The following is a 72,089-nucleotide window of genomic DNA, read 5'->3' on the forward strand; positions in this document are numbered from 1 at the left end:
CCCTTAAGCAAAATGGTGTCCTTTGTAATGCACGGGGTGTGCCTCCTGAGCGCGTGTGTGACGGGGCTCCGTTTCCGGCGCCAGGAGGAAGTTTGGTGAAGGGGAGCACTACAAGAGGAGGTGAGTGTTTTGATATTTTGTATTGCTGCCCTGACGAAAATACTATAAAAAGTATTGAAATGTTGGTGTCTAAAGGCGTCTGTATCGTGGTTTATTTGACTGAGTGCCGCCGCATCTACAGGATATATATATATATATATATATAAAATATCTATCTATATATCTGTCTATCTATCTATCTACTAGTAAGCCCGCTCAAAGCAAATGTTTCGAAAGCTAGTCTGCTACCTTCTGATTGCCTCTGGGTTTGTGCATTTGTGAGAGAGAAAGAGATCAGTTTCACTTGCTGCCAACAGATGGCAGTGTTTCAGAGACACACAAAGGGACAATAGACACACACACACACACACACACACACACATATATACACAGTGCTCGAAGTGGAAATTTCAAAGTGGGGGTATGGAAAAACAAAGGATTTATTCATGGGGGTGTGGCCACTGAAAAGGGGTGTGTCTTTAAGTGTAGCGTACCACACCACATACCCCTTATATACCACACTAGTAGGACCCCTTATACCATCTAGTACTAGTGCCCCTGCACATTGTGCCACACTGTATGAGCCAAAATTCAAGGACAGCAAGGACAAAGGGACAGCAGAGAGAGAGAGACTGACAGCGGGAACACAGAGAGAAAGTGACAGCCACATATGTATATTAGGCATCATGGTGTGTGGAAAAGTTATAATGAGCATCACCTTATGTGGCAATGTATAATGAGCATCACGGTGTGTGGCAAATGTATAATGAGCATCACTGTGTTTGGCATATGCTCATTATACATATGCCACACACCACGATGCCCATTATACATATGCCACACACCGTGATGCCCAATATACATTTGCTACACACCATGATGCCCAATATACATTTACCGCACACCATGATTCCCATTATACATATGACACACCGTGATGCCCATTACAGATATGCCACACACTGAGATGCCCATTACATATTATGGCATATAAGTGCCACTTACCGACATACTCATTGCTAGAGGGGTTCTTTCTCAATGCCTGAAGTTACATGATTGATTCCAGGGGCTTCCTGCTTGATGCCAGGTCATCAAACTCGATGCCAAGAAGGTTTAATGTTCGTTGCCAAGGGGGCTTACATGCTCCTTGCCAGGGGGAAGCAGTCTGACAGTCGGGCAATCAGGAGTGGCAGTCGTGGCTCATGATTGGCTGCTGGGCCACAAGCTTCAATTGGCTGGTGGCCGGGTGTGATGTTTTAAACTGCCGCGGACCCACTCTGACTGAAGATAGCCGGGCAGACTGTTTCACTTCAGCAGCTGCAGACCCGCACAGACAGCTGGGCAGCACACCCCTCTCTGCCTGGCTGTCAGCTTAGAAAAAAAAGCAATGCTCGAAGGTGCCGGTATGCCATACTGGCCCACTCTGAGCACTGGGAGAGGGACAGAGGAAGAGGGATGCTGGGTTGGAGAGGATGCAGGATAGGAGAGGGACTAAGGATAGGGGGGGGATGCTGGGTGGGAAATTATGCATTGTGGGAGAGGGACATATTGTCGATTGTGATAATGGATAGGAGCAGGGCTGGATCCAGAACAAAATGACAGGGGTGTGTGTGTTGCTTCAAAATGATCTTGCAATTCTAGATGAGTGGGCAAAAAAAAAAAATGGAAGATGAGGTTCAATGTAGATAAATGTAAGGTTATGCACCTTGGGAGACACAACCAGTGTGCAAGTTACAACCTTAGCGGAGAGGAACTGGGTAATTCCATACTTGAAAAGGATCTAGGAGTCCAAATAGACAGCAATCTAGGATGTAGTGCCCATTGTAATGTAGCTACAAACAAGGCCAACAAAATTCTGGCATGTATTAAGAGGGGAATGGAAACTAGGGACTCAAGGGTAATTATGCCACTATATAAAGCATTGGTGAGACCTCACCTAGAGTACGGAGTACAGTTCTGGGCCCCACACTATAAAAAGGACATCATAGAATTAGAAAAAGTCCAAAGGCGAGCAACAAAGCTTATTAGGGGAATGGAGAATTTAAGCTACGGGGAGAGATTAAGCAATTTGGGACTATTTACATTAGAAAAGAGACGTTTAAGGGTGGACATGCTCAACATGTACAAGTATATCAAGGGCCAATATAAGGAACTGTCACACACCCTATTTTCTACTAGAAAGGAATCTAGGACGCGAGGGCATGAGTATAGATTAGAAGAAAAAAGATTTCATTCAGCTAGTACAGGGGTGGGGAACCTTTTTTGTGCCAAGGGCCGTTTGCATAGGGAAAAAATCTTTCGGGGGCCATATGTAAAAATTTCTCTTACAAATTGTCCTGCTGCAGCCGTCCTACACTCCGGCGGCTGCTGCTGAATAGGACTGACAGTCTCTGGCTGCTGTTGATTAAGAGGAATCTTGCAAGAAATACAGACCTCAAGCGAGAATTCACCTGTACTTGACTCCCGGTAAAGCCGCTGGGCAGGTGGGAGGGCCACTCAGACCGGCTAAGGGGGCCGCATACGGCCCCCGGGCCTGAGGTTCCCCACCCCTGAGCTAGTAGAAAGAATTTCTTTACGGTCAGAACAGTCAAACTCTGGAACTCTCTTCCCGGAGAGGTGGTAACGGCTGGCTCATTAAATGCGTTCAAGGCAAAGTTGGACAAACATTTACTAGAGAAAAACATCCATGGGTAAAAATAAGAAATATAATCTGTCTGTAAAATATCAGAACCTACCACATCAGCAATGGATATCTATACCAGGTTGAACTAGATGGACGCAAGTCTTTTTTCAGCCTTACCTACTGTGTAACTATGTAACTATGTGTGTGTGGGGGGGGGGGTTGATGTGCACATACATCAATCCCGGAAGAGTGCATGTGGCTTTGCAACTAGGATGTGACTGCAAAGGTAATGCTGTATTTTAATGACAGGTTGATGCCTTTGAGAGGCAGATGGTGACAGGTTAGAAAAGGGGGATGGAGAGATAGTGATGCATGGGTGAGGCAGTGGGTGATGAGAAGATATAGGGGGGTATTCAGACTTTTGCGTTAGGTAGTTTTAAGCGTAATCTGTTCACTTTTTCTTATTTTTTCGAATGCGAACTCTCATCGGGTATTCAAACTTTGATTTTTTCACAAAGTCGTTGTTTGCGATGCTTGTGAAAGTTTCGTTTCTTTCGACCTTATTTATGTGAAAACTGTTTTTTTTTTCACATTTTTCCACATTTCACTTTTTCGTAATATCAATGTCCTTTTCACTTTTGAATGTTTTCTCTTATTCACACTTTTTAAACGAACTTGTTTTCACACTTTTTTCGGTGTATTTACGGGATTCTGTTTGCGCTTTTTTTCTGCTGCGTTACCATGTTGCATTAGCATTCTCCTCTTTATTTGTTCATATTTGTTATATTCGTTGGTTCCTTTAAATGTATTTGTTTAATTTTTCCCATTATTTTTACCAGAATGTATGTTACTGAATATATATTTAATTTTAAAGTAATATTATTTTTCTACCATGATGCTCTGTTCTGACATGTGATCCATTTTTAAACCCAGAATGCAGTTCTTCCCTTGTTTAGACACTCCTGTTTGAGACTTCAGAGAGTTCACAGCATCGTGCAGTCTGCTGATATCTATCGAAAGGATTGCAGTCCGCAGTCCGTGCACGAAGTACTGCTCCCTCTTCGGAAAATGGCGTCTAATCACGAGGAGCGAAAACTTATATAGACTGCGTAGGGCAGAAATGCCTCTTTTCACCTTCACCTCTTTTCACCTTGTTGGTCAAATTTCACGGGTGAAAAGCTTTTAACTTTTCAAGTCTGAATACACGAAAACTTTTCATAAGTGAAATCAATTCACATCGCGAATTACCCGAAAAATAAAACACATCGCATTTTATACACTTATCGGACATCTCTGAATACCCCCCATAGTGGAAATTTACCAGTAGGTGACAGTGTATGGCAGTGGGTGATGCCAGGGGAGGAAGGAGTGATACCAGGGGCAGGCAGTGAGTGATGTAGAGGCGAGGCAGCAGATCGCTGAGATAGGTTGACAGGAAAGACATATGATGGGGAGAGATCTTGGGGATGGAGAGCCAGTGGGTTACTGGGAGAAACACAGGGTAATGTCTTGTAGAGGCAGAGGGTGACAAGAGTGTGATAGTGACTGACTGGAGTGCCAGATGAAACAGTGGGAGACAGGGAGAAGCTGAGGGAGAGAGGGGGAGGACAAGAAAAATGGGAGGGCGAGAGGGAGAAAGAGAGGGACAGACAGCGAGAGAGATGGAGAGACAGCGGGAGAGAGATGGAGAGACAGCGGGAGAGAGAGACAGAGTTGGTGCAAGTATGCATGGGAGTGGCATACAGATCCTTGTTCATGGCAGTGAGTTTTTACCACTTACCCCAACAGCAGTAAGCCCTGGCTCTCCGCTCTCCAGCACAGGTGGCACAAAGTCCTAGTTTCCTGCTCAGGAGCGAGTCCCGGCTCCCCACTCTCCAGTGCAGGTGGCAGCAACTCCCGGCTCCCTGCTCTGCAGTGACTACAGCAACGAGTCCCAGCTCCCCACTCTCCAGCAAAAGAAGACAGCAAGTCCTGGCTCCCTGCTCAGCAGCACTTGGAAACGATGGAATACTGTTCCTTCCTGGTATGCTGAGTGCGACTTCTGAGTCTCAAGTCCGGGTCTCACGGGACTTAATATATATAGTGGAATTAAATAAATTAAAAAGTTATCTCTTAAACGAAAGGGGGGGCATGTGCCTTGGTGCCCCCCTCCTGAATTCACCACTGGATGGGAGAGTCATTTATGGTGGGAGAGCAGTACCAGGAGAGAGGGCATAAGGACATATTGGGGAGAGGGATGCAGAGAGAGCTACAGGGTGAGAGGGGATGCAGGGGTAAAGGGGGTGCAGGGTGGGAGAGGATGCAGGGTGAGGGGGGATGCAGCATGAGAGAGGGAAGGTGCAGGGTTAGAAGGGTATGCAGAGTTAGGGGGACGAAGGGTGGGAGAGGGCAGCAGTGAGTAGAGCAGGGCTCTGGCAGCTGCAGGGAGGACAGCTGTGCTGTTGGAGCGGCAGGTAGAAGAGCCAGGCTCCTGCAGTAGCAGCAAGCCAGAGACCTGGTCTCCTATGGTGACAGGCAATGTAACCCGGATCAGCAGCGGTTCAACAGCATTGAGGAGAGCCGGGCTCCCGCAGCAATATCAAGAGAACCCAGCTCCCGTCCTGTGGTGGAGAGTGGGGCTGCAGTGGTTGGAGGGAGAGAGCCTGGTTCACGCAGCGGCAGGCATGAGAGTCAGACTCCCGCAGCATCGAGCTGAGCTCCAGCGGCGGCTTCAGCGGGGGGGGGAGGGGGGACTGATGGAAGCAGGGACGAGAGCCGCTGCTCCCCATAGGGAACCCGCTGGGGACAAGTGGTGGGATGGGGAGCAGCACCCTGTAAGTGCAGCATGCTGGCCACTTTATCCGCCTCCTGCTGTACACTTTTTATTTAATAAAAATACTTCACTTTCGGGTCAGTGGAAGCGAAGTGTCGGTATGTCATAACGCTGCATACCGGCCCACTTCGACCACCTGCAGTTACTGGAGTGGCACATGTACAGGAGATTGCTCATTGCTGTTGTTAGGTTTTGGGTGTTAACCCGCAGCCGTGACTGCTGTTTAGAACAGCCAGGGCAGTCCTATACTCTCTCTATTGACCCCCTGGGTTGGGTAACCGACTCTTGCGGAGAACTAGGCTTCGCCTGTAGCCGCAACGTTTGGGTGAGCTGGTTAAGCCGGCTCAGACTCCGGTACAGCCAGGTGTTACGTGGGACAAAGAGTCGGGACCCCCCCAAGGTACAGTCAAGAGGTGAAACTGGCTAATTTCCTAACTACAGAAAAACAATAAATGGCAACTAGCCAACCCTGCCTAACGCAAGTAAGCGCCAGCGACCTAGTCGCCAACCACTGCGACTCCGTCGCACCAATACCTGGACTGAATGAAAAGAAGGGCAAGGCAATACCAAACAACAGAGATCTAGCCAGAGACCAATGTAATAATGAGAAACAAAGGAATATGGCCCAACCGGGCGGCAAATAAACCGACAAGAAAAAGACCCCAGAAAGGGGTACTTACAAGGGAGCGGAATGAGGGTCCTGGAACCAGCAGCCGGACAAGGGAAGCACTGGCAGGAGACCAGACAGGGCAAGACACGGAACCGGCAGGCAGCTTGTAGCAAAAGCTATGACCGGCATCAAGGACTGGCCCAGCCCCCTTAAGAAGGAGCCTGGACCAATGGGGCTGCACCCTGCAGATGACAGCAGCTGGGGCAGCGTGATAACGCCGGCCGCTGCTCTGATGACAGGGAGACGCACACGCTTCTCCCCAGCGTCTCCTGTCACTGGGCAACCCCAGCACTTCCGCCGGGGAGCCAGCGCAGCGTCCTCGGTTGCTAAGCAACCGTGCGTGACGCTGCCCTGAAGTGACGGCGGCACCCCTTCGCCGCCGGAATGTGTCCCGACGTCGCCGGCTGCTGCAGCAGCAGCGCCGGAGACCCTGACGTCGGGACCTGATGACAGGTACCCGGGGAGAGCGAGACCGCGGCAGACCTCTCTGCCGAGCGGGCGTCTCTCCGGGGCCTGACATTACCCCCCCCTTGAGGAGAGGTTAACGATCTCTTACTACCGGGTTTATGAGGAAATTTCTGGAAAAACTAAATTTTAAGTCTGGGAGCATGTAAATCCTTCTCCCAGACCCAGGATCTTTCCTCCGGTCCATACCCTTTGCAGTGCACGAGGAATTGAAGAGATCCCCGTGCTACCCTGGAATCAAGGATCTTTTCTACCACAAATTCTTGCTGATCACGAACCCTCACTGCCGCTTTCTTTTGAGTTAACCTCCTTGGAAATCTTTTAGACAAAAAGACAGGTTTTAAAAGAGAGGCATGAAAGGTATTAGAGATTTTAAGAGATTTGGGAATCTGCAAGCGGAAGGCCACTGGGTTGACCCTTTTTGTGATCAGAAATGGCCCAATAAATCTAGGGCCAAACTTGTGTGAAGGTTGACGAATCCTAATATTACGTGTGGAAAGCCAAACCCTCTCACCCACCCTGAAATTACAAGGCTGTCTTGAACGGTCGGCAAGTCTCTTCTCCTGTTGAGCCACTGACTGAAGCGCCGAGCGTACTCCTCTCCAGATCTTCCTTAAACGAGAAGTAATACCAGAATGACTCTCTGGCTCCTCTGGACCCAAGGCATTTGCTTTGGGATGAAAACCATACACCGTAAAAAACGGAGATACTTTAGAGGAGGAGTGATGTGCGTTGTTATACGCAAATTCCGCTATGGGCAAAAATTCGGACCAATCATGGTGTGTCTTGGACACATAACAGCGTAAGTATTGTTTAAGGGACTGGTTCAGTCTTTCAGTCTGCCCATTAGACTCCGGGTGATAAGCGGATGTAAGACTGCATTTGATCTTTAACGCAGCACAGAACTTCCTCCAGAATCGGGCCACAAATTGAGGACCGCGATCTGACACGATGTCGCGAGGTAAACCATGCAATCTGAAAATATGGCGTAAAAACAATTTCGCCAACTGTTCCGCTGAGGGTAACTGGGGCACAGGAACAAAATGGGCCATTTTACTGAACCTATCAATTACAACCCAGATCGCTCGAAAACCAGAGGATTCGGGTAAATCTACCACAAAATCCATGGCAATATGCGTCCAAGGTTTGGACGGAATAACCAACGGCATGAGTGGTCCAATAGGCCTCTCTCTAGCGGTCTTGTGCCGAGCACAGTCCGGGCAAGAGAGGACAAATTCTCTGGTATCAGTAGCCATGTCTGGCCACCACACACTCCGATTGAGGAGTTTAATCGTCTTTTTGATACCTGGATGTCCTGCAATACCACTGTCATGGAACTCGGCCAAAATCTCCTTGCGAAATCTCGCAGGAACGTATAGACGCCCCTTAGGAGTGACACTGGGAGCCTGCTCTTGGGACTGCTGGAGCTGTTCCAAAATGGTCTGTGTTAATCCGGCATGGATTTGTGTTTCCGACAGGATGGGTAAGGGGAGTTCCTTAGCCTCCTGAGTGGGAAGAAAGTTGCGGGAGAGGGCGTCCGCACAGACATTTTTTGAGCCTGGTCTGAAAGAAATGATAAAATTAAAACGAGTGAAAAACAAGGCCCATCGGGCCTGTCGAGCATTAAGGCGCTTAGCAGATTCTAGATACTGCAAGTTTTTATGGTCCGTGATTATCAAAATCTGATGGCGAGCCCCCTCCAGCCAATGCCTCCATTCTTCCAAGGCCCATTTTATTGCTAAAAGTTCTCGATTACCAACGTCGTAGTTGGCCTCAGCCGACGAGAATTTTCGTGACATGAAGGCACAAGGAAATAAAGACGAGGAGCCTGGGTCTTGTTGAGACAATACTGCTCCTGCCCCCACCTCTGAGGCGTCAACTTCAACGACAAAAGGTCGTTCCGGGTCGGGATGTCTCAAGATTGGAGCTGAGGAAAACGCCAGTTTAAGAGTGCGGAACGCATGCTCAGCAGCCTCTGTCCACTTAGACGGATCCTCCCCTTTCTTAGTGAGAGCGACAATGGGCGCCACCAGCACGGAGAATGAATCGATGAAACGTCTATAATAGTTAGCGAAGCCCAGGAATCTTTGAATGGCCCTTAAGTTGGTTGGCCGGACCCAATCCATGACTGCTTGCACCTTTTTAGGATCCATGCGGAATCCATTAGCAGAAATAATATAGCCTAAAAAGGATACTTCCGGCACTTCAAATTCGCACTTCTCGATTTTAGCAAAAAGAGAATTTTCCCGAAGTTTCTGGAGTACTTGACGAACTTGAGTTCTGTGCTCGTCTATGGAACCGGAATAAATCAGAATATCGTCTAAATAGACGACGACAAATCTGCCCAAGAAATCTCGAAGCACGTCATTTATTAGGTCCTGGAAGACTGCGGGCGCATTTGATAGGCCAAAGGGCATGACTAGATATTCATAATGCCCTGTGAGGGTACTAAAGGCAGTCTTCCACTCATCCCCGGCCCGAATGCGCACCAGATTGTATGCTCCGCGCAAATCTATCTTGGTGAAAATTTTAGCTGTGCGAAGTTGGTCAAACAAAACCGAGATCAAGGGCAAAGGATAGGTGTTTTTAACTGAAATCTTATTCAGTGCCCTGTAATCAATACATGGTCGGAGCGACCCGTCCTTTTTCGAAACGAAAAAGAATCCAGCACTTAGTGGGGATTTAGAGGGCCTAATAAAACCCTTAGCCAGGTTTTCTTTAATGTACTCATCCATCGCATGAGTTTCAGGACCGGACAAAGAGTACATGCGAGCTTTAGGAAGCTGCGCCCCAGGGAGTAGTTCAATGGCGCAGTCATAAGGGCGATGGGGCGGTAATGCCTCCGCCTTTCCCTTGGAAAACACGTCAACAAAATCCGAGCACCAAGCCGGAATACCATCAAGAGCCGCTGTTGCCAACAGTACAGGATTAGTCATACAGCGACCTGGACACTGGGTTCCCCAACGAATGATCTCCCCAAGTTGCCAATCGATATGGGGATTATGAGCTTTTAACCACGGATGGCCTAAAACTAGTGGCACCGTGGCGCAGGAAGTGAGAAAAAAGGAGATATTTTCTTCATGGAAGATCCCGACTGTCAAGCGCAGAGGAGGAGTCTGATACATAATGGTACCATTAGTAAGAGGGCTCCCGTCTAAACCCCGCGTAATGAGGATCTGATCTAGGTTGATTAGGGGTATCCCCAAATCTTTAGCAAAAGAGATATCGAGAAAATTCCCAGCGGCCCCGCTATCGACGAAGGCCGAAACGGAAGTATTACTCCCATGAAAATGAATATCAGCTGGTACTAATAGCGCATTCTGAGAGGAGATAAGCTGAAGACCAAGATGAACCTCCTCTAACTTCTCTTGGTCCGCGCATTTCCCGACTTATTGGGGCAATTGCGCAATAAATGGCCCTTGGTACCGCAATACAGACAAAGTCCAGAATTCAGTCTCCGGAGTCTCTCATCAGGAGAGATGCGGAAGGCCCCCATCTGCATGGGCTCGTCCTCGTCTTCGGAAGGAACGTACCCGACCGTTGTTGGCCGGAGGATTGCTCCCCTTTCAGATCGCCGCTCTCTGAGACGCCTATCGATCCTAATGGAAAGCTCCATTAACTTATCCAGGGTCTCTGGCACCGGATACTGGATAAGACTATCCTTTATTGCCTCCGAAAGCCCTTGACGAAACTGGATCCGAAGAGCGGGATCATTCCAACCGCAGTCGTTTGACCAGCGACGAAATTCCGTACAATATGTCTCTGCGGGATTTCTCCCTTGCTTCAGGGCTCGTAAATGACTCTCTGCGGATGCCTCCCTGTCAGGATCGTCGTATAGTAGACCTAGGGATTTAAAGAAGGCGTCTACAGAGCGGAGAACTGGGTCCTCAGGCCTTAGACCGAATGCCCACGTCTGAGGATCCCCCTGAAGTAGGGAAATAATAAGTCCCACTTGCTGTCTTTCAGACCCTGAAGAATGTGGCCTCAGCCGGAAATACAGCTTACAGCTCTCCTGAAAATTAAAAAAATCCTTACGATTCCCGCTAAATCTGTCGGGAAGATTCATCTTGGGTTCAGAGATCGGAGCCGATGCCCCTCGGGAAGCATCCTCCTGTGATTTAACACGTAAGGATAGCTCCTGCACCATCTGAGTTAATCCCTGAACCTGGTTGGCAAAGGCCTGTGAGGACGTTGGCAACGTGGGATTCATATCCGCGAAAGCCAATGAATACTAGAACAATCCTAAGGTAACACCCACACTGCCCGATAACAAATGTACTAAAGAGGGGAAAAAAAAACAAAAAATTTCCCCCTATTTTTTTTTTTTTATGGGCCGGTCATAATGTTAGGTTTTGGGTGTTAACCCGCAGCCGTGACTGCTGTTTAGAACAGCCAGGGCAGTCCTATACTCTCTCTATTGACCCCCTGGGTTGGGTAACCGACTCTTGCGGAGAACTAGGCTTCGCCTGTAGCCGCAACGTTTGGGTGAGCTGGTTAAGCCGGCTCAGACTCCGGTACAGCCAGGTGTTACGTGGGACAAAGAGTCGGGACCCCCCCAAGGTACAGTCAAGAGGTGAAACTGGCTAATTTCCTAACTACAGAAAAACAATAAATGGCAACTAGCCAACCCTGCCTAACGCAAGTAAGCGCCAGCGACCTAGTCGCCAACCACTGCGACTCCGTCGCACCATTACCTGGACTGAATGAAAAGAAGGGCAAGGCAATACCAAACAACAGAGATCTAGCCAGAGACCAATGTAATAATGAGAAACTAAGGAATATGGCCCAACCGGGCGGCAAATAAACCGACAAGAAAAAGACCCCAGAAAGGGGTACTTACAAGGGAGCGGAATGAGGGTCCTGGAACCAGCAGCCGGACAAGGGAAGCACTGGCAGGAGACCAGACAGGGCAAGACACGGAACCGGCAGGCAGCTTGTAGCAAAAGCTATGACCGGCATCAAGGACTGGCCCAGCCCCCTTAAGAAGGAGCCTGGACCAATGGGGCTGCACCCTGCAGATGACAGCAGCTGGGGCAGCGTGATAACGCCGGCCGCTGCTCTGATGACAGGGAGACGCACACGCTTCTCCCCAGCGTCTCCTGTCACTGGGCAACCCCAGCACTTCCGCCGGGGAGCCAGCGCAGCGTCCTCGGTTGCTAAGCAACCGTGCGTGACGCTGCCCTGAAGTGACGGCGGCACCCCTTCGCCGCCGGAATGTGTCCCGACGTCGCCGGCTGCTGCAGCAGCAGCGGCGGAGACCCTGACGTCGGGACCTGATGACAGGTACCCGGGGAGAGCGAGACCGCGGCAGACCTCTCTGCCGAGCGGGCGTCTCTCCGGGGCCTGACAGCTGTGAGAGGATTGACAGACAAACCTCTCCACATATCGCCCTGTTTGCCCCATTCCACACTGGAGTTGAATCTAAATTCTGGTTGGTTCAAGACCACAGAAGAACCAGTCTAGCCGTTGCTTTTTAATTTGAAGCTTCTTTTTATTGAGTCTTTGTATTACACCCCTGATGAAGTCAGAGTGACGAAACGTGTCAGATTATTGTGATGACTGAAATCTTTGACTCCATATGAATTACTGAATGAAACAGCGCTGTATCTTCATTGATTTTTAATAAATTGTATAATTGTCTTGTGATATTTAAACAAGCGATTGATTGCCATCTAAATCAAAGGTGGTGGTGGTGACACATGAGAAGGTGCACTGTGCATCCTTGTTGTGTACACTGTATATCTATCTATCTATCTATCTATATATATATATATATATATATATATATATATATATATATACATATATATATATATATATACAGGGCTATTTTTCAGCAGGCTCAAGCAGGAACTGAGGCCCTTATTCTAGTTTACTCTTTCTGACAAAATATTTCTTAGATGGACAAAACCATGTGCACTGCAGGTGAGGAAGGTGTAAAAACCCCTCCCAAATCTAATTATCTCTGCACAACTAACACCTGCCTCACCTGCAGTGCACATGGTTTTGTCCATCTAAGAAATATTTTGTCAGAAAGAGTGAACTAGAATAAGAGCCTCAGTTCCTGCTTGAGCCTGCTGAAAAATAGCCCTATATATATATATATATATATATATCTATATATATATATATATATAGATATATATATATATATAGATATATATATATATATCTATATATATATATAGAGAGGGTGTAGGTGCGGCACTCCGGAGCAATACTTAAATAAAGTCATATATGTATGACTTGAAAAAAGTTGGTTAAATACAACTGAAACGTTGTCAAATCAGTCCTTTGTCGTCTGACTTTATTTAAGTATTGCTCCGGAGTGCCGCACCTACACCCTCTCTATTTCGCAACTTTGTGAGGGCACCGGACCCAGTTACTTACTGGTCATTGGGAGTGCCGGACCTTGGACTTTTATATATATATATAGATATATATATATATATAGTTGGGACTAAAGATGGCACTCCCTGGTGCCCTTCCTGCTGTTAAGTATCAAAAAAGAAAGAGTGCCAGCGCTGGCTGTACCAATGATTGTACCAGACGTTTCTCAAAAATATAACAATTTTAATAATAACATTTAATTGATATAATACTAAAATAAACACAGTGAATCCTTAAACATAAAGTCCACCAAGAGTTTAGAATAGTGTATCACCGGGATATTTTTGGTGATGGTTTAAGCTGAGATATTTGTATAGGGTGACTGACATAGAAATTTATATTACCATCCTGGTCGGTCTGATAGATGTTGTTATCCAGACTGAAAAAGAGACAGCAGTCCAATTTGCCCTATAATTCCAAGGGCTCAAGCTCCCCACTTTGTGCACTCGACCTCTTAGAGATTGGATGAAATTGGGGATCATGCAGGTATCCCAAAGAATTGAAGTCCAGATGTTTCTGTGAGGGACGTCTGTGGGTTATTTTGGACAATTCACCGCAATTTGTAAGGTGGTATCCAATGACCAGATTTTGGCAACTCGCAGTTTGGAGATGGTGTCAGTACCAAATGTCTCAGCAGCTCAACTCGTTTCCTCAGATCTAAACCTCTGGCTTCCTCAGGAGCAAGTATGAGACATTTGGTACTGACACCATAAGCACGGTAAGAGTGTTGAGAGAAACCTCTTTGGGGGGCGACCCCCTGAGATTTATTCTACATTTAAAATACTGACACGGTCAAAATACAGACAAGGTCAAAATACCGACATATATACATATACAGGTCAAAAAGTATACAGAAGTTATTCATATTTTGTTCCTCTGTATGTTGACATAGGTGGACATAAAACCCTCTGAAATGATGGAAAGAACCCAAGGGAGATGTTTTACTGAAACTGCAGAAGGTACAGTGCATCGCTACGCTCGACATAACTATTTTATTCTCCCTCCATGCCTTAGTGGATGGTAGGGCATGAAATTCCGCCTGTCGGGACATGTCGGTGCGACATGGACAGTCAAACATTGTACCGCGTCCGCTCACCATGCTTCGGGCACGGTGCCTCGCTGCGCTCTGCACACTATTATATTCCCCCTCCGTGTCCACTGTGATGGTAAAGTATGAACAAGTTAAATGTCTGTATTTTGTCCGTGTCGGTATTTTGACCATGTCGCTAATTTGACCGTGTCGGTATTTTAAATGTTAGTATTTTGGCCTTGTCTGTATTTTGACCGTTGGACAATGGTTGTCGGTATTTTGACCAATGGGATTTTGATTGTAGGTAAATTGATTGCATCCCCCTAAGGCAGCGGTTCTCAAACTTTGGGTCCTGACCCCAAAGTGGGTCCCGACCTTCTCAGCATGGGGTCGCGACTCCATGTTGCTGACCATCAGGCTGATTACTTTTCTAATCTCAGTCATTGATTCAAGGAGTACAAAAAATCTGTTGAATTGTCTGTTACTTTAGACTCCTCCCATCTTCCTGTACCTCCACAATGCTGCCATGCATGTGCTTTCTGCTGACTACACATTTGATATGATGACATTCTGTAGTAACTTACTGGAGTCCTGTCATTATTTTTATCATCTGATGGTGTCCCAGAGCAAAATAGTTTGAGGACCCCTGCCTTAAGGCATCCTTCAATTTTCTTGTCCACCGGGTCTTTAAATGCAGAACTCGCCTGAACAGGTAAAGCCGTGGATTTAGACAACCTAGCTACAGGTGCATCCACCAAAACGATTTTCTCCCAAAATTTTACATGTTCCTCTGGCATAAGGTACATGTTAGCAAACCTTTTAGGCATGAGAAGCCTCTTGTCAGGAGTTTTCCATGCTTCCCCCAGTAAGGAAATCATGCCCTCGTCTGAAGGAAACGTCACAGAATCTCTTCGTATTTTCTTAAAAAACAATGAGCAGGTACCTTATCCTCTTCTGAAGGGGGGAATTTACTAAAGGGGGAAATTTACTAAAGGAAATTTGTAAAAAATAGGTGTATTTGTATCCAGAAATACACTTATTTTTGACATTTACTATCCCGAAAATACGGCAATTCGTATTCATATTGATAGCACATCAAAACGAATACGAATTGCCATATTTTCGGGATAGTAAATGTCTAAAATAAGTGTATTTCTGGATACAAATACACCTATTTTTTTTACAAATTTCCTTTAGTAAATTTCCCCTTTAAAGTCTGCTTAACTGCCAGGATTAAATCCTCAATACCAGGAACAGAAGATTCAACCTCTTCCTCCTGGTCCCAAAAGACATCCTCCGTGTACACACCCTCCTCATCAGAATCTAAGTTCAACAGGGAAGGTGTAGATAAGGGGTGTTTGGGAGAAGTAACCTCAGGGGTTTTGGCAAATTACTCCATAAACATATTTTATGAACATTCTGTGCAGTGTCCTGCATGACCTGCAACAACGCCGGGTCCCCCTGAGATGGGGTAATAGAGCCCACAGAGGGTTGAGAGGGGGAAAGGGGGCCAGGAGATTTCACCAGGTCATTTCTTTGCCTATTCAAAGCCTTAACCAAAACATTCATAGACCTCCCCAACGCAGCCGCCCACGCAGGTTCAGACTGCTCAGACCTCTGAGCTTGAGCCCCACTGGGCACAGACTCACATGAGGGGCACAGATCGCCCTGACCAATCTGTTTAATGGCTAATTTAACACCACAAAATCTGCAGTTAATTAACATAGCCGGTGCGCCCTCCCCCAGCGCAGCAGCACTACACCTTTCTGTCATGATAACACATGGTGCACAATGTCAGGCAATTGTACAGAATAAAGTAGCAGTGTACTTATCTGTCTGCTTGCTGCAATTGATCCTCAGCGATCAGAGGGGAAATAACTGCCCAGGAGAAACTTCCCTTTGCACTGCAATGAAATCCTCCTTCAGCTCCGCAGTCTGGAGAGAAAGGGCGCCAGAACAGAGGGCAGGAAGAAACCAAGTCCCAGCTTCAGCAGGGAAGGACACCTCCAGTGTCTCCCATACTTAATGGGACCACTTGGAAGCGTCCAGCTGTGCTGGACTCCTGTAATAGGCTTCAACTCCTTTTAAGGATTTCAGCCTATAAACCCCTGAAAATGGCATCCGCCATAGCGGGGGGCCCATCCCCCAAGATCCCCCCTAAGCAGGGAGCCGGTTCAGGAAGCTCCCGGGGCCCAGGAAAACATCACAGTAATGGAGGTTGAAGCGATATGCAGAAGACGCAGCTGCGTCTCTGCACACAGAGAGCTGACAGGACGCACTTCTGTCAGCCTCTGCTGCGCTCTCACTGTGTATGAACTTCCTGTGGAAGAAACACACTGGACACCTGCACTAACTAGTGAATATTAATAAAATAAAAAACACCTAGCTACTCTACACAAAATGGCTGCAGTCAGCAGCCAGTCAGCACAGCACCCACTCCGGTGGGCACCTAAAACAAACAGGAATTCTTGGATGCAGAAGGGAGGAGCCTGCATCTCAAAAGAAGTCAGCATAGGTGCCTTGCTCCCGCGGACCCTCCTACATCCCATGGTTGAACTGTGTCACCAATGGTTGAGCTGTGTCACCAGGATGAACGAAAGAGAAATCTAGTTACGGCACTGAATATCACTATCTTATAGTAGTTTTCATATTTTATAGAGGGATCCTCTGTTTCCCTCTAGATTGGCCCCTGCTGACATATGCACTGGAGGCCTAAACCAGGAAGCAGTGTCATTGCCTCTTATCGAAGCCCATCTCTTGGTTAGGGATGGCTATCGTCTATCGATGTTCCCAAAACATCAATGTTTGGGACCTAGTGCTCGATGTTTTGGCCATCGATAGGCAAGGGTCGAATAGAGTTATGTCATCAATGGACGGCATCTGATGGGGATGATTTTTTTTCCCCTGCCACTCAGTCGGACAGTCCCTCTCCTGCCCTACCACTCATCTCACTGCAGTGTGCGGCTTCTTCAGCCTTGATGCAGCACTGGGTGGGCAGCGGTAGCAAAGTTGGTATGGCCAGCTGGGCGTGTGGCGTGCGCAGCATCGGCATCGTTGGCTGCTGCTCAGCTGTAATGTATTCATATTGTATGCCCATGGGGCGTGGATCCTGCCCCATCCTGGACCCCGCCCCCCTCTGTCCGTCAGTCACACTCCACTGCCACAATACTAGTAGCTGCTGTATGACTACGGGGGACCAGACTATGGTCCGCCAGGCACAGTGGCCTGGAGGTGCGTGCACGTGCAAAATAAACTTATATAATATAGCTAAGGTTTCTACTGCGCATGAGTGCATCTCCCGGAAGGGTGGCCCTCCCCATTCCTCTGCGCACATGCGCATCTAAGCGATGGTGGGAACCATCGATGGCTGGCTATAGAATGTTTTATAGCCATTGATGGTTCATGCTTTAAAAGCCATCGATGGCAACCATCGATGGGGGATGTGTTGATGGCCATCCCTACTCTTGGCTAGAACAGAAAAGGTACTTGTTTTCTAGCACGGCACCCACGATTTTCATCTTATGCCATCATTTCCATCGCATCACATCGCATGCGACCCGATCGCATGCGATCCGATCAGACCCGAATTTTAAATGTACAGGCACCCTGATGGGTGATTACTATGTTAAATGCACCCCCATTGTTAACGCCACCACCACTATGAACGCCAACCCGAAGCGTGGTGAGCGAATTGAGCCCGCGAGGGGCGGCGGTACACGTCCTCCGTCCTTTTCATCCCCCCTCTATCCACGTTGGCGTGGAGTTGATTTCTATATAGTGTGGCGAGCGCAGCGAGCCACCAAGCCCGAAGCGTGGCAAGCACAGCAAGCCCCGCAAGGTGACGCGGATTACTTCACATGTATTCCGCGTCCGCTCGCCACGCTTCGGGCTCGGTGGCTCGCTGCGCTTGCCACACTATATAAAATCAACTCCACACCGACGTGGATAGTGGGGCTATGAAAAGGTCGGAGGACGCGTACCGCCGCCCCTCGCGGGCTCGCCACGCTTCGGGTTGGCGTTGAGAGTGGGGGTGGCGATAACAATGGGGGTGCATTTAACATAGTAATCACCCATCAGGATGCCTGTACATTTAAACATTGCATGCCATTGTAATGGCATGAGATGCGACGCCATATTAAAATTGTACAGTGCGGGTCTTAGGACGCGAAAATCGGGTCCCATCGCATACCTTAATTAGTGGTATGCGATGGCATACGATGGGCTCCATGATACCACAGAAAATTTGGGGTCGATTCTACTCCGTGCGGATGATTCGCGAGTGCAAATCCTCACAGCACCAGGCGCACTTTACGGCGGGCTGAATTAGCTTAAAAGCACTCACACCTCCAATTTAAAGCAAATTTGGCCCAGCAAAGGGTGCAAGATCGGCTTAATATGGGTGCCGTTTTCAGCGTTTTAAACGCATGAAAACGGCACCCGAATTGCACCTTGCACTCTTCGGACCTAATAGGATCGACCCCTTTGAGTGAAAATATTTTAACGTTGTGAAATAATTTAAAAAATATGGTACTTGTTTCCTAGAACAGCTCCCAGATTTCCTACGTATGGCACTTTACATGTGTTCCGCGTCCGCTCGCCACGCTTCGGGCTCGCCACACTATATAAAATCAACTCCACACCGACATGGATAGTGGGGTAATGTAAAAGTCGGAGGACGCGTTCCGCTGCGCTCGCTACGCTTCGGGGTGGCGTGGATAGTGGGGGGTGCGTTAAACCTATTTTTGGGACATACAATCATATTATTGTATACCTAATGTCATGGCATCGCACACTCTTTAAAATCCCATGCAATTAAAAATCTCATGTGATTTTATGGCAGATGCGATGGCCCAGGGCAGAGAGGCAAGTGAATAAATTACATAGGAAAATCGCATCGCATGGCCCTAAAATGGCCCATTCAATGCGATTTCCCTACGCAGAATAGCCTTACAGAATTGCTTACTTAGTGGGCGCCGTTCTAGGAAATAAGTACCAAAAATATTTATCACCCCGTCATTGAAAATGGGAGTGATGGTTCCACAGCAAGGAAAAAAGATGCCCATATACTGCTTCTGCAGCCGTTGCAACTCGTAGGTTCCAGTGCAATGCACATGGGACCATGCATCACAACAGACCTGCTGTAATTCACCTGCAATTTGGGCTCTTTTCCTGCGATTTGATCATCTCAGTCAAAGGAAAAGAGCACAAATTGTAGGTTAATTGCATCAATGCATAGTACATATATGGAGGCCTTAAGACATACAAATATTGTCTGTATGGGATTTAGGTTGAGGACACCTACATACAGTGTGGAAATGGTGCAAAATTGATTACAGTGTCTGTGGAGGACTCAGTTGTGGATTTTTTTTTGTGTGTAGAAACCAGCAGCTTAAGTGATGTGTCTCCCTATGGCACTGTGCATGCGCATTACATACACACATCGATATTTTGTCACAACAAATCCCAATAATCATGCCAAAGACGTAACACTAAATGCGTCACACAATCCGGGGTTCTCTCTGCAGCCGCAGCACCGTGTGTGTGTGTGACTGTGTGTTGCTGTCGAGAAAATCCCGCAGCTGCCTGCCAAGCCAGACGTTCGGCGGCTCTCGCGAGAGCCTCGCTTGTCGGCGATAGGCTTGTGTGGGTTCAGGCTGCCCAGAGACAAGAAGAGCCGCGAGCTCAGCCAGGTCCTCGTTCTCTCACACATACGCACGCCAGCTCCGCCCCGCCCACTTCCCTGCACCGTCACTACGCGTTGACGTCACTCCGACATCGTCTCTATTTAAGAGGACGGCCCGGCTCGCCCGGGCGTTCAGTTGGGAGCAATATCTCGTACTGTTCGCGTCGCAAGTGATCGTCATTTCACCGATATACGAGCGGCAACAACTATTCCATTTACATAGTTATTGTTTTTTTTGTAAATTGCGGAGCGTTATTGAGTGTGAGAAACCCGAAACCGCCGTAATCTGCGTTATCCCCGTCATTCGTGTGCCGAGAGACAGCGACCATTTTCTGCTCGAGGGATCCAGGCCTCCTTACCGCTTAGTTATGAGTCATGTGGCCGTCGAAAATGTTCACGGTCTAGACCAGCAGGTGAGTGTGAGAGTGTTTGAGGGGGAGGAGAGGCATGGGCAGCGGAGCAGACAATGGCGGCCTAGTCTAGCGGTGAAGCGCCTGTGTGCGCACTTGTATAACTCCCTCTCCCCAGTCCGGCACCGGGGGGAAGTCCCACCAGCGCTCTCATAGGAGCCCGCCTGAAGGCCCTAAATTCAGGCCAGAGCCCGGGTGTGGAAGCCCGGGTGCGTCATCAGGGCCTGGCGTGTGAGTCATTGTCCGGCGACCTGGTGACGCAGTCCCGTGGATGCCGCTCGGCCTTCCGGTTGGTGACTGTGCCCGTGTAATGCGGAGTGTCTGGTGTACCGGTTGTGCCGGGTAAGGAGGAAGTCAGGCCTGGCTGCCGCATCCTCACAATGGCGGCCTTTGTGAGAGGAAAGTGGGAGGGCGTAAGACACGCAGCCGGTTTAATCATCCCACATCCCCACTCACACGCTGGCCGCGGCTCCTCCTAATATGGTTGATTGTGGCGTACCTCACTTGCATCCATGCCCAGCCGTGCACACAGTATATGCGGGGTGGCTTGCTGGGAACGTGTGCACTAGCAGGCGACTATTATAGACTCTTCCTTACCATATATGCGTCATTGCTTCTGTATCGGGCCGCTGGCTGCTGTAATTTTCCTGACCGCAAATATTTCTACTGATGTATTCCGTGTGCGGGTGTTGTGTTATTGATGGACTTCACTTTGGCTGCGCACGCTAGTTATCTGTACCTTATTGCTGGGGGCTGTGGTGAACTCATGTGACTGACCTATATGGTCTGAGCTCCTACAAGGCAATATGCGATCAGTGTATATTTCACCTATATGTGCTGCAGTACTTATTATAAAAAGTTGGTAAATGCTTGTCTGTTACTGGTCACAATCTTTGGCAACACTTACACTTGGGTCTGTAGAATCGTTACTTATTAAGCTTGTGTTTTGCTATAAGATTCTGTGACTTAACACTTCAAAGAATGGTTAGCATCTTTTTTTAACTTTAAAGTTTCTGGAGGGTTAATGTGTCCAAAAAGGTTTATTAAGACAGTAGTGTTTATTAAAAGGTTTATTAAGACAGTAGTGTTCATGAAAGCGTTAAAAGTTCCCAGGAACTTTTCTACGTGTATGTTGAATATTCAGTATTGTGTGATCTGTTAAGGTGCATTCTGGAAAGTATCTTTTGGTAGGCCTCCTCCATTTTGTATTTCGTAATATCTTGCATGACACTTTGGCTGCAGTACCAAATCTAGCCAGGAGATGTCTGGTTTCCGTTTTGTGGTATGCATTGCAGTAAAAATCACGAAGCAATGTAGTTTAACAAATAGTCCTTTCAGTATTGGATGTTGAGCAGTTCAGTCTCAACGTGGATGTTTTGCTCTAAAGTAAATGTTAACAAGGTGACTAGTAAGTTTCCTTAAGAGTAAACTAATCACTAAACTTGTGCTCACTCTTTTCAGTTTGCTGGCCTAGACTTGAATTCTGCTGACGCAGAGAGCGGTGGCAATTCAACTAGTAAGTATTGACACACTTGTATATAGAAATTTGACAATGCGATGTGCTTTACAACTGAAAAGTAAATAAGCTTTTTTTTTCTATAAAAAAAAATTAGGATATTTTCACACATTTGTAGAACATATTTGTGAGCATGACTAACAGGGGTGTTACATTTAATTTGATAAACTTGCTGTAGAGGTCAGGGAACACATGTAGGATGGTATTTTTGAAGTAGGACATTGCATAGAACTAGCTTATGCAGCACAGAGACCAATTACCGAGCGAGAACTTCAGTGAAGAGGAGATTGTGTAATAATCATTTATAGCCGTGTATAGTAAAAGTAAATATGATTGCAGGGGTTCGGACCCCTCACTTAAGACAAAATTTGGGTCCTATCACATCTTATGCTTTTGAGTTCTGCCTATGCTGCCCTGCATCTCATCAAACCTTTACACATGCACCATGGGAAATTCTCAGTTTTGCTATGAATAATTATAAAATGCAAGGCTTTAATCTTTTAGCAGACATGTGCTTTGCTGGGGCTGAGGGTAGGTAGCAGCTGGCACAGTTTTAGTGGTGATGTCAGGCAGCAACTCTGGTGGAGTTTGAAGGTAAGGGCATTCAGCAGTTTGATTAGGGAGGATGTAAGGGTAGAATAGTAGCCAAGGCTGTACTAGTGCCAATGAGTGGGTTATGGGCTGGTAGTATTGTTGACGGTAAATGTGTCCGTCCTGAGTGCTAGAGGTCACCACTAAGGCGACATACAGTTAAGCCACAGCTTATCCCTAAGCAATATAGTTTAGAGTTGTTGCCCCTACCTGGTCCAGGTAGTGTCAATCTCCACGGCTTCTTGTATTTAGCAATCTGGATTCAGGCTAGGGTTATCACAGAGTAGCTGGCTGGGAAGGTTTGCCGAATCAGCTGGAGAGCTAGATTCATATAGTTACATACTGGCAGGCAGTGAGGGAAACATTGCAGACCGTTATTGCCTGTTTCCGTTGGAGCATACAGCCACATCATACAGGGCCGGTGCTAGGGTGTCCGGCGCCCTCCTGCAAACCATACATTTTGCGCCCTTTCACATTGTCATTGCAACAACCTTCAGCCCGATTGTGGGAGTGTATGCAACATGCGATCCTATGGAGGATCTCGGGTACATGTATGCATACACCATCAGTGCTGTGTCCGCAAAATGTTGCAGGCACTAAAGATGCTCATACATGCTGTGAGAATCGCATACGTTATGGGCTAGATCGCATTGCACGGCATGCATGCAATGTGTGTGTGATGCGATCCGAAAGCAGTACAAAAAGTATGTGCAGCACTCGTGTATGAGGGGAGAGGAGGAGAGGGAGATACAGGGGGTGGAGTTTTGAGGACTGGCAGTGGCACGCACAGCACACTGAGAAGAGGGAAGGAGGTGGAGGCGGCACTGCTGCCTGTTCGTCATTTGATTGACAGGCGCAGGGAGCAATGGGTAAGGGGTGTATCCTGACCTGACATGTCATCCAGGCATTCAGACAACGCTACATGCCCCAGCGCAAGTGTCCGTGAGGAAGAGGGGGCAGGTCGTAGGAGGAGGACAGTGTGTGCACGGTGCAGGGAGCTGCTCAGCCTCTCCATACTGCCGCGTGCTGTCACAGGCGCTACGGGCGGCATGCAGGAGGCAGTGACAGTGAGGGCTGAGAAAGCTTTAGCATACCAGGGAGGGAGGCAGCGCCTTTTCAGCATGGCGCCTCCCTGCTTTGCAGGAGCTGCTGAGTGGGTAGCGCTTGCCCTGACATCATAGCATGACCTATGGGACCCACACACTATAACACAGGTCTTCAACCTGTGGCCCTCCAGATGTTGTGGAACTACATGTCCCAGGATGCCCTGATGTTTTTTGGCATGCTTATAGGAAAAAATGTGGCAATGCATGTTGGAACATGCAGTTTCACACCATCTGGAGGGCTGCAGGTTGAAGACCCATGCACTATAACCTAGGCACACATCAGGGTATAATAACCACTGGTTATCAACTGCATTGGATGCAGAAATCTGCTTACCAGTTCTCAAATTGTATAGTTGGAGAACATGACCAAGAGACTTGTGGTACTCCAGCTGATTAAGGATGGTTTCCAGAGAAACCTTGAAAGATCTTTGGGAAGTAGAAAGCAATGAAGTGTTAGCAGCTCTTCCAGGTTCAGTTTTACAGGTGCTCCTTTCTACCCTTTTGCATGTTGCCTGGCCCAGTCCTGCTACTTGGGTCTGGCCATCAGTTACTGCACTTATCTTGCTGACAGATCACACAGGGAGGCAGTTTTTTTTAGCAGAACACTGCAGGGAAGGTATAGTGCACATGTGTACTGTATCATGTCATTTTGTCCAGTCAGCATGTGGGCAAGAGACTAAAGCACGTCAACTAGATTACACTTCACTTGCCCAGATACTTCATAATGGTGCCCTGTATTAAAACTTTGCATACAACTCAGGACACTGCCCTTACCTAGCATTCTACCTACAGTCACTGGGAAGACAATTTCTCGGTCGACACTCGGTCGTCTGACTAGGTTGACACCTTGAAATTATTGACCTACCCAAGGTTGACATTGACAAAAGGATTTGCCCAAGCTTATGGGTAACATTCATGGTCAACATGAGTTTTTCAAAAGTGTGTTTTCCATACTTTACAATCCCATTGGGCATATAATAGTGTGCTGAGTGCAGCGAGCCATGTGAGATTATGCAGTACATTTATACAGTGTACCAAGACCTGTGAAACTCATGTTGACTATGAGCTTGTGTTGACCCTTTGTCAATGTCTACCTTGGGTATGTTGACCTAGACATTGTCTACCATTTATACTGTAACCTCCTGGATACCGTGTGTAAAATGATGCCTTTCAAGTCTACAGTGTACACATGTCAAATCTTACCTTTTTTTTATTTTTATTTTATTCAGAGGGACGTTATATTCCTCCTCACTTAAGAAACAAAGAAGCTTCAAGACTTGGTATGTATTCTTGTATGGAGATACAGTGCTGCCTATTTGTGGCTTAAACATTGGATAGGTGGCACAGACTGTTGCTATTTAAAACCTTATCTATACCCTATATCTGTCAGTTATACAGGAGTGTAGTAAAAGTTGAGAAGCAGAAATGCATTAAAAGCCATTTTTCTGTCTCGAGTCCATAGGAGACACAGGGCTTACGCTGGGTATAGGTGGTGATGGACCTGGCAGGCACCAAACGGGATAAACAAAATCCTAAGCCTCCGGGAACTGGGCTCCTCCCCTCCTATACCCCGCCCCCGCCTCAGGCCACCAGTTTTTCGTTTGGTGCGGCAGGAGCAGCACCTTTGAAACGGGGGGCTGCCTTTGGCAGCCCGTTTTTATTTTTTATTTTAACTAGGGCAGGCAGCGCTGGGCGTCTTGTGAGACGCCCGCGCTGCCGCCCCAACGTCTCCCAGCGCCGGCGGCCGCAGCACCACGACTGGGTGAGTGACCTCGGCCGGGATCCTCCGCAGCGGGACCCACAGCCGCAAGCCGGAAGCTGGGAGCAGGTAAGAGGCGCTAGGCGCCTATCGCGGCTTACAGCTCCGGCGGCTGGGGACCGCTGGACTGTGCTGATCGGGCGGGGACCGGGTCGCTCGTTCCCCCGCTAGACCACCAGGGTATCAGGCAACGGAGCGCAGCACAGGCAGCGGTCAATCCCTAGAGGGATCCCCGCTATTTGCCTGATGCTGCGGGCGGCCATTTTCCCTGGGGGCTTCAGTATCAGCAGGGGGAGGCAGACTCACTCCGTTAGCCCCTCCCCCGGGTCTGCTGGCGCCTTCTCTGACAGAGTTCCCGCCGCAGGCTTTCCTCCGCCCTCTCCCTCCCTGCACAGGACGCGGAGCAGCCATCTTTGCCTCAGCCGCGCTGCCTGCTGCACCTCCGGAGACACTGGGCTATCCCCTGTATACCTCTCCTCCACAGGTCAGGCTATACAAGCTTCCTCCTGCCAGCCTTGGGGCTTTGGTCAGTGAGAGCTGCTGCATTTATTATTTTTCTGTGCATTGTATGCTCTGCTGTGTGTAAGTGCTGTAACCTTACACCCCCTGTGCTGCAGTGCCCACTTCAGCCACTTCTCACACCTTATAGGGTTGTGGAGATTGTAGTGTGCCTCAGGTTAACATGTCCAGAAAGGCACCTAAGGAGGGGGGAGCTCCTTTGCTGCGCACTTGCACTTCCTGTGCTGCAGGCTTGTCAACACATGACGAAGTGTTTGATGGCCTTTGCGCATGCTGTCATAGGCGTCAGCAGCAGCCTTCAGCCGCCTCATCTATTACTGAGCCGGCTTGGGCTTCGTCCCTCACCCAGGTCATGTCGCAGCTGGTGGACCGCCTTACGTCTGCTCCTCCTGCGCAGCCTGCTCCGCAGGCGGCTCCTTCCGCTTCAGCCCAGAGTGCTTTACCCCCCATGTTGGAGCCTCCCTGGGTTAGCTCCCTAACGGCCTCGGTTCAGGGGTTACAACAAATGTTGTCCAAACAACCGGCTAAGCGCCCAGCATTGCTCAGGGACGACCCTCCTCAGCTTTTAGGGGACACTGACACAGACACAGACTCTGATCAGGGGGATACGGGTTATAACCCTCCCGACGCTGACCCCGCTACAGATCCCCAGGACCCCCCTCCTCCTGACATAGATGTGGAGGCCCTTGTTAAGGCTGTCAGAGAAACTTTTGACTTGGCAGAGGATGAAGTCCCGGTGTCTAAGGGCCCGGTCTTTAAACGTAAAAAGAAGGTTTCCTCCTTCTTCCCTAGATCCGATCAACTGGAGGATATCTTGGAGGAAGCATGGACTACCCCTAATCGTAAATTTCAGCTCCCCAAAAGATTTCCCACTCTTTATCCCCTCCCCCCGGGGGACAGAGTTAAATGGGAAAGTCCACCTCCAGTGGATGCCCATGTGGCACGCTTGGTAAGAGCTTCTACTTTGCCCATTCCTAACACCGCTTCTTTGAAGGACCCCACCGACAGGAAGCTAGAAAATTTCCTAAAGGTCATTTATTCGCATGCAGGGGCTATCGCTAGACCGGCCTTGTCCTCAGCATGGGTCGCTAGGGCGCTTTCAGAATGGGCAGACTCCCTCGTCAGGGGCCTATCTGAGGGTACACCCCGGGAGGAACTCTTACCTTTAGCAGGCAGGGTCCAACAGGCTGCAGCTTATTTAGGAGAAGCTGCCCTAGATGCGGGAGTTCTCGCTTCCAAGGTCTCGGCTTCCGCCATTGCAGCAAGACGGGCTTTATGGCTCCGTTCCTGGCGGGCGGATGCTGACTCCAAAAGGGCTTTGGAGGCTTTGCCGTTCACTGGGACTATCCTCTTTGGCCCAGAACTGGACAAAATAGTGGCTACAGTAGCGGCTTCAAAGACTGCCTTCCTGCCATCTACAGCGGCTCCGCGACCTCGTGCTACTTCCTTTCGGGCCTTTCGACCTCAGGGCAGGGCACGGGGTCAGCCATTTCCAAGATCACAGCCTCATACTTCCAGACCGCCTAAACAGCGAGGACGTCAGGCCTGGTCTACCCGTCGCCCCGAGCCCAAGCAGCCAGACAAGCCGTCTGCCTGACGGGGCGGACCTCCACCTGGGGGACCCCAGGGTGGGAGGTCGTCTGCTGAGATTTTCCACCGCATGGCGGGACACAACAACAGACGGTTGGGTCCGCGATGTCGTCACGCGAGGTTATGCTCTCACGTTTCGCCATCGCCCTCCCTCTCAATTCTTTTCCATCAATCTACCAAAGGATCCCATCAAGGCAAGTGCCCTCAGGGACTCCGTTCAGTCCCTTCTTCGAACGGGGGTCATTGTACAGGTTCCCCCATCGCAACGGGGTCTAGGATTCTATGCCAGCCTGTTCTTGGTTCGGAAGCCCAGCGGGGCCTATCGACCAATACTGAACCTGAAATCTCTCAATCGGTTCCTCCGGGTTCCGAAGTTCCGGATGGAATCCTTACGCTCCATCATACTGGCCTTGGAACCGGGAGATTTTCTGGCATCCCTGGATATCCAGGATGCCTACCTTCATGTCCCCATTCGCCAAAATCACCAGCGGTACCTGCGCTTTGCTCTACTGGGCGAGCACTTTCAGTTTTGTGCGCTGCCCTTTGGTCTCTCAACTGCCCCTCGTGTATTCACGAAAATCATGGCAGTCATGGCAGGACATCTCAGACGTCAAGGGGTCAGAATTCTCCCTTATTTAGACGACCTTCTGCTGCTGGCTCAGTCTCCGGAGGAACTCCAGGACCACATCCACAGGACAGTGACCCTTCTACAAAGTCACGGTTGGATCATCAGTTGGTCAAAATCTGCTATCCTTCCATCTCAACGGATGGTCCATCTAGGAGCCCTCCTGGATTCCAGACTTCAGAGGGTTTTCCTGCCAGAGGACAGGCTTCAGACACTCCAGTCCAGGATTCGAGATCTTCTCAGACACCGGTCGGTTTCCATTCATGCCTGCATGCGGGTCTTGGGCTCGATGGTTTCCACCTTCGAGATGGTGGAATATGCCCAATTCCACTCCCGCCCGCTGCAGTGGGAGCTTCTGACCCAGTGGAACGGGTCACACCGTCTCATCAGGGCGCAGAGGATTGTCCTCTCCCAGGAGCTACGTCTGTCCCTCACGTGGTGGCTCCTCTCCCGAAACCTACAGATGGGACGCCCCTTTTGGATCCAGGACTGGGTACTTCTTACGACAGACGCCAGTCTGAGTGGATGGGGGGCAGTCACCTGTCAGAGATCCTTCCAGGGGTTGTGGACGGCAAGGGAGAGCCAGCTCTCCATCAACTGCCTGGAACTAAGGGCGGTATACCGAGCCCTATGTCTAGCCCTCCCGTTGCTGCGGGGTCACCCTGTTCAGGTCCAGTCGGACAATGCTACGGCTGTAGCATACATCAATCACCAGGGAGGAACTCGCAGCCGGGGGGCCATGGCAGAGACCAGGTGCATCTTCCAGTGGGCGGAGAAACACATCCCGGCCATATCGGCAGTATTCATACCGGGGGTACTGAATTGGGAGGCGGACTTTCTGAGCCGCCAGACCCTCCACTCCGGGGAGTGGTCGCTTCATCAAGACGTGTTCGACCTGCTCGTGGACAGATGGGGAGCTCCGGAAGTGGACTTGATGGCCACTCGTCACAACCGCAAGGTCCAGAGGTACGGGTCTCGCACCAGAGATCCAGGCGCCTGTCTCACAGACGCTCTATCGGCACCTTGGCCATTTCATCTAATGTATGTGTTCCCCCCGATATCTCTCCTTCCCAGGGTCCTTCGCAAATTCAAGGCCGAAGGAGGAAGCTTGATCCTCGTCGCTCCAGATTGGCCCAGGAGGCCCTGGTACGCGGATCTCCTGGGGATGGCAATGGACCTACCATTCCATCTTCCTCTACGACCAGATCTCATCAGTCAGGGTCCTTGCCTGCACCCGGATCTGCCCCGCCTCCGTTTGACGGGGTGGCTCTTGAAACGTCCCTCTTGCGGGCAAAGGGTTTTTCCTCAGGAGTAATCCGGACTATGCTTCAAGCACGTAAGCCGTCTTCAGCAGGTGCTTATTATAGGATCTGGAGAGCCTTCTTTGCTTGGTGTGCGACAAGGGGGCTGGATCCCAGCCGTTTTAGGCTATCTAGAATATTATCTTTCCTGCAGACGGGCTTGGAAGCTGGTTTACGTCTTTCTTCTCTAAAAGTGCAGATCTCTGCGTTGTCTGTCCTGTTTCAGAGAAGACTGGCGCTACTACCGGATGTTCGTACCTTCCTGCAGGGGGTTATCCGAATACAGCCTCCGTTTGTCCCTCCGGTGGCCCCGTGGGACCTCTCCCTGGTTCTCCAGGCTCTACAGTCTCCTCCATTCGAACCGTTGCGTTCGATTGATCTTCCATGGCTCACTTGGAAAACTATTTTCCTGCTAGCTATTGCTTCGGCTCGACGAGTGTCCGACTTGTCGGCCCTGTCGTGGCGTTCCCCTTATCTTGTCTTCCATCCAGACAGGGCAGTTCTTCGAACTCGCCCCTCTCATTTGCCTAAGGTTGTCTCGAGGTTCCACATCAACCAGGAGATTGTGGTCCCTGCCTTCAGGTCTCCTGAGCAATCGGCCTCAGAATCTTCTTTGGATGTGGTTCGCGCACTTCGCATCTATGTAAAGCGTACGAAGTCAGTTCGTAAATCAGATGCTCTCTTTGTCCTTTACGCTGCTCACAAGCGAGGTTGGCCGGCGTCTAAACAGACGTTGGCTCGGTGGATCAGATCCACCATCCGCCAGGCCTATAGGGACTCTGACCTTCCGGTCCCTGATGGGATTCGGGCTCACTCCACGAGGTCGGTTAGTGCTTCTTGGGCTGTCCGCGGTGGGGCTACTGCGGAGCAGCTGTGTAGGGCGGCTACTTGGTCGTCCCCCAGTACCTTTTTGCGCTTTTACGCGTTTGACACCTTTGCTTCCGGGGACTCTGCTTTTGGAAGGAGTGTCCTTAGCGCGGCTCAGGCGCGTCCCCACCCCTGAGAGGTTGCTTTAGGACGTCCCAGCGTAAGCCCTGTGTCTCCTATGGACTCGAGACAGAAAAGGAGATTTATGTTCTTACCTGTTAAATCCTTTTCTTCGAGATCCATAGGAGACACAGGGATCCCTCCCTGACGCGCCTGCTTTTATACTTTTCACTGCATTTTAAAAAATTTTGCGGTTAGGTTAGGCCTGTTTTTGTGTGTGGCCTTGTATGTTGCATGTTTTCTTCCTTCTCTCTTTGCTCCTGCCTTGGGCTTGTTTACTTTAAAAAAACTGGTGGCCTGAGGCGGGGGCGGGGTATAGGAGGGGAGGAGCCCAGTTCCCGGAGGCTTAGGATTTTGTTTATCCCGTTTGGTGCCTGCCAGGTCCATCACCACCTATACCCAGCGTAAGCCCTGTGTCTCCTATGGATCTCGAAGAAAAGGATTTAACAGGTAAGAACATAAATCTCCTTATAGTTGGCTTACATCTTCTATTCTCACCATGTTTAACTTGTTCAGAGGCTGTTCTGAATGATTTATTATCATGTAGGTTACCCAAGGTGTCAGTACCCAGCTGTAGATGTGTATAAGGGCTACGGTGATTGGTCCCAAAGAAATGGTACGGTTGGTTACCTGTCTTGGTGTGTTGGCTGCACAATAGCTTGGCCTGCATAAGCTAGCCATTGAGCTGTATGTGAATTGCAGTGGGATTCTAATTCAATTGCTTTAAATTTAAATGATTCCTTCTCTGCACACTCCTAAAATATTGTAGCACTCCACAGCTTAATTTAGTATTTTTTAATATATATGAGCCTACATTTTATTTTCTGACCGACATTTATTCCTGTGTTTTCACAATGATTATATTAAAGATTCTAATGCTGGCTTTGGTTTGTAGAGCGTAGACCAAATATCTGCTGCATTGATTTTACTAGATTATAAATCTGACTGATTTTGTTTGTTAGATTCTGGAATTATTACTAATGTGCATGTAACATGCATTACAGTGGGGTTTATCAGCTTGCTTTAGCTTGCTTTTAGACACTAGTTAAGCCATTGGCTTGGGTGGTCTTGTCCACAAGATGCTTTCTACTAAAACTGCCATCTATGACCAGCTGTCTGGATATTCCTTCTTGTAATACTTAAAATTGTCATCTCCCCCATAAAGATTCAAACTGGGATTCTGGTCGTGGAGGAAATGGCTACACAAATGGAACTAGTGATGACCGAGTGAATGGTTGTGATCGCACTGGATATGCCAGTAGGGGGGGTTCTGGTCGCACTGACAGAGGTATCTATGTTTATTAAACACTAAATTCTAAAGTAGTTGCCCTTATTACAAAAACACTGCAAAAAAATTCAGGAAGGTATTGCAATGCTTACATATAAGTGACTGTGGCTCATTAACTTGAATGTTTCAGAAGTACTTCAATACCCAGTACTTGCGCCTTCAGACACTGTTCCTATATTCTTGCATCACTCTTTATATACATGCCAGTTATGTATTGTGTACAGTATTTTTGTTTCTATGTATGCTGTTAAACCACTTACACCCCTTTCACATTGCACCTAATTACCGGTTTCTTGCCAGTTCGAGCCAATAATTGGTGCGATGTGAAAGGGGTTACCGGTTACAGCTAACCGGTAGCAATATGAACTTAACGGTTCCTTGCTGTACAGTGTGAACAGGTTAATTCGGTACAGCGAGCAGTTTCCCGTTCACACTATGGAGGAGGCTGCACTTGGAGCAGTGCCAGCTTTAAGCGCTGCCGCCACCGCTGCGCCCCCTCATTATGTCAGCAAACTGGCAATATTGCCAGTTTGCTGATGTGATCGGAACAGACCACACATGCAGGGTCACACGGGGACTGAACCATTTCAAAGTCCCGGTGTGACACTGCATTTGCAGTATAAGACATCCATGCTTACAATGCATTAAGTTGGGTACACACTGATTTTAAGGACCATTGTTACTACTTGAATCTTAGCATTAAATCCCGTCTGTCATAAATGACATCCTGTTGTCCATACATGTGTCTTAATGAGTGAACAACTTCATGCTGCTCTGTTGCCACTGACAATATTATGCAAAATTCCTTTTATGCACTAGACAATCTTGTCCTAATGTTCACAGAGAATTACTGACTCCATGTATACTGACTCCATTGTAGTGTGTATCAAGCTTTAGTTTATTTTCAGTGATCTTGATGGAAACACAAAGGTTTTGCTCATAAGAAAAGAGGTAATACCGCTGACAGCTTAATTCTGCCAGAATACCCAAAATGTCTTCATATATATTTATGCGCTAGTGCAGGGAAGTACCACTTATCTGGTTGACACTGCAAGCGCTGCAGTTTACCATGCCTAAATGTTCCAAGCAAGTTCGGTACTTCTTTCACGGCGCCAGCATGGCACCGTGCTACTTCCGCCTTCTACGCTCGCCACAAACTATGTAAAATAAAGGAAGTTAACGCCATACCAACATGAATAGTTCATACCTCCACTATCCATGTTGGCATGGAGTTGATTTTAAATAGCGTAGCGAGCCACCGAGCCCGCAGCGTGGGCGAGCGAAGTGAGCCCCGCAAGGGGACTCTGACGCGCGGCGCCATGCTGGCACCGTGAAAGTAAAGAAGTACCCCAAGTTCTTACCCATGAGTATTGAAGCCCTATCCACTAGTTTGATTTGGCCACTTAACCTCATTCCAACAGATCTGGTTAGAAGTGGCCAAATTGGATGTTTGACATCTGCTCCGATGCGTGGTTCTGTGCTCAGTCGGAGATCGGACCTGCAGCAATGCATGACACTCCCATATCAAAAGGACTCTGCACTTTGGCTTTTTTTTTTTTCCTTCAGATTTAATTATTTTTTTTCCCCCATCAGGCTTTTATGACAGAGATAACTCTTCTAACTCTGGGTGGAATTCAGGTAGAGACAAAGACGCATACAGCAGTTTTGGGTCACGTGGTGACCGTGGCAAACCAGGTTTATTTGGCGAAAGAGGAGGTGGAGCTCGCAGGTGAGTTTGAATGGTCCTCTCCAATCTTTAACTGGATGTTCAGTATCACTTATCCTGTAAAATGAAGAGAATAGCCTGTAGTATAGAATTTGGCAGTACTTCTGTTGAAGCACATAAAAGGCCTGTCCATCATATTTCTGATGTCTAATCTAGTTATACTTTTTAATAAAATAGAAGTAAAGCCTATCCTGATTAGTTCAGACTAAGTGCTTTGTGGCAATAGTTTGTATTGGTAAAGCTTACTTTCTGTAAGCCAACTGGGAAGGGAAAAACCCATTGATACGTTAGAAAGTTCTATGTACATTTGTGAACAATGTAATAACTTTAGTTGCTGTAACACTTTTCAGTTAACTTAAGATTTTAGTATTGGCTTTTTTTTCTTAAATTTATATATAAACACATTTCCATTCTCAACAAAGTTTTGTCAAGCTTGAGCTGATTAGTAGCGGTTGGGTGCCTAGCATATATTTGACTTATTGCAATGAAACTTACGTTTTTGCATTATTGGAGAGTTTTGAGGGATTTTTTAAAAATGGCTTTTAAACACCCTGTTTTGTGCACACAAGTAAGGTGATCACTTCCCACACCCAATAAACCTGAGGGGGTAGTCCTGTGCTGTTCTCGCACCTTGGAAACCAGAGAATAAACTGGTAAAGGACCTATTGCACCTCAGGTAAGCTTTCACTACACCACATAACATTGAGCTACAGTGTATGAATGTGCACTGCCACCTACTTCCAACAATGGTTGTAATTTAAGGCTTTACAGTTAGTCTTTCTATGATTAAACATTTATGCTAACACTTAACTTTATACAATTTGCCACAATCTACTTGTACCCTGAAAATTCTTGTTGAAATTAAACAACTTTTTGTTAACATAGAACCGATGACCGTCGTACAGATGGCTTTGATAGTGGTTCTAATCGTGGTGACAAGAGTGGCTTTGGTAGATTTAGCCAAGGAAATAGCCGTTGGGCAGATGAGCGAAATGAAGAAGACGACTGGTCAAAACCTCTTGCCGCAAATGAACGTACGGAACAGTAAGTATTGGACCAATTACTGTTCTTCATGAACATTTTCTGGGGTTTTTTTTTTTTTTACTTTTATTATTGTTTAAACTTCCCTTTTTTCCAGAGAACTCTTTTCTGGAGGTAACACCGGCATTAACTTTGAGAAGTATGATGACATTCCAGTTGAAGCAACAGGCAATAACTGCCCTCCACATATAGACATTGTAAGTTTTTGTACTGTAAATAGACTATTTGCCACACAAATTTGCCAAAATGCCAGTGTGCCATTAAGTCTGAGTTTCAAGGCTTGAGTCCAGTTTGTTACAATTAAGTCTTAAAAATAGTCCATTCTCAAGCATATCTATCCTTAAAACCTAGATTGCATTAGCAGAGTTTGGGGAAACTTTGTTTGGGTATATTTAGTTTATTTCTAATTTTTTTTTTCTCTTAATTGTTCCTGAATAGATGCTTTATATTCTGTTTTTTTTTCTTTTTTTTTTCTTTAAAGTTCCAGGATGTCAACATGGGAGAGATAATTATGGGAAATATTCAACTCACTCGTTACACCCGACCAACTCCAGTGCAGAAGCATGCCATTCCCATCATTATAGAGAAGAGGGACTTGATGGCTTGTGCTCAGACAGGTGACAAAGTTTTGACAAATACAAATAGGGAGTCCTGCAAGTGCAGTGCTGTTACCTCTGCAATGATTAATTCCAAAATATGGGAAACCCTCTGCCATATGACTTGCAGGGGTAGGCTAGACCAGGGGTTCTCAAAATATTTGCTCTGGGACCCCGTCAGACAAATATTACAGGACCCCAGCAAGTTACCACAGAATGGCTGCCACATGTGTGGTCAGTGAAGTGACAGGGAGGCAGTGGGTAATGAGGGGATGGAAAAGGGGGATAGAGGGAAGCAGTGGGGGTTTACTTAATGAGTTATCCCCTGTCCCCCTCAACAAACACATTAGTCTGATGGCCAGCAACATGGAGTCAGGACCCACAGTTTGAGAACCGCTGGGCTAGACAATTTATAGCAGTAATGATTGATTATGGTTATAAACTCATTTGGCAAGCAACAAGCATTTTAGGACCGCTTCATTGACTTGTATTATGTTGTACAAGGATTTTTCTATAAGTTTAATTGTTGCTTGACCTTTTATTTTTTTAGGATCTGGAAAGACTGCAGCATTTCTGTTGCCCATTTTAAGTCAGATATATGCAGTTGGACCTGGAGATGCAATGAAGAGCTTAAAGGTATCAAATCGCTATGTGTTTATATATAAATTTAAGTGTGTGTGTGTGTCTATGTCTATATATCTCAATTTTTTCCAAGAGAACATTGTCTGTTTTACCTGTAAGTATTCATGGTTTCTCACGTTTCAGTGATCTTGCAATTTATAAACTCTTCCTGATCTTTTCAGGATAATGGAAGATACGGAAGACGCAAACAGTATCCATTATCTCTTGTTTTGGCTCCAACAAGAGAGCTGGCAGTACAAATCTATGAGGAAGCCCGAAAGGTCTGTCTCCCACACCCTTTAAGTTATTTGTTTCATGATTTTTGATGACTTGGGGATCAACAATGCAACTCATAGGAAGTTTTTTCCTCACACAAAAAAATCCACGTGGTTTGCACCACCATACATACAGCACACAGAACAATACAGGGTACTCAGCATAACATTAAATTTACTGAAACTAAACCTAGTACAGATAACATTTAGCATAACCATTCTTTGTTCCTACTTTGACTTTAACTGGAGTTTGCATTCATGTTTCCTCAACAGTCAAAATATACTTTTAGTTTACCTGACTCCACAATAAACCCTAACCCTAGTATGTGTTTATGTAGTTTAACAGATAATAAACACAAGGTGCACTTAAGGCCCATACACACTGGGCAACTTTGAGCTGAAAGTCGCTCAAAACAGCAGGTTTGAGCGGCTTTCAGCTCAAAGCTGCCCAGTGTGTATGGCTCCCGCAACATCGACTGGAAAGCCGCTCGTCTGCTGGTTACGGGCAGGGGGAAAGCCGCTCAGTGTATGTGATAGTCATCATCGCTGTCCTTTACATGCTGGCCATAGTCGCCCAGTGTGTATGGACCTGAAGTCTGTCCTTGCATGTGAACTATCTAAACCAGTGGTTCCCAAACTGTGCCGTGGCACCCTGGGGTGCCTCGAGACACTTGCCAGGGTGCCTTGGTTTAGTGGTCTAGTACGTTTCTGATAATTTTTAGTCAGTAAAATAGAGAACCATAGCTTGTGGCTGCCAATCATAACATATATGGACAAACAGAAGTAAATATTGTCCCCACCACATAATTGAACCTAAGGATGACATGGATTGGACACAGGACCAACCACGGTGCAATGTGAACTGTCCGACCCAGGTCATGATCCGGGCTTTGTCACCAACCACAGGATTTGCTGCCTGCAGTAGAGATTTGGGACTCAATCTTCTTAATTAAATATTTTTCAAAATATCTCAAAAAATAAACTTGGTACTTCCTCATCTTTGCGGCCACCGCTTACATTACGGAACTTACATAGCATAATCACCCTGTCGCGGGCTCGGTGGCTTGCTTCGCTTGTGACAACTTTACTAAAGGTAATACATGATGGTGTGGACACGGGGGTGTTTGGACACAGAAGGGTGGTGAATGAAGAAAGCCAAGAGAACAATGGTGCTGCTATTCCCATAGAAGCTAATGTAACTGGCATAGCGGTGGCCACAAAGATGAGGAAGTACCATAAACTTTTGGCTGAGGGGTGCCGTGACAATATACTTGCTACTCTAGGGAGTCGCGTTTCAAAATATTTTGGGAACCACAGATCTAAACCATATGCTGCAGCTACTTAAGATGGCACATTTTGACACTTATCGAACAGTGAGACTGGGGGGGGGGGGTTTCAAATTGGTTTCAACCAGATGTAGGCCCATATTTTGGCCCAAATTATGCTGGGCACTTCAATTTTTAGTTGCAGAGATTTAGCATTTTGCCAGTGTTTAATACTGCCACCTGAAGGAATGCAGGTGTAAAAGTCTCAGCTTAGTGGTCTCATTTTTAACATTTGTGTGCAGCCAAAGGCCCTCATAATTCTAGCGAAGCTGCCTGTCTTAGGGGAAAAAAAGCAAAGGTTGGGTGGACCAAAGTATACATATAATTGGTTTGTATTTTGCAGTGCAGTGCACATCCAATTTGCCTCCATTTCAAGGTGTTAGGTACTAAAATGTATGGTTTCTCAGTTTGCTTACAGATCCAAAGTTCGTCCATGTGTCGTTTATGGAGGAGCTGACATTGGGCAACAGATACGTGACTTAGAAAGAGGCTGCCACTTGCTTGTTGCCACACCTGGCCGTCTTGTTGACATGATGGAACGGGGGAAAATTGGGTTGGATTTCTGCAGGTAAGTGTTATTATTGTTGTTGTTTTTTTAAATACATTGTCTTATGAAAGCTAAAATGACTACAGTCAATATTTGAAGACTTAAGGTGCCCATACACTAGTAAGATTTATCTTCAGAGCTGGCTGGAACAAAAACATGGTTATGGATGAGTGACTCAGTTTTCCCAGCATTTCCAAGCAAATGGTCAACTGTCATTTGCTCTCATCCATAGCCATGTTTTTGTTGCAACCAGCCAGATCTGAAGATAAATCTACATGTGTATGGCCACCTTTAAGGAAGGATTCAATTAGTGCAGTATTTAGCTTTTTCTGCAAGCTGAAAAAACAGCACTAGATTCAGCCCAAAGTATCTGTATTAAGTGGTGGGCTTTTTAAAAAAAAATTTCTATGAAAACATTTTTAACCTATACTTTTTTGGGGCTAAAATTGACACACAAGGGCCAAATGTCTGCAGATCACAAGGTGATCAAACTTGTGTCGGCAGCAAATTCTCTGTTCCACTTGGTTTTCAGCACCAAACAGAATATCCACTTAATGTAACTGCCTCAAATTACATAACTTGCATGTAAAAATGCTGTCCTATCAAGAGACTTATGTTAATTTAAATCCTTTCTAGATATCTTGTGCTGGATGAAGCAGACAGAATGCTTGACATGGGGTTTGAGCCTCAAATTAGGAGAATTGTTGAGCAAGACACAATGCCTCAAAAAGGTGTCCGTCAGACTATGATGTTTAGTGCTACCTTCCCCAAGGAAATCCAGGTAAACAATGTTTAAGTATGGCTTGGAGTATCTCAAAGCATAGAAGATGTCAATTTTTACATATATATTTTTAATTTTTTTTTAGATTCTTGCTCGAGATTTCTTGGATGAGTACATTTTCTTGGCAGTAGGAAGAGTTGGATCCACATCAGAAAACATCACCCAAAAGGTTGTCTGGGTGGAGGAAAATGATAAACGCTCATTTTTATTGGATCTTCTAAATGCAACAGGTATTTACATTAAGTACTAAAATCAATTAGCTGTGTGCCCCAAAGGAAGGTCATTAATCTTTCGCCAGCCTCAGTTGATCGAAGATAAACTAGCGGTTAAAAGGTGCTGTAACCCTTTTAACATGCTACATTAACCACCAAAATTATACAATTTTAGTCTTGGCAGCCTTATTTACTCCTATTAAAGTCCATGGCTTCATCCCTTTTTCACCTGCAGACACATAAACCAAGTAACTAATTACTGCCTGACACCTTTAGTTGCAGCTACTCAAATGGGCTTAGATATTTATGGTTTTGCTTTCTACTTTATTCTAGGAAAAGATTCATTAACATTGGTGTTTGTGGAAACTAAAAAGGGCGCAGATGCACTTGAGGACTTTCTCTACCATGAAGGATATGCTTGCACAAGTATCCATGGTGATAGGTCACAAAGAGACAGAGAAGAAGCACTTCATCAGTTCCGTTCAGGAAAAAGTCCAATCCTTGTTGCCACTGCTGTAAGTATTTTATAAGCACTTATTAGTCACCACAAGGGATCCGGCACGCCCAGAGAGTACATAAGCCAAACAATGACTTACAGTTGAATACAATAGAGGGACAAGTGCAGGGTACACATACATTGCTGCATCAGCAGCGAACACTAGAATAAGTATCTGCATGGCAGAAAACTGCAGGACTTTGTGCCAAGGAATAGGAAAAGCACATGAGGGAAGAGCGCCCTGCTTGTGAGCTTAAATTTGGCATTATGGATTTTCTACACTAATGTGTAAATTTTTTTTTTTTTTTTTTTGTAGGTTGCAGCCAGAGGACTCGATATTTCAAATGTTAAGCATGTAATAAACTTTGATTTGCCTAGCGACATTGAGGAATATGTACATCGAATTGGTCGTACAGGCCGTGTGGGCAATTTGGGTAAGTATTACTTTCTTCATAAACTTGTCTCCCTGTTAATTGATTGAAGACTGGAATTTAATCTTCAGATGTGTAAAATTGCTTAAAAAAAAAAAAAAACCTTCAGTAAGTGATATAATCAAAAAAATAATAATTTGTGCAGAAATTCTGATATAAAGCTTTTTATTCCATGCGGGTTGTGACTCATTGCATATTTTTTTTTTTTTACATTTCTAAAACAAACCGGTTTGAGACTAACTAACTTCCATAGTGGTCTAGCTCTTAACTTGATTTTAACAGCCTACAAAAATTAGTTAATGGGTTCCATTAGCTTGAATCAGTTTGAAGACTTGTATTAACTATTTGCTCCTTCCATTTCATTTAGGTCTTGCAACATCCTTTTTCAATGAGAAGAATATAAATATAACAAAGGACTTATTGGATTTACTAGTAGAAGCAAAGCAAGAAGTACCATCTTGGCTGGAGAGCATGGCCTATGATCAACATCACAAGACTAGTAGCCGTGGTGGCCGTTCCAAGAGGTATGCTGTCAGGGAATTAGTCTCTAGCTGCATATAGCATTCAATCAATGGTCTTGCAGCGTAAACTTTTTTTGTAAGCTTACATGTTGCTGCTTGCTATTGTATGTGCTTTAACTTGTTTTTCTTTTTGTCTTTCAGTCGATTTAGTGGTGGGTTTGGCGCCAGAGACTACAGGCAGAGCGGTGGCGCTAGCAGCGGCTTTGGTAGCAGCCGAGGAGGTAGGAGCAGTGGTCATGGTGGCAGCAGGGGATTTGGCGGAGGTAAGGCATTTCATATACTCAACTGGACTAGATGGTATCCATGGACCATTAATAGGACAGGTTTGAAATGCATACCGCAGCAAATTTAAGGGTTGTTATATTGGTTTGAATTTTTTTTTGTTCTGCACAGTGGTTCTGCTGTTCAGTATTCTCACCAGGTTTACTCAAGATTGCTAATATTGGCCTTTTTGCAATTTCAATTTATTACATAAACCATAATGTGGCTATAAATTGGTTTTTGATCAGGCCTCTTTACAAACCTGAAGTGCTAATGTTCATGGTGCAATAACTTTTCTGCAGTGTTGGTGACTGTACTGCCTGCTGGATAGATGTGACCTGACAAGCTGCTTCTGTTACAGCAGCACACATTTTGCATGGATGCTTTTGGCTGAGGCTACATGGATGCACTTGATGATGAACTTCCATAGAGGAAAAGCTTCATGCAAGTGTATTGTGCTGCTGTGCATGTTTTTGCTTGTCAGAATTCTTGAATATGACAATCAGAACAGGTTATTTTACCACACTTATGTATAATAAAGGTGAATGTTTAAAGGACAATATAATTGTGCAAAATATTTGAGAAACTAAATTCTGGTGCTGGCTTCTGTTCTATTGGCTGCTCATTTAACTGGTGCTTGTACTTACAGGTGGATACGGTGGATTCTATAACAGTGATGGCTATGGGGGAAACTACGGCGGCAGCTCCAGTGTGGATTGGTGGGGCAACTAACGGTCTGCATCAGGAATGACTCAAAGCTAATATGGAAACCACATGTAACCTAGCCAGACTATACCTTGTGTAGCTTCAAGAACTTGTACATTATCAGCTGTGATTTCTCCACTGAATTTTTTTTTTTCAAGGGAGCTCTGGGCCATGAAGAAAACAGTGACATGAAAGCGAGCCCTACTCTGAAAGTGTTGGAAGATTTCATTGCTGTAGTTTTGGATTAATTCCCAAGTCCACCCCTCTCCCAACAACTGCATTTATTTTGACTGAGGATAATTTGTTTGTTATGTACTGTGCCTTTAACTTTAGACAACTTTTTATTTTGATGTCCTGTTGGCTCAGTATTGCTCAAGACATAATGCTATGATAAAATAGATCTATTGAACTTGGGCGAAATCAAACCTTGGCACACAGGTGTGATACAACACAAAACAGGAATCGTTTCATCCATGCATTAATATTATAAGGATTAATAAAAAACTTGTGCAGTAAGCCTGCATTAGGGCTTCTGTTAACTTTGCCAGTTGAGGCAAAAGACCTTGAAGCATATCAGAATAGTTCTAATGTGGCAAACTGTACAAAGTTAAGTTCTGATTTGCTCACTCTATCCTGGAAAGGTACTTAGAACCTGAAGTCTTTTCAATAAGCCATTCCAGTCACAAAGGTGTATGAGCTTTATTCATGCACACAAAGCACTGTTTTCATAGGACGCAATACAGCAATTCCTTAAACAATGTTTAGGCAGAAGAGTAACTTGTGAGCTAGCCACATGTGGGCCGAACATTACAGGGAATGTTAAAACTATCTGAAACGGGAAATAGTTTTTAAGAGGTATCATCTTTAAATTTACTTGCGCCTGTCATGAAAAATGTCAATGGCTGACCACAGCAGTATGTGGTTCTGTGACGGGGCCTGGCTGATTTTGGTCTAATAACGCATGCTAGTGTTAATGTTTTTTGGTCAAGAGGGTATGAACAGAAAGAATTATGCAGCAAGCTTTATTTTAATGCAGATTCACATTACTGTTCAAGCTGCGTTGAGAGGATATAAACATACTTGGCTTACAGTAGACTTTGTAAAATGGCTCCAGATGAGTAAATTGAAATCTTGAGATCAATGGTGGAAAAAATGTACATGACTGCACAAGGTGTAATATCTGCTAACGTGTGCAGTTTAGTCAGTTTTAGTTGCATAGGTTTCCATTGTATTTAGTATGTCAATGCTAAATCTGGCCAAAGAGTAATTCCCACCGAACATCTCTGCCACTTGAAATTTAGCTTAACGTAGTTGAATTTGAACAACTTGCGTGGCATAGGGATGGTATAAATCTAAAGTGCAATAGATTTCACAAGTGTTGTGCCTTGCTTTAAAGCGTTTTGTAGGTGCACTTGACAGTATTGAGGTCATTGTTATGGTGCTATTTAAAACATAGGTGGCCCTTGTACATTTTTGCCCATAACTTTATACTAAACGTCTTTTATTGCACATTCAAAGAATTTTTATACAAGTCTTGTGTACGTGTCCTTAACCTCAAATCTTATTTTTATCTCTTTGCGATGGCAAATACACTGCTTAGAGTCTAGGGCAAGATTGAGACTTATTGGGACCATGGGAATGATAGATGGGGAAGCAAACTATTTTGCACACAATGGATTTCTAGATACTTTTTGCTGCTAGTTTTGTGTAATATTTATTGAACATTTTGACAAATATTTATTTTTGTAAGCCTAAGTGATTCTTTGAAAGCTTAAAGAAACTTGACCAAAAGACAGTACAAAAACACTGGCACTTGAATGTTGAATGTCAACGTATGCGTGAAATTATATATTTCGGGGTAGTGTGAGCTTTTAATGTTAAGTCATATTAAACTCTTAAGTCAAATTAAGCAGACCCAGTATTGGCTGAGCAGCCATAACTTTCTGGTGTAATTAAAATAAAATTGGCAATTTAAAAAATTAAACATGCCAAGGTTTTGATACACTTGTCTTAAGATATTAATGAAACACTTCAGAACACTGATGTGAAGTGTCCAGATTCTCAGATGTTTGTTGCGTGAGTTTTGTTTAGTTGTGTGGTTTAAATTTTTTTTATTTTTTTTTTCAGTGAATGTCTGGCACATTGCAATCCTCAAACATGTGGTTATCTTTTGTCATACTGGTAAAATTGGTGACTTGTGTCTTCAATGATTACATGTTAGCAAGAATTTTTTGGCAATACCTTTTTAACAAGATAAGGTTCATAAATTTATATGCAAATAGATTGGGACTTGCTAAATGTGAATGTTGACCCTCAAGTCGCTCTAGTTTAGTAATTGCTTATTGTACTAGTTTAGATGCTTAGCACTGCATGTGCTGTGCATTACTGATTTTATTAAAATAAAAGTTGAATGGCAAACAATAAGTGTTCTGGTTTTATTTTGGACTGTTACATTGGTTATTGAGGTGTTCCCTGCGTAAATCTGTTTAGAAAATGTAGTACTTCTGTAGTTTCACGGCGCCGGAAGTAACAAACTTGGCAGCCTGCCAGAGGCTCGCGTGCCGCTCTATTGTGTTATAGTGTAACGTGATGTGCGCGCGTGCCACTACTTGAAATGTAATGAAGTGTAAAAAGGAGACAAACAGGGCTAAACGGGGCTTATAAATCGCACACCGCTACCACAGGGGGTGTCCCGAATGTAGACTAACTTACATTCCGGTTTGAGACGCTTTTAGTGTCTCAATTCACACTCCCGGCACTTCGGCTTAGACGTGTGCGGACAGCGTTACGTAGTCAGTCAGAGCTAAGCAGTTTGCTCAGTCAGCAGTAGCCCTGTATGAGACACTGAGGTGAATGTGTTCCTGAATCAGCCTCACTATCCACGCCCACCCGAAGCCTGGTGAGCGCAGCGGTACGCGTCCTACGACCTTTTCATACCCCCACTATCCACGTCTGCGTGGAGTTGAGAATAGATTAGTGTGGCGAGCGCAGCAAGCCACCGAGCCCGAAGCGTGGCGAGCGGACGCTGACACCTGTGAAGCCGTGAGGGGAGGCGGATAGCTGTGAAGGTATCCGCGTCCCCTCGCTGCGCTCGCCACACTAATCTATTCTCATCTCCACGCTGACGTGGATAGAGGGGGTATGAAAAGGTCGTAGGACGCGTACCGTCGCCCCTCGCAGGGCTCGCCACGCTTCGGGCGGGCGTGGATAGTGGGATTTACACGGTCCACAGCTGTGGCGTCCACTAGTGGCACTGAGGGTGGGTTTCAATAGTGTTCCCCTAGGGCCACCTAAATTTAGATGCTTTTGCGGCTTGCAAGGCGCCTGTATTCTAACGCTTTAGCGTCTGAATCCAGGCTTTCCGGCTTCTTAGCGGCTATCTATGTGACTCGAGATTTAATCTCGCGTACAGTTTAGAAGCCCTGGCACGTCAGCGTTGTGCCCGGGGTGTCTCCACTTGCCCCCGTTGTCAGCGCTGCCTATTTCACTGTGGAACTAAAAGTACCACAGTGACCTCTCAGCGCCTGGGCAGCGCACTGCCGCTGTTTACGTAGCTGTCAATACAGCTAGAGCGGTGCGAGCACACTGTCTGAGCTAGAGCGGCACGCTTAATCAGAGCCTCTGGCAGGCTGCCAAGTTTCATAGCTAGAGCGGCACGCGAGCCTCTGCACTTCCGGCGCCGTGAAACTACAGAAGTACCGAAAATGTGTGTTTAAAGCAGTGATCAGTTACAGCTGAGTTACAAGACAACTTACATTTGCCTAATGCCATTATATATAGTGACACATTATTCAGCTGTAAAATTCACTGGCATCTAGATTGTAAGGCTCAACTTTTGTTCTAACTGGTACACATTAGTGGTTCTTAAACTCTGTCCTCAGGGCCTGACAGTTCAGTTTCCAGGTCACCCGAGAGGTGCACTCATTACTGATGGACTCACTTTAAAAGATCCACAGGTGGAGCTGAATTAACTTGATGCTGTGAGGAGCCCTGCAAAACATTGCTGAGTTTGAGAACCTATGCATTAGACCATGTTAAATATTTCCCTTAAACTCCTGGACGACCCATGTAGTGCATACTCTGGATGATTTACAAAAAAACATTCGGGCCACATCCAGGGGTATGTTGTGACTATCCTCAGGGTGAGCTGCATGGACATTGCTAATGTGCTAGTGACCTGCTGGAGCATGTACAAACATAGTACAGTGATGTCTAACCTTAACACTATTGAACTTCACATCCCAGCATGCCCTTCTACAGTTTTCTCTTTGGCCATGCTAAAACTGATGCAGGGATGTGTAGTTCAACAGCTTTAGTGTCGAGGTTAGCCATCACTGTTATAGTGGATGCTCCCTGGACAAAGCACAAACATTCAATTATGAATTGTCCTTGTGCCTAGCTTTTAAAATGTCTATATGTATGCGCAGTTTAAGGTTGACTAGCTAGTTTTCAGTACCAAAGAGCGTCTCCAATATATAATTTCTCCTTCATCCACTAGGTGACACTGGAGTGCTTACAATGGGTAATAGAAGGGAAACTACAAGGCGCATTGACACTTTAAACAGTGTGGCCAACTTTCCCTTCAACTTCCCCCTCCAAGGCCATCTTAGATTGTGCCCTGTGGTAGCTGGTCACACTATAGGCTCTCTTCTGGGCTTTTTCATTTATTTTTATATATATATATATATATATATATATATATATATATATATATATATATATATATATATATACAATATCATTAATGAATAAAATGCTGTATCTGTATATGGTGCAGCTCACTTCTATGGGCTAGTCAGTCCCCAAATGGCGGTATGTAAAAACAGAGAAAGAAGGAGCGCACAGCGTGAGCAAAGTTTATATGAAGTATTTACTGTAACTCAATAAAAGAAAGCTCACATACATAGCATAATAAATGTAACCGCGTGAAACACAAACATAATCACCGCTCCTAGAGCACGTCGCAGTGCAGGCACTGGGGACACCAGTCGATCCAACATGATGTTTTGTGCAACGTAGGTACTCTCAGCAGGTAGCGGGGCGGGCACTGGGGACTCCAGTCACACCATCTAGCGTGTATCAGCAGCGGCGGTCACTCCGGCTCAGATGTAACAGCAGCAGCGGGGACCAAACTTTCACAGCAGGAAACGACAGATACAAACAGCGCGGACCAGATAGGAAACCAGTGATCTCAGCATCAGATGGAAACGCCGCAACGCGTTTCGTCATTGGACTTCGTCAGGAGGCGTGTCCATGGTAGGTACGGTGGATGTTTAAATACCCAGCAGATTTGCTCTTAATTGAAAACAGCTGATATCTATCAGGTAACATACTGAGTAGCTGAATATTCATTACACAGCACTAAAAACAGGGGGAACATAGAAAATAGTGTTTTAACAGATACAACCGGTGGACAATAAACATCACCGGCTGAAAAACAGAGAAAGTATCAATATAAAATACAGTAAATAGAAATGTTTATATCTAATACAATATTGCATAGCGCAAATGCATAAAAATAATTTTATATAAATTTTAAAAAACACACAGTACTAAGTGATAGATCCCCTAGATGAGAAATATAAAAAACATATAAAAGACATAAAACAAGGAGAGAAAAAACATCGATGTTAGATATGAGACAAAAAAACATTTTCATTCATCGATTAGCAATAATAGCAGCACAGAGACCATCAACAGATGTGAATGGTAATAAACTAAATAATGAAGATATGGACACCGGTCTGCACAGTGGAAAAGGGATGATCCAACCACCATCGGCACCACGAAGGAGGAAAACCTCACAACAACGTGGTGTCAGTGGGAGGAACACCACAAATCCACTATTTAGTGCAGAAAGGGTACGATGTCCACACCCTCATTAAGACCATGAGGGGCGAGTGTACCAAAGGTATATATCCAATAAGTTTCTCGCCTACTAAGTTTTTTAAGGATATCACCCCCCCCTTTCATCGAGGGTAATATGCTCTATCGCTTTAAAAGTGAGATTGTCGACATTTGAAGAGCAGCATGCAGCAAAATGTCTAGGAACAGTGTGAGATAGAACCTTATTTTTAATATTTCTAGAATGTTCAAGAATATGTAGTTTCAAGACCCTCTTTGTTTTACCAATATATTTTTTTCCACATTTACATGTTAGCATATAGATAACCTGTGTGGAAAGACATGTCATACGGCTTTTCACCTTGTAGGAGTGAGTATGATCAAAATTAGAAAAAGAAATTCTTTCTTTATCCGCATATTTGCAGATTTTACACTTACTGCAAGGGTAAAAGCCGTTACTAGTTTTTAACCAGCTCTCATTGGTATCAGAAATATTTTTCAACATGCTTGGAGCCAGTGATGATTTTAAAGACATTGCCTTCTTGAAAATAACTTGGGGTTGTGGTGGTAGTATAGGTCTGAGAATAGGATCTAGTAATAAAACATCCCAGTGTTTAGCCAATATTTGTCTGATTTTATAACTCTCGCTGTTAAAGCGGGTGACAAATGGGACAAGATTTTTTTGGTCATTGGTTCTACTTTTATATGTAAGGAGATCATTTCTATCTCTCTGTAAGGCTCTCTCTTTGCATTTAGTAACCAGTTCCTGAGGATATTCTTTTTGTATAAATCTTTCACTGTAAATATTAGCTTGCTCTTCAAATTTACTATCGGTTGCACAGTTCCTCCGCACCCTCACAAATTGGGAGTACGGAATATTCTTAATCCACTTTTTGTGATGACAGCTATTGAAGTGGACATAGCTGTTGCTGTCAACCTTTTTAATAAACGTGCAGGTCTCGATGGTAGGATTATCAACAGACCAATGTGTAGTGTCAATTAGTAAATCAAGGAACTCAATCACATTTTTATCAGTTTTAGAAGTGAAGCGTAAGTTAAAATCATTGATATTGATATTGGACACAAACTCATTAAACAGGGTTTCCTCACCATCCCAAATGATGATAATATCATCGATGTATCGATGATACCCAATGATGTTTTTTTTATAAACCTCAGTGATTTCAGGGTTATTTTCCTCCCATTTGCCCAGATATAGATTGGCCAGGCTGGGTGCATATGGCGTTCCCATAGCTACCCCAACCTGTTGTGTGAAGAATTCACCCTGAAAAACGAAAACATTATTTTCCATAACGATAACTTAATACTTTTGATGACAAAATTACGAAAATTATCGTCAAGAGAGTGATCTTTATCCAAAAAGTATTTAATGGCACCTAACCCTCCATCGTGAGGTATGGAGGTGTAAAGCGCCTCCACATCGATGGTACACCATCGGTAGGAAGTTTTCCATTCAAAATCTTTTAACCACATCAGGATTTCAGTCGAATCCTTTGTGTAAGAATCTAGCTTAACAACATATTTTTGTATGTGCATATCTACAAACTCAGAAAGCCCAGATGTGGCTGAATTAATGCCCGCAATAATGGGGCGTCCAGGAGGTTTCACTAATTTTTTATGGATTTTGGGCATATAATAGAATAGTGCTAATGGAGGATTTTCATTCAGAATATAACGTTTTTCACTATCAGTGATGACTTTTTTAGAAATACCATCATCTAAATGAGATCTAATGGTTTCGATAAACGTGGTACACAAATGAGAAATGGAGATTATAACTCTCAAAAAAATTTTGATAATGGGTGGCAGAGAGTCCCGGTTAGAAAAAGGAACTTCCATAATCGATATGAATCTGGTAATTATGCTAATAGAAATTATTCTGATGTGCCTACACATAATCGCTTTCAGGTACTTAACACACCTGAGAGATACAGACAGGAGGTTTTTCAGAGACGCCCTCAATGGAGAAACAACAGGAGAGGCGATTTGGACATAGAGAACAGTCCAACTGTTTCACAAAAAAAAAAACAGGAGGCTGTAGACGTGGGAAAAGAGGAGGAAAGAGGTTTAAAACTCAGGAAGTACAATCTATAAATACTGCTGGCATCTTTAATTTGTCACAATATACACTAACTAAAGACGAAAGCACTTTGTTAAGTAAGGGACTTTCTTTTGCACCTAGGAAAGGACCTAACCCTTTTGATTTATTTATAGATGCAAACAAATTTGTACGCACCCTTACTCTTAAACGTCATTTTGCAAAAAACCATAGAGATACAGATACACCTAGCTCTGTTGATGACACCCAGTTGATGACTAGTAATAGGTTAAGACCTAAATCTAATTTTTATCCCATAGAGTCCCGTGGGAGTAATGTGGAGGCATTTTTTAGCCTCATCAAAAAAGATTTTGATGTAATGTGTGCTGAAAGCACCGACCACGGATCTAGAGATAATTTGAAAAGAAATGAGAGAGCGGCTATTAAAAAGCTTGAAGAAAATAACAATATAGTCATTAAAATGGCTGATAAAGGGGGAGGCATTGTGGTTTTGGATCGCAATGATTATTTAGAGGAAGCATATCGTCTTCTTAATGACGAAATCACATATAAACGCCTTACTTTTGATCCAACCCCCCATATTATCGAAACCATTAGATCTCATTTAGATGATGGTATTTCTTTTTTTTTTTTTTTTTTTTTTTTATTTGCAATTTATATACGTACTAAAGAAAGTCGTTAGGACTCCAGGTCCAACACTGACAATACATACATTACAGAGACAAAACAGTTTAAAAATTACACAATACATTTACTTTACAAGACAAACATTAAGTTATGACAAGAGAGGTTTTTTTTTTTTTTTTTCTTTTCGATAAATTCTTCTTTTTATCTTAGTTTACTGCTAAATTGGAGGGTACTATAGCTGCTGGGTCCAAAAGATGTATTAGGGCAATTCTAATCCTTCTTTAATCCTTTCCCACTCTCTCCATAGTTTGACTCTTCTGTTGTTACTCTTTTTCCCCAGAGTTTCCATTTTGTAATTGTATTCGATCTTACTCATTATTTTCTGCATAGTTGGGACCTGTTCCTGCTTCCATAATTGAGCAATTGCAGCTCTTATTGCGGAAATTATTTGGTTTAAGAGGTATTTTTCCATAAGATTTAAATTTGGTGGGAGAATATGCAGCAGTATCATCTGGGCTGACAGCTGTATTTTATGTCCCCAACTTTGCAGAAAGAATGTTCCGATTTCTGTCCATAGATTTTTAAGTTTCTCACAGGTCCAGAATATATGCTTTGTGTCCCCTCTTTTTCCACACCTCCAGCATACATCTGGTTGATCTGGGAAGAAACTATTTATTTTAACTGGTGTATAGTACATCTGGTAAAATATTTTGAAAAATCTCTCGGTCTGGACTGTAGAGTTGGACATTTGATTTACTGAATTGAATAGTTGTGCCCATTGTGCACTATCCCAGGAGAAATTCAACTCTCTTTCCCATTTCAGTTGCCATTTTGTTTTAATTTCTTCTCCCTCCCTTTCTTGCATCAGCAATTTATACCAAAAAGTGATCCCTGCATTTCTTTTTCTTCCGTAAATGTGATTCAATACATTTTTATATTTATAGAATATAAAAATATATATTTATAGAATTCCGAATTTTGTAAAAAAAATTTTTTTTTAATCTGCTCAAATGACATTAGTTGTTTATTTTCGTATATGTCTGCAAGTGTTTTTATTGCACAATTTTTCCATGGTTCCAAATTTAAGTTTGGTATTATTTTTGTTAAGGTATCTAATGGGAGATGTCCTATGGGGGTCCCCAGTATATTCATTCTGTCCAGCAGTTCATACCATTTCCGCAGGATCATTTTGGTGGAGTTTGTTAGCTCCTTATTTTCATTTGCAAATTTAGGGGGTAGCCAAATTAAATTCTCAAGGGGTATTTCCGCCGATTTACTGGACTCGAGATTCACCCAGCAGATATTGTTCATAGGGCACCTCCAGTTCCTAATCTGGTCAAGCAGGGCAGCCGCTTGATATAATTCCAGATTTGGAAGAGCTAGACCGCCTCTATCTTTAGGGAGGGTTAAGTATTCTTTAGCTATTTTAGCTCGTTTGTTCCTCCATATATACTTATTAAAAAGGGAGTTGAATCTCGCAATCCAGTATTTAGGCAACAGTTTTGGTATAGCGCGAAACAGGTATAGAATCTTTGGCAGAAAAAACATTTTTAGCATAGCCACCCTACCCATAAAGGATGCTTCTATGTTCATCCAGTTATTGATTTTTATATTTAATTGCTGTAATAAGGGGGCATAATTAAATTCTATCAAGTTCTCTTCCCTGGAGGTCAGTTGAATACCAAGGTATTGCAAGGTGTTCCTCTTCCATTTGAATTTAAATCGTTCCTTCAAATACTTTTGATCAGTCTGATCCAAATTCAGTGCGAGGAGTTCAGATTTATTTGTATTTAATTTATAGTATGAGACTTTTATGAATTCCTCGATAATGTCTAATAGTGCAAAGAGGGATTCTTTGGGGTTTGTCATAAACAGGAGGATATCGTCTGCATAAAGTAGGATTTTCTGCTGAATGTTATTTACTATCGGCCCTGTTACCTCTACTGATTGTCTAATTAATTCCGCCAGTGGTTCTATCGCTAAAACATATATTAGGGGAGACAATGGGCACCCTTGTCTTGTTCCATTTGAGATTGCGAATTTTGCTGACAGGAAACCATTACAATATACTTTTGCCGATGGGGCAGTGTACAGTGCAAAGATGGCCTTAAGGAAATTCCCTTCCAGTCCATATTTCTGGAGTACCTTTTCTACAAAGAGCCAATGCAGACGATCAAAGGCTTTTTCTCCGTCTAGTGACAGAGCCACTAGCTGGAGTTCTTTTTTTACAGCGTACTGCATTATATGGATAGCTCTATGTACATTGTGTGGGCCTTGTCTATTCTTTACAAATCCTGCCTGGTCAGCATTTACCAACCCTTCTAGAATTGGGGTAATTCTGTTGACTATTAGCTTGGCATACACTTTGACGTCCGTGTTAAGTAAGGCAATGGGTCTATAATTTGCCGCGATTGTCGGGTCCTTTCCTTCCTTGCCTATCATGACTACTCTAGCTTCTAGCATCTCTTCTGGAAATGTGCCTCTTTTATTTCCCTCTAAAAAGGTCTGGAGTAGGACGGGCGCGATTTCTTTTTGGTATGTTATGAAGAAGTTATTTATAAAGCCATCTGGGCCAGGGGTTTTATTTACTTTCAAAGTCTTAATTGCCTCGATTACCTCTTGCAAAGTCCAAGGCATGTTTAAGCTTTCTCTTTGCTGTTGGGTTAATCTAGGCAATTTTATTTTAGCTAAGAATTTATCTATGTCGCTGGGGGAGGGTTGGGGCGTTTCTTGATCTCTACTTAGATTATATAATTTCTCCAGATACTCCGCAAATATGTTTGACATATGCGCCGGGTTTGTTATTTTCTCCCCTCTCTGATTATATAGTGCTTTTACTGCGCTTTTAACTCTAGCTCCTTTGATTTTCCTGGCCATAAAGCTTGTGGCTTTATTTGCTTCTCCATAATATTTTTGTTTAAATCTCTCCAATTGCCGATTTATTTGTTTCATATTTAATATTTCTAGTTCTTCCCTTGCCTTCCTTAGTTCTTTTGATATTGATTCATTTATTGGGTGGTTTTTGTGGCTCTTTTCGAGTTCTTTAATTTTATCTTCCAGTTCTGTTATGGAACGTAGTTCCTGTTTTTTTAGTCTGGCGCTGATCTGGATGATTTTACCCCGTATCACCGCTTTTAATGCACACCATAAGTTAATTGCGTTAGTCTGTTCTGCGTTATTGAACAGCAGGAATTCCTCCAATGCCTCTTTTATCAATTTCTTGGCCTCCGAGGAAGAAAAAATGAAATTCGGGCATCGCCAGATTCTAGGGGTTATATTAACATTATTTTGTTGCCACAAGACTACCACAGGGGCATGGTCTGAGCAGGTAGTGGGTAATATATCTGCTATTTTTATATTCTGTAGAGTAATCCTATCTGTAAAAGCGTAATCGATTCTTGAATATGTTTTATGGGGGTTTGAAAAGAAGGTATAGTCTCTGGAGGTCGGATGCAAGACTCTCCAGATGTCAAACATTTCTGCTTTGTGTAAGGTTTCATTAAAATTTTCAGCTATTCTACTAATCTCTCGGGATGACTTTAATTTGCCATAGTCTGATTTATCTAGTTTCGGGTCTCTTACCACATTAAAATCTCCCAAAACCAGCATTGAGCCTTCTGCCACTGATCTAAATTTCTTCCAGAAGGTCTTTATGAAGCTGATTTGGGAAGTATTTGGTACATACACTGAGGCTATTGTAATTTTTTTATTATTAAGTTTCCCTTTTAATATTATATATCTTCCTTCCTTATCAGTCAGTTGTGAATCTACTTCAAAATTGAGGTCTTTTTGAATCAATATGGCCACCCCTCCCCTTTTCCTTAAAGCACTAGAGTAATATGTTTTTATATATTTATTATTACCCAGACTAGGTTGGGAGACTTTTGAGAAATGCGTTTCTTGTAACGCCGCTATCCCTACTCCTTGTTCGTGTAAATATTTCAGGATTCTATTCCTCTTTTGCGGGGAATTTAGGCCTTTTACATTTATTGACATCAATTTTACTATCTTCCCCATCCTAGTACCTTTTTATCATGCGATGCATTAACACTTCTCTTATCTTTACAATATTCACATACGTATATGAAATAGCAGTTTTGTGTACACCATCTTCATACAGTTTCCCTCCATAGTAAGCACATACATCTCTTGTCATTACAAACATCACATATATATCCCCTTCTCCCACCACATATAACATTTAAAGTACTAACACTAGTACCATTGGACCCTCCTCTCCTGGAGAGTTTCATAACATTTATTGGGGGGTGGCGACTTTTGGTTCCCCCCTCCATTTCCCTAGTCTATCTCATCTTATATATTTTTATTTATCGTCCAATATATAAAAAGCTTTAAGAGGTAATGCTTCTTCGTGTTTCTATTCTTTCTGCTTCTATTCTCATTAGACTAATGTGGCCCTTTTTACATGACTGAACTAGTCTCACTGATGAACATCAGTTATTAGCGGGGATGGGGGAAACCCCGGCCAGGAATAGCGGGGGGGGGGGGGGGGGGGGAGGGGGAGATGGAAGGAAGGGAAGTAAAGGGGAAAGGGGAAGGGAGGAAAGAGAAAAAAAAAAAAATCAATCAATCATGCAGCTATTGCCTCTTATTCCTAATCCTCCCTTCTATCAGGCTTTGTAGCAATAGTTGCTGGTATGGGAGAGATGGAAGAAGAGAGAAGAAGAGAGAAGAGAAAAAAAAAAGGGGGGGGGGATGGGGAGGTGAGGAGAGTCTCCCTATTTACAAAATTGTGCCTTATTCATGTGATTTACTTCGTAATTGTGATTCCTATCAACTTTAAGAATGGAAGTGCTTGTGTGTATTATAGGTACATTACTATTCACCTGATCTATTGGTGGATTACGTGCTCATATAGGTGAGGAGAAATGTGACATACATAGGAGAGAGGACCTTGATACCTCAAATGAGTCCTCTTTAAAAAAAAAAAAAAAAAAAAAAAAAAGAGGAAAAGACATAAATTATTCTCATTATACCCAGCTTACTATCACAGCTCCTCCTCCTCTGCCCTGAGCTCTTATTTTCAAAGGATTTCTTACAGGTCTAACCATGGTATTCCATAGATGCTAGGCAAATAATAAAGAGACCAAAAAAAAAAAAAAAAAAGTAAAACCCCCGTGCCTTATTTATATGATTTACTTCGTGTAATTCCTTTTAACCTAAAAATACTAGTGCATATGTATATTTATATATACGTTGCTAGTCACCTAATCCAATGATGACCTATATGATCATATACGTGAAGAAAAAAAGTGACATACATGGTAAAAAAGAAGAGGCCTTTGATGAAGCATACAGATCCTCTCTTATAGAGACACAAATAAATTATTCTTACTATACTTAGCTTACTAGAAACCAAAATCTGTCAGGCTCTTTGGAATTTATAATGTAAAAAAAAAAAGGAACCATCTCCGCTCCCTCCCCCCTCCCCCCAACCCCATCCCAATCCGGATCGTGATATGTTAAGACAGTTCAGTATCTCTGTTTTTCTTATGTGTTAGTTACAGGGACCCATTCTTGTTGAAGAGACGCTAATCTTTCTCCCTCCTTCAATAAAGGTTGTAGGTTCCATAAGGATAGTCCCTCTCTCGCCTCTTCTTCTGTTCTCCATATTTTTACGCTGCCTTGATGTGAGACTATGAGCTTCACCGGAAAGCCCCATTTATATTTGATTTTGGCCTGCCTTAGTACCGTAGTAATTTTGGAAAAAGCTCTCCTTTTTGCCAATGTTGCAGCTGATAAGTCCCCATAGATCTGGAGATTATTCAGTATTTCTGAAGTTTTAGACTCATCTCGGGACACTGAGAGTATTTGTTCCTTTACATGGTAGTAATGCAGTTTAAGAATTACATCCCGTGGCACATCTGCTTGAATCGACTTTGGTTTTGGAAGCCTATGTATTCTGTCGATTATCAAGTGTTCTTTTGGGGCGTCTGGAAGCATTTTTGTGAATAGATCTAGCGCAAATCGATTTAGTTGGGGGTCCAGGATTTTTTCTGGAACTCCTCTAATTTTTAGGTTATTCCGCCTTGGTTGATCTTCCATGCTTATTAATTTTTCTTTTAGGGCCTCTACTTCTCCTTGTACATTTTCATGTGCTAATTTTAGATGATTATAGGCCTCCACCACAGTTTCCAATTTTCTCTCCGTTTGGTCAGTCCTTTCACCCAAAGAAACTACCTCTTTTGTTAATACTTGGAACTGGTTTCTAAGTTCAAGTGAGAGGTCACTTTTTAAGTCTGTTATTAATTGCGCCATTCTTCTTAAAGTGATAGGTTCATCTAGACTTTCTTCTTCTTGGGATAAGGATGCATCGCTTACTTTTTGAGAGAGATTTCTTTGTGGGTTTGGAGATATGGATGTCCTATCTTTAGGTTTATTTGGTGGGGTTTGGGCCATTTTGAAGATACTTGCAGGTGTATTTACCACCGGTTTTGCTTTTTTTGTGGGCATTCTCACAGGGAGTTTCTGGGTAAGGGAGGTTGCAAAATCCCTTTATTAGTTGAGGTCTGGGGCTATGTCTGATTTCTTTATCAGAAGGAAGGAGCGAGACCTATAAGAGGTAGATAAGAGAGGGAGCTTTAGGGATTTTGGAGAGGGTAGGAACGTCACTTCATGCTTATTTTGGTTTTACACCCATATCTCAGGGGGTCGCACCCCTGCTACCCCTGAATTCTATTATATATGTGGAGCAGTATGGAACAGGACCGTCATATGTTCCTCTATTGTATTTGTCACTGTTATATAATTCGCCGGGGACACAGTCAGTTTGCGATGCAGCTTATACAGATTTACATATTATTCATGCAGGTATCTCACCTGTCTTCTCACAGTTCAACTTCTTACGCCGATGGCGTCTGTGCGGCAGCTTATTTTAAGCCTTGAGCCACTCACCCAGTTCTCTCCTGAGCTTTGCAGCCAAGCGGATTCTCGGGCGGCAATGGCTCCACGGCAATGCAGTAACTTCTGCGCTACTATGGTGAGCGCTTCTCCATCTCCCTCTTAGGGTTCCCACTCACTGTTCCGCGGCTGGCGATATTTGCTGCTTGTGCTCCGTCCTGCTGTCTCTGCCTTCCCGTCCGGGCCTCGCTCGCTCGGTTCGTGCCTCGTAAGTTTAGATATGCCCGCTGGAGTGAGCCGGGCACTTTGGCGCTTGAATATGTCCGCTGGGATGAACCAGGCAGCGGCGTATACAGAGTTCCTCTGCGCCTCTCTCTGCACGATGTCCCCGGCGCCGTTTGGGCTTCCTGCCTCCACACTCCCGGTCCTGCGTCCTGCGTACTCTCCACGTCGTGACGTTCCAGTCACGCCCCCTCTCCACGTCGTCAGATGATGGTATTTCTAAAAAAGTCATCACTGATAGTGAAAAACGTTATATTCTGAATGAAAATCCTCCATTAGCACTATTCTATTATATGCCCAAAATCCATAAAAAATTAGTGAAACCTCCTGGACGCCCCATTATTGCGGGCATTAATTCAGCCACATCTGGGCTTTCTGAGTTTGTAGATATGCACATACAAAAATATGTTGTTAAGCTAGATTCTTACACAAAGGATTCGACTGAAATCCTGATGTGGTTAAAAGATTTTGAATGGAAAACTTCCTACCGATGGTGTACCATCGATGTGGAGGCGCTTTACACCTCCATACCTCACGATGGAGGGTTAGGTGCCATTAAATACTTTTTGGATAAAGATCACTCTCTTGACGATAATTTTCATAATTTTGTCATCAAAAGTATTAAGATCGTTATGGAAAATAATGTTTTCGTTTTTCAGGGTGAATTCTTCACACAACAGGTTGGGGTAGCTATGGGAACGCCATATGCACCCAGCCTGGCCAATCTATATCTGGGCAAATGGGAGGAAAATAACCCTGAAATCACTGAGGTTTATAAAAAAAACATCATTGGGTATCATCGATACATCGATGATATTATCATCATTTGGGATGGTGAGGAAACCCTGTTTAATGAGTTTGTGTCCAATATCAATATCAATGATTTTAACTTACGCTTCACTTCTAAAACTGATAAAAATGTGATTGAGTTCCTTGATTTACTAATTGACACTACACATTGGTCTGTTGATAATCCTACCATCGAGACCTGCACGTTTATTAAAAAGGTTGACAGCAACAGCTATGTCCACTTCAATAGCTGTCATCACAAAAAGTGGATTAAGAATATTCCGTACTCCCAATTTGTGAGGGTGCGGAGGAACTGTGCAACCGATAGTAAATTTGAAGAGCAAGCTAATATTTACAGTGAAAGATTTATACAAAAAGAATATCCTCAGGAACTGGTTACTAAATGCAAAGAGAGAGCCTTACAGAGAGATAGAAATGATCTCCTTACATATAAAAGTAGAACCAATGACCAAAAAAATCTTGTCCCATTTGTCACCCGCTTTAACAGCGAGAGTCATAAAATCAGACAAATATTGGCTAAACACTGGGATGTTTTATTACTAGATCCTATTCTCAGACCTATACTACCACCACAACCCCAAGTTATTTTCAAGAAGGCAATGTCTTTAAAATCATCACTGGCTCCAAGCATGTTGAAAAATATTTCTGATACCAATGAGAGCTGGTTAAAAACTAGTAACGGCTTTTACCCTTGCAGTAAGTGTAAAATCTGCAAATATGCGGATAAAGAAAGAATTTCTTTTTCTAATTTTGATCATACTCACTCCTACAAGGTGAAAAGCCGTATGACATGTCTTTCCACACATGTTATCTATATGCTAACATGTAAATGTGGAAAAAAATATATTGGTAAAACAAAGAGGGTCTTGAAACTACGTATTCTTGAACATTCTAGAAATATTAAAAATAAGGTTCTATCTCACACTGTTCCTAGACATTTTGCTGCATGCTGCTCTTCAAATGTCGACAATCTCACTTTTAAAGCGATAGAGCATATTACCCTCGATGAAAGGGGGGGTGATATCCTTAAAAAACTTAGTAGGCGAGAAACTTATTGGATATATACCCTTGGTACACTCGCCCCTCATGGTCTTAATGAGGGTGTGGACATCGTACCCTTTCTGCACTAAATAGTGGATTTGTGGTGTTCCTCCCACTGACACCACGTTGTTGTGAGGTTTTCCTCCTTCGTGGTGCCGATGGTGGTTGGATCATCCCTTTTCCACTGTGCAGACCGGTGTCCATATCTTCATTATTTAGTTTATTACCATTCACATCTGTTGATGGTCTCTGTGCTGCTATTATTGCTAATCGATGAATGAAAATGTTTTTTTGTCTCATATCTAACATCGATGTTTTTTCTCTCCTTGTTTTATGTCTTTTATATGTTTTTTATATTTCTCATCTAGGGGATCTATCACTTAGTACTGTGTGTTTTTTAAAATTTATATAAAATTATTTTTATGCATTTGCGCTATGCAATATTGTATTAGATATAAACATTTCTATTTACTGTATTTTATATTGATACTTTCTCTGTTTTTCAGCCGGTGATGTTTATTGTCCACCGGTTGTATCTATTAAAACACTATTTTCTATGTTCCCCCTGTTTTTAGTGCTGTGTAATGAATATTCAGCTACTCAGTATGTTACCTGATAGATATCAGCTGTTTTCAATTAAGAGCAAATCTGCTGGGTATTTAAACATCCACCGTACCTACCATGGACACGCCTCCTGACGAAGTCCAATGACGAAACGCGTTGGGGCGTTTCCATCTGATGCTGAGATCACTGGTTTCCTATCTGGTCCGCGCTGTTTGTATCTGTCGTTTCCTGCTGTGAAAGTTTGGTCCCCGCTGCTGCTGTTACATCTGAGCCGGAGTGACCGCCGCTGCTGATACACGCTAGACGGTGTGACTGGAGTCCCCAGTGCCCGCCCCGCTACCTGCTGAGAGTACTTACGTTGCACAAAACATCGTGTTGGATCGACTGGTGTCCCCAGTGCCTGCACTGCGACGTGCTCTAGGAGCGGTGATTATGTTTGTGTTTCACGCGGTTACATTTATTATGCTATGTATGTGAGCTTTCTTTTATTGAGTTACAGTAAATACTTCATATAAACTTTGCTCACGCTGTGCGCTCCTTCTTTCTCTGTTTATATATATATATATATATATATATATATATATATATATAAAATGTTCTAGCAGCAAAAGGATAGGCAGGTAGTGTAGGCTGGTGCTTCTGGGGGGGGACTTTAGCAGAGCACTCTGGTGTACACCACAAGTAGTGGTGATACTGTGACTGCCGTTGCAGATGGGACCAGACATTGCTGCGCACGTCAGGGTCTTCCACCAATCAGTCTTGAATTGATTTAACAGGCTTTTACATATTCATAGTTACCAGTCCTGCTCTTTAGGTATTTATCCTGATGGCTGTTTTCTTCTACGATCCCCTTGGCAGCCATACATTGGGATATTCCCTTCCCCCACTAGAACAGACAGGATTGGTTTCTCTTGGGACCGCCCACCTTGGGTATAATGGACCCCTCCTTCACCTCCCCTGCATCTTTTTTCCTGTCTCCGTTTAGAAGTAGACAGAGTAGGACAGATTATTTTTGTTTAAAGCAGGGTTACCTCAGAGCAGCATGGAGCTGAATGGGGTGGCTCCCCGGGGAGAAGAAGGTGCAGGAGGCCAGCGGTATTTGTCTCCTTGCACGCGATATCCTGCCTTGGCAGTACCTGGTCCGGACGCCATACACTGCATGCTGGTGTATGGAAGAAACGGGTCTGCTGGGGAGACTGTGCACAGCCCCGCTGTAAAGCCGCGGCTACACATGCTGGAAGATAAGGCGGAAGTGCCGGTAACGTGTCACTTCCGCCCACAGATGCTGGGTGCGTCTTTGAATCCAGTCCCACCGGAAACGCTGGGCAGTGGTTTTAGTTCCACTTCGCCGTGCTGAGCACAGAGGGCGGACAGTTAAATAGCCAGCAGTGATTTCTATCATGGCGTCTATCTGCTTGGTGTGTTTGCATGCTGTTTGGAAACGCTGCAGTATTGACCATGGAAGCGCCTTCTCCTCAGAAGCCGGATGATGCCCCAATGAGGTAAGCCCTTTGGTTTTGGGCATCAGTATTGTTTTTAGTGCGCCTGTCCCTCCTGTACACAAGAAGAGGACAGCAAAGAAAAAGTTCATAGAAGCAGTTTGCATGACATGTGATCAGACCTTTGCTTCAAGTCAGAAAAAGTCAGTATGTGAATTGTGTGAAATGGCACAGTCTAAAGTGGCAAAGAAGCCAGAACAGTCGGAAATGCTTAAAGAGTTAATGGCATGGATGAAGCAGAATTTTGTTTCTAAGAATGAATTTGCTCAAAGTCAATCTACTAAAAGGTCTAGAGTACAAGCAGACTTTACACCTGAAGAGGATTCTTCTGATGAGTTTGAGTGTGAAGCTAAGGAGTCGTCTGACGAATCTGGTGAAGTAGAAGATGTCAGATCATTTAACTTAGAGCTTGTAGAAAACCTGCTGAAAAATATTTACAAAGCCATGAATTTCAAAGAGGCGGCCTCCTCATCGGACAGAGACCCCTTATATGAGGACAGAGATAAGAAAGGGAGAACCTTCCCACTTAACAAGATGGTGAGAGACATGATAAATAAGGAGTGGATCAATGTCGACAAAAAGTTTACCTTGGGTAATAGGGTAGAAAAAATGTACCCATTTAAGGATGAGGACCTACTGGGATGGTGTACCTTACCCAAGGTAGATGCAGCGGTGGCAGAAATATCAAAATCTACCATACCAGTTGAAGATGCGGCGGCATTTAAGGATGCCATGGACAGAAAGATTGAAAATTCTTTCCGTAAAGTACACTCAGCCTCTGCAGGCTCCCTGAAAGCCAACGTGGCTATGGCCTCTGTTGCTAGGGCCGTTCGACTTTGGGCCTCCAATCTGAAAACGGATGTGGAGGAAAAGATATCAAAACAATACCTTCTCAAAAATTTAGAAGTCATGCAAAAGGCCATCGACTATATGTGTGAAGCCTCACTAGATGGGGTGTCCTTTGCAACCAAGGCTATGGCAGCAGGTGTAACAGGGCGTAGGGCTCTATGGCTTAAGCCTTGGAATGCAGACGCTAATTCAAAGAATAAGCTCACGAACTTACCCTTTGAAGGCAAATTCCTCTTCGGCTCCAAGCTGGACACTATGATCCAGAGGATTTCAGGGGGAAAGTCAGTCCGATTACCCCAGGAAAAGAGGAATCGCTTCAACTTCCCGGCCTCATCTAAACAAGCTTATAGTGAGGCGAAGACCTACCGCCCTGGCAAGACTTATTACAAGAGAGGGAATGCTAATACCTCCAGGCAGCCCTTTCGACAAAATTTTCGTGGCCGATATCAACCAGAAAAGGATTGGGGCCAAAAGGGAAAATTATGACTATCTTCAGGTGAAGAAGATTGGGGCCAGACTTATGCTGTTCACGGAGTGTTGGAAGATGATTATAAGAGACACCTGGGTGTTGAACATAATACAACAGGGCTACTGTATAGAACTCAAAAAAATCCCCACCCATCACAGATTCATGAAATCAAGGATACCAGGACTTTCAGAAGAAAGAAAAGCGCTGTTCTTAAAAATCGATCAACTCCTACAGTCAGGGGCCATAGAGTTAGTGCCAGAGAAGGAACGCAGAAAGGGTTTCTATTCAAATCTATTCCTGGTACGGAAACCGAATGGCTCATTCAGAACGATTCTGGACCTGAGGGAGTTGAATGTGTATATAAAACAGATAAGGTTCAAGATGGAGACCTTGAGTTCTATTGTGATGGGGATAAGAAGAGAAGACTACCTCGCATTGATAGATCTCAAGGATGCCTATTACCACATTCCGATCAATCGATGGTACAGAAAGTTTCTGAGGTTTTCAGTGGCCAATCATCATTTTCAGTTTACTTGTCTGCCCTTTGGGCTGAAAACTTCACCAAGAGTTTTTACCAAAGTGCTAGTGACAGTGATTGCAGCATTAAGGATGCAGAAGATTCAAGTATGGCCCTACTTGGACGATCTGCTCATTGTAGGAGAGTCTCTGATAGAGACAGAAACCAATGTGAAAATGACCATAGACCTATTACAATATCTAGGTTGGGTCATAAACAAAGAGAAGAGCCAGCTGCTACCGATACAGAAGATACAATTTTTGGGAGCCATAATAGACACGCAGCAGTTCTCAATTTCTCTGTCGCCAGACAGATGCAGAAAGATAAAAGAGTTAGTCGACATCTTACTACAAAAGAGGAGATTTCCCCTAATTATGGCCACCCAATTACTGGGTATGATGGCCTCTTGCATCAAAATTGTTCCCTGGGCACAGTGGAAAATGAGGAAACTCCAATGGCTACTGATTCCTCTACAAAAGAGAGGGTGTGGCGACCAACACCTGATCTCATTACAACAGGAATTAAAGAAGGATCTAATATGGTGGACACAGGGGCTAGAGTACAGAAAGACCAGCCTAAAGGAACCTGTGTTTTGTATACTAACCACAGACGCCAGTCTCTTCGGATGGGGCGCCCATGTCGAAGGGAGGTCAGTCCAGGGTATATGGACAATAGAAGAAGCAAGGAACTCATCGAATATGAGGGAATTGCAAGCGGTATGGGAAGCCATAAACTGTCTGAAAGAAGAAATCGGCAATTCCCATTTAAGAATTATGTCAGACAATGTCACTGTGGTTTCCCACATAAACCATCAGGGGGGGCACAAGAAGTATAAAACTTATGCGCATGTCAGAGAAGATAATGTGTTGGGCAGAACACAACTTGAAATCCATGACAGCGGTGTATATCCCAGGAAGGAGGAATACCCTGGCAGACTTCCTGAGTCGAGAAGTAGTGTCCCCAGGAGAGTGGCAGTTGAATCAGGAAATATTCTCCCAAATAGAAAGAAAGTTTGGCAGCCCAGAAATAGACCTGATGGCAAGCTTTGGGAACAAGAAGGTGAACAGCTTCTTTTCAAAATCTTTTCATCCGCAGGCCCGAGCAATAGATGCTCTGTCAGTAAAGTGGAACTTCAGACTGGGATACATATTCCCGCCCTTCCCTATGATTGGAAAGGTCCTGAAGAAGATAAGAGAAGACCGGGTAGAAGTCATAGCAATACTACCTTACTGGCCAAGAAGACCGTGGTTCGTCAATGTTCTGAAGATGGCAGTACAAGAACCTTGGCCCCTACCCGACAGAGTGGATCTGCTGCACCAGGGTCCGGTTTATCATCCAGAGCCCAAGAAATTATCACTAAAGGCATGGAGATTGAACGGAAGATCCTGAAAAGACATAACCTGTCCCCCCAGGTTATGGAAATGATGCTGAAAGCCAGGAAAGACATATCATCCCTGGCATACTACAAGACATGGATCAAATTTATTGATTGGGGCCAATTCAGAGGTGATTTCTCCTCCATAACAACGGATAGAGTGCTACAGTTCCTTTACGAAGGTTTCCAGATGGGTCTCGCTCCTGCCACAATTAAATCGCAGATATCAGCACTAGGGGTGCTATTGGATAGATCTTTAGCAGAAGAAAAACTGATAAAAAGATTCAACAGGGCTATGAAGCGGATCCAGCCACCAGTCAAGGCTATAATGGCACCGTGGGATCTAAATCTGATGCTTTCGGTCCTAACCAAGTGTCCGTTTGAGCCCCTAACGAAATGTTCTTTGAGACTCTTAACTTGGAAAACAGTATTCTTAGTAGCAGTTACCTCTGCGAGAAGAGTGAGTGAGTTGCAGGCTCTATGGATCGAAGAGCCCTATTTGGTTATCTTCCCTGACAGAGTTGTCCTAAGGACTCACCCAGAATTTGTACCAAAGGTGGTGTCAGCCTTCCACCTCAATCAGGAAATCACTCTACCCAGTTTCTATCCTAGACCTGAAAATGAGGAACAACAAGCCCGGCATACTTTAGATCTAGTCCGAGTGATTTCTATCTATCTGGAAAGAACTAAGGTTTTCAGAGCAACCAAACATTTGTTCGTCATTCCAGAAGGTGTCAGGAAAGGAAGGGAACCTAGGAAACAGACGATATCCAGATGGATAAGAGAGACTATTGTTACAGCCTACAAACAGGAAGGCAAGAAGATACCTCCTATTGTACAGGCACACTCAACGCGGGCAGTATCTACTTCCTGGGCGAACAAGGCCAAAGCGTCGGTGACGGAAATATGCAAAGCGGCTACCTGGTCGTCAGTACACACTTTTGTGAATCACTATGCTCTTGACGTTTCTCTGGCCCACTTTGGGAAGCATGTACTCCAAGAGGCAGTTTCCTAAATACCTCTTGATAATAAAATATTATTTTACATGCATTTACCCTCCCGTTTATTTCTTGGGTATGTCCCAATGTATGGCTGCCATGGGGATCGTAGAAGAAAGAGTCGAATTATACTCACCGATAATTCCTTTTTTTTCCTAGAGATCCCATGGCAGCCACTGATTGCCCTCCCTTGTGTTCTGATGTGTTTTCTCTAGGGACCAAGAGACGGAGACACTCAAAAGATGCAGGGGAGGTGAAGGAGGGGTCCATTATACCCAAGGTGGGCGGTCCCAAGAGAAACCAATCCTGTCTGTTCTAGTGGGGGAAGGGAATATCCCAATGTATGGCTGCCATGGGATCTCTAGGAAGAAAAAGGAATTATCGGTGAGTATAATTCGACTCTTTATTGCAGACTCTTCTTGATGGTATTTGTAATCCTTTTAATTACCAGAGATGCACTCCGGATAGAGTGGCATGGCTCTGTGACCGGTCAAAACTCAATTTAACCCCTTCCTCCCCTCCCTCTTCTCTCTCTGTCTGTCCCCCTCCCTCCTGTCAGTGATGCCTGTCATGCTTTCCCATCCATTTCAAACCCCTGACCCCCCTCTCCCCTCCATCTCAATTTTAGTCCCCCTTGGCAACGAGCTATTTCAGTCCCCCTTGGCATTGAGCATGAAGTTCCTAGCATTGGGTAAGTGGCATTACACAGATGTTTAATGCCCATTACATACTATATAACACTAATGCCCATTACACATAAGGCCATACATGCCCATTACATACTATATAACACTGTAATGGCCATGTGTGGCCTTATTTGTAATGGGTATTAGTTTGTTATGGGCATCACGGTGTGTTATATAGTATGTAATGGGCATCATGTGTTGCTGTATGTGTAATTGGCATTACGGCATGTGGCTTTATTTTATTTATTAGCCGTTTCTTATACAGTGCACACAGATTCCACATCGCTTACAGAGAATAAATGACCATTCACATCAGTCCCTGCCCCAGTGGCGCTTATAATCTATATTCCCTACCATATGTACATATGCACACAGACATTCTAGGGTTAATTTTTTGGGAGCCAATTAACCTACCAGTATATTTTTGGATTGTGGGAGGAAACCCGCGCAATTACGGGGAGAATATACAAACTCCGCACAGTTAGGGCCATGGTGGGTGTTGAACCCATGACCTCAGTGCTTTGAGGGTGTAATGCTAACCATTACAACATCCGTACTGCTTTACGTGTAATGGGTATTACAAAGTTTGCTAAAATGGCTTTACGGTATTTGGTATGTTAAGCTATACCCCCTTTTTGCTGCGTAGGGCCCCACCTACTACAAATGGGGGGGCGGCGTGAAACATGCCCTTGCTTCGGGCACCTAGCTACAGCACTGGTGGACATGAGCCTTTCACCAGTGGGTTTTAGAGTTGCCAGCAGCTGTTGATCCCAACAGTGCTTCTCCCTCGATTGCGGTGACAGGACTGCGGGGCTTTAGATTAAGAATGCGTTTCTCCGCCTGCCTAATGCTCGGCGGCTTCCTCAGCTATGCCCTGTCTGCATCTTTCCCTTGTTTTTAAAGCGCAGCGCATCACAGGGTTTGGAGGATTTAATTGAAATGGTTAATTAACTGTGGAGGATGAGTATTTGGCCCTGGCCTGACCAATATTTGGTAAAAGACACAAACAGGCTAATGGCATTCCAGAGTTGTTTTCACAGCTCCGCCCCCACCCCCCTTGCAGTGTGTTCCAATGCACAGGCAGCGAATGGATGTATAACAAACATCCATTCGCATGCTGCAGAGGAACATCCACATCAGCGGTGACCATCAACTGATGTGGAAGTCTCACATGTATGTAAGGTTGCTCTGAGGTAACCTTACACATGCATGCACCCTCAGGGTAAATGGGCAGGCAGCTGACATCCGGTGTCAGCTGCCACCTGCATCATGGTCTCATTACCATATGGTAATGAGGTTGACTGCTGCCCCTCTCCGCCTGCTGTCCTGGGTGTGGGCACCCAGCGATCCCACTATTCTCAGTGGGTGCACATGCGCACAGCATGACCATCGGTCGGGTTGTGAACTTATTCAACCAGAATATCCCCCAGTGTCTCCACTCTGGATTCCACTTCATTAGACAAGCAATTCCCAGACTGCAAGGCCATATAAAAACTTCGGTACTTATGTAGTATCTGGGCGTCCGATTTTGTGATTGTATGCCTTACCTTAAGGCATACAATCAGATGCGATGCGATTTTGCATAGGATTCAATGTTAAGAAGGTCCTGTTCATTTCCCCACTATCCAAGTGGGCATAGAGTTGATTTTATATAGCGTGGCGAGCGCAGCGAGCCACCAAGCCCGAAGCGTGGCGAGCGGATGCATATTTCTTAAAAAGTATTCTGTGTCCCCTCGCGGGGCTCGCCACGCTTCGGGCTCGGTGGCTCGCTACGCTCGGCACAGGTTTATATCCAACTCCATGCCCACTTGGATAGTGGGGAAAGGAAAAGGACCCCTTTCTCTTTCCTCCACTAGGTGACACTGGAGAGTTACAGTGGGGAATAGAAGGCGACCACAGGGAGCTTGGGCACTTAAGAATAAATTAACAGTGACTAACTCCTCCCCTTCTACTTCCTCTCCTAGGCAGTCTTAGCATGTGCCCTGCGGGAGCTGGGTGCGTTCAAGGCTCACTCCTGAGCTTTTTAATTTTTTTAATATAAATGATCTTCAATCAGCTCCCTGTCCCTACCTGCCTGCGACGAGGGCGCTGTCGGCGGGTCCGGTCGCAGCTGCATGCAGCTTGCCTCCGGTACCTGGCTGCAGGATCCACAGATCCTGAGGTCCCGTCGCCGCTGCTTGCAGCGCGCCTCGAGGACCAGTCAGCACGCCGCACCCGACAGCCAAGGCAGGGGTGAGTATAGCACTGATCTCCCGTTAGCGGGGGATTCAGTGTAAAAAGCCGCAGCAGCGCACTTTTTAAATACAGCGCCATTACTGAGGAGCGAGAGCGCGGCATGCTGGGTACTTCCGCTTCCTCCTTCTTTGTAGGAGCGGCGGCCATTGAAGCAGCAGCGTGATCCGCGGCTCCATCGAGGCGTCTGTGAAGTGCCGGTGACCCTGGTTCAGTGAGTCACAGCGAGACCTAGGAGGTCAGGGCGGCTTGGACTGTGTCCAAAAAGGTCCCTTAGCCGGCGCAAGTTATATTTATATACAGTGCGCGTATCAGGCTTGTGGCAGACTCTGCCTTTTTTCTATACCTCCTCTCCTGTCCGGTATTTCCATCTTTCTTTCCTCTCTGTGAAAGATTGCTGAGTGTATGATGGCTGGTAAAAAGATTGCGTGCAAGAAGTGCAGCAATAAATTCACCCCACATGCGGAGGGCGCCATTTTATGCCCCTCATGTGCTGCATCCCCAGCCCCCCCTCCTTCAACGTCGGGGCAGGATATGCCTGTATGGGCTTCCCAGTTGTCTACAGTGATTTCTCAGCTAGCCTCTGAGTTATCTTCGGCCAGACAAGATAGGGATGCAGCCAGGGATCAGCAGGCAGAGTTAACCTCTGCTGTGGAGGGTCTGTCTAGAGCATTGCATGCAGACCCCTCTACACCCCCTCCCCCTAGACTGGCTTCTGCTAATAGGATGTTTCCTCAGGTCCCTCTGTTAGATGATACAGATGATGACATGCCAGCTCTAGAGGAGGGTGAATTTCATGAGCCTGATGCTGAGCCTGATGCTCCGCTTATACAGGACACTGATGTCCCCTCTCAGGGTTTAGAGGACTTAATACAAGCAGTCCGGTTAACCCTCAATGTCACGGAGGAGGAGAGACCTGCTGCGCGTCCCTCAGTGTTTGCTAAAAAGCAGAAACAGTCTGCATATTTCCCAGCCTTAGAGGAGCTGGATGAGCACTTGCAAAAGGCTTGGTTACACCCAGACAAAAAGTTTCAGGTGTCTCAGAGATTTTTCACTGCCTATCCTTTTCCTAAAGATGCTAGGAAGTCATGTGAAACGCCACCTGCTGTTGATTCTTCAGTATCACGCTTGTCCAAAAAGACAGTGTTGCCCATTCCAGGAGCCTCTACCCTTAAGGATGTGTCTGATAGGCGGTTAGAGAATGCTCTGAAGAATATTTATTCAGCCGCTGGTCTTTTACAACGTCCAGCACAAGTGGGCTGTTGGATCAATAGGGCCATGGAGGTATGGGCATCCCAGGTGGCCTCCTCTCTAGACCCAGGGGCAAGTGATATGTTGCTCTTAGTGGAACACATACGCGAGGCTGCAGGTTACTTGGTAGAAGCCTCTTCAGATGTTTGTATGCTTGCGGCTCGTATCTCTGCCCTCTCAGTTTCTGCTCGCTGTACTCTTTGGTTGAGACAGTGGAATGCAGACGCCGACTCCAAGAAGGCGGTGGAAGCATTACCCTTTGCTGGTGAGGCGCTCTTTGGCCCAGAGCTGGACAAAATGATTTCACAGGCTACAGGGGGTAAGTCTCAGTTCCTGTCTACTGCAGCCCCTCCCCCACGTAGGTCATTTCCTACTACTGGAGGGCAGTCCTTTCGGTCATTTCGGCCTACCCCCAGATTCAGGGGTAGGTCTAGGGGAACGGCTGCTAGTTCCAGAGGCTTCCGAGGAAGAGGCAGAGGTTCAGCCAGCGCACCAATCCTGGATGCAAAGGTTACCTCAAAGCCCTCGGCATGACTCTCCCAGCTCCTGTCCAGATCACAGGGTGGGAGGCCGGCTGCTGTTTTACCATCAGGTTTGGGCCAGATCATGCCAGGACGCATGGGTAAAGGACCTGGTAGCAGTAGGCTACAAGATAGATTTCTTGTTGCCTCCTCCTCAACGGTTCTTTCCCACAGGTTTGCCAGCTTCACAAGAGAAAGGCAGGGCCTTGCAGGCCGCCATTCAAAAGCTCAGGGATCTAGGGGTGGTTATCCCGGTCCCGGAACCAGAAAAGGCAAAGGGATTCTATTCCAGCCTGTTTCTGGTTCCCAAGCCGGACGGCTCAGTAAGGCCCATCTTGAACTTAAAGCAGCTCAATCCCTTCCTGCGGTTCACTCGCTTCAAGATGGAGTCACTGCAGTCAGTCATTGCAGGCCTGGAACCAGGGGAGTTTCTCGTATCCATCGATATCAAAGATGCATACCTGCATATCCCCATCTGGCCCCCTCACCAGGCATACCTGCGGTTTGCTGTCCAGAACTGTCACCTGCAGTTCCGAGCCCTCCCATTCGGCCTCTCCTCTGCGCCCCGGGTGTTTACCAAAGTGATGGCTGTCATGATGGAGATACTCAGGGCTCAAGGAGTTACTATTGTCCCTTACTTGGACGACCTCCTGTTGAAGGCTCCGTCCAAGGAGGTCCTTCTGCACAACATCCACCTGACACGTCAGACTCTGGAGTCCCATGGCTGGATGCTCAACATCCAGAAGTCACAGCTGACCCCATCGCAGAGGATCCTGTTCCTAGGGATGACTTTGGACACAGTCCAGAGAAGGGTGTTCCTTCCTATGGACAAGATCTTGTCCCTGCAGGAAGCGGTTCGACTGGTGCTGCAGCATCGAACGGTCACTGTTCTCCTTTGCACAAGGCTGCTGGGAAGGATGGTGGCCACGTTCGAGGCGGTGCAGTACGGGCGGTTTCGATCTCGCCCCTTTCATCTGTGTCTGCTCCGCCAGTGGACAGGTTCACACCTGTTTCTACATCAGCGAATCTCTCTTTCCCATCAGGCTCGAGCATCACTGGCGTGGTGGCTCGACTCCAGCAACCTGCAGGAGGGGCGGAGGTTTGCCATACACAATTGGACGCTCCTCACCACGGACGCCAGCCTCAGGGGCTGGGGAGCGGTCACGCTGGGCCTCCACTTCCAGGGACTGTGGACCCCGGAGGAAGCACAGATGTCCATCAATGTGCTGGAACTACGAGCGGTATATTATGCCCTCCTCCAAGCGGAAGTGGTTCTCCGGAACAAGGACATCTGAGTGCAGTCAGACAACGCCACGGCTGTGGCTTACATAAACAAGCAGGGAGGCACTCGCAGCCGTGCAGCGATGAGAGAGGTGAAGAGGATTCTTTGCTGGGTGCAGGAGCACGCAGGGGCTGTGTCTGCCATTTTCATACCAGGCGTGGAAAACTGGGAGGCAGACTACCTCAGCCGCCGAGACGTCCATCACGGAGAGTGGTGTCTGAATCCTCAGGTCTTCAAGACCTTGACTCGTCGGTGGGGTTGTCCGCAGATAGACATGATGGCCTCCAGACACAACCACCAGTTGCCCCGGTACTGCGCTCGGACAAGAGATCCACAGGCAGTGGCCGTGGACACTCTCACGGCACCCTGGACGGATCAGTTCCTCTACATCTTCCCTCCAGTGCCTCTCATCCCTCGGGTTCTGCAGAGAATCCGACGGGAGTCGGTGACAGTGCTGTTCATCGCTCCAGACTGGCTTTGCCGGTCGTGGTACACGGTTCTAACAGGCCTGTTAGTAGACGAACCATGGCCTCTACCTCTCTGCGACGACCTGCTAACACAGGGTCCGTTCACCTGTCCCAACTTACAACATCTACATTTGACGGCATGGCTGTTGAGAGGTCCATCTTGAGGAAAGCAGGGATCCCGCAGGCAGTGATACCAGCCATGATAGGAGCTAGAAAGCAGGTTACCTCGGTGCATTACCACCGCATCTGGAGGGCCTATGTGGCCTGGTGCGAATCCAGGAGGGTCTCCCCTGTGAACTTCAAGCTGGCCAGATTGCTGCTGTTCTTGCAGAAGGGCTTGTCCTCAGGACTCCGGCTGGGGTCCTTGAAGGTTCAAGTATCCGCCCTCTCCATTTTTTTCCAGAGGAAGCTGGCTCTTCTTCCTCAGGTACAGACTTTCTTCCAGGGGGTGTTGCGGCTGCAACCTCCCTTCAGGCCTCCTACTGCTCCATGGGACCTTGATGTGGTACTGGCTTTTCTCCAGTCCTCTGTATTTGAACCCATGGAGGAGGTGGACCTTAAATATGTCACTTGGAAGACTGTCCTATTGTTGGCATTGGCTTCGGCTAGATGGGTTCTGGAGCTGAGTGCTCTCTCTTGTAAGGCACCCTTCTTGCGTTTCCACGAGGATAGAGCGGAGCTGCGCACCTCTAGTGTTTTTCTCCCACATTAACCAACCTATTGTGGTGCCGGCCTTTCGGGAGGACTCACAGGAGTCTAGGGCGCTAGACGTGGTCCGGGCCTTGCGCATTTATGTGGCCAGAACGGAGTCTGTACGTAAGTCGGATGCTTT

At 45.4% G+C, this 72,089-nt stretch overlaps 1 protein-coding gene across 4 annotated transcripts; it reads left to right on the forward strand.

Moving 5' to 3' along the window:
* Positions 1-19,880: 19,880 nt before the first annotated feature.
* Positions 19,881-43,426, forward strand: DDX3X (DEAD-box helicase 3 X-linked). Of its 4 annotated transcripts, none has more exons than XM_083172641.1 (19): positions 19,881-20,185; positions 21,644-21,698; positions 24,625-24,675; positions 30,724-30,792; positions 31,342-31,464; positions 33,058-33,193; positions 34,076-34,234; positions 34,329-34,428; positions 34,713-34,848; positions 35,378-35,463; positions 35,631-35,729; positions 37,456-37,616; positions 38,232-38,376; positions 38,462-38,606; positions 38,922-39,103; positions 39,401-39,518; positions 39,883-40,039; positions 40,178-40,299; positions 40,947-43,426. In XM_083172641.1, exons 1-19 carry the CDS (start codon positions 20,141-20,143, stop codon positions 41,027-41,029), a joined length of 2,172 nt encoding a protein of 723 aa, XP_083028767.1. In that variant the 5' UTR covers positions 19,881-20,140; the 3' UTR covers positions 41,030-43,426. The 4 variants fall into 4 exon arrangements, with proteins under 4 accessions (XP_083028767.1, XP_083028769.1, XP_083028770.1 ...); XM_083172642.1 differs by having other exon boundaries at positions 19,883-20,185; positions 40,178-40,257; XM_083172643.1 differs by lacking the exon at positions 30,724-30,792 and having other exon boundaries at positions 19,882-20,185.
* The last annotated feature ends 28,663 nt before the right edge of the window (positions 43,427-72,089 follow it).

Source organism: Crinia signifera, chromosome 2 (genome assembly GCF_055691185.1).
Source record: "Crinia signifera chromosome 2, ASM5569118v1, whole genome shotgun sequence".
Classification (NCBI taxonomy): domain Eukaryota; kingdom Metazoa; phylum Chordata; class Amphibia; order Anura; family Myobatrachidae; genus Crinia; species Crinia signifera.

What these genes read in the sequence shown, in the direction of transcription:
- DDX3X (XM_083172641.1), top strand. Translation starts at nt 20,141, where the DNA reads ATGAGTCATGTGGCCGTCGAAAATGTTCACGGTCTAGACCAGCAG. An exon ending in CGTGGTGGCCGTTCCAAGAG is followed by an intron (nt 40,040 to 40,177) that starts GTATGCTGTCAG and finishes TTTGTCTTTCAG; the next exon opens with TCGATTTAGTGGTGGGTTTG. An exon ending in CAGCAGGGGATTTGGCGGAG is followed by an intron (nt 40,300 to 40,946) that starts GTAAGGCATTTC and finishes TTGTACTTACAG; the next exon opens with GTGGATACGGTGGATTCTAT.